At 42.1% G+C, this 72,089-nt stretch overlaps 2 protein-coding genes across 3 annotated transcripts; both read left to right on the forward strand.

The window, feature by feature from the left end:
- The first annotated feature begins 5,910 nt into the window (after window positions 1–5,910).
- LOC142465524 (uncharacterized) lies at window positions 5,911–8,208 on the forward strand. Its single transcript, XM_075569469.1, has 2 exons — window positions 5,911–6,490; window positions 7,106–8,208. The coding sequence occupies exons 1-2, from the start codon at window positions 5,911–5,913 to the stop codon at window positions 8,014–8,016; spliced, it is 1,491 nt and encodes a 496-aa protein (XP_075425584.1). The 3' UTR covers window positions 8,017–8,208.
- Window positions 8,209–13,310: 5,102 nt separating this feature from the next.
- LOC142466011 (uncharacterized) lies at window positions 13,311–34,819 on the forward strand. 2 transcript variants are annotated; one of them, XM_075570608.1, is made up of 5 exons: window positions 13,311–13,380; window positions 20,331–20,687; window positions 25,708–25,797; window positions 32,153–32,224; window positions 33,678–34,819. In XM_075570608.1, exons 2-5 carry the CDS (start codon window positions 20,339–20,341, stop codon window positions 34,580–34,582), a joined length of 1,416 nt encoding a protein of 471 aa, XP_075426723.1. In that variant the 5' UTR covers window positions 13,311–13,380; window positions 20,331–20,338; the 3' UTR covers window positions 34,583–34,819. The 2 variants fall into 2 exon arrangements, with proteins under 2 accessions (XP_075426723.1, XP_075426724.1); XM_075570609.1 differs by lacking the exons at window positions 13,311–13,380; window positions 20,331–20,687 and adding an exon at window positions 23,766–24,291.
- The last annotated feature ends 37,270 nt before the right edge of the window (window positions 34,820–72,089 follow it).

The following is a 72,089-nucleotide window of genomic DNA, read 5'->3' on the forward strand; positions in this document are numbered from 1 at the left end:
CGTCATTTGACGCCAGAGACAAGCTAAAAAAGGGGGGCGGACGGGGGGGGGGAGCACGCATGGGGGCGCAGGGGGAAACGTTTGTGCACACCTGTATTAAGAGGTTTTAGCAGTTAGGATGTTAAGGATAGGGGCTTTATTTATGATAAGGGGTTAGGTTTTTAGGTTAGGGAATTGGGGAAAGGGTTTTAGGGGAAGGGATTTAGAATAAGGGATTTTTGAGTAAGGGGTTTTGGGTAAGGTGTTAAGTTTTTTATGGTAGGGGGTATCATTAGTATTAGGGCTTAAAATGAGGGGATTTTAGGGTAACGGGTAAGGTTAGACACTTAAATTGGAGGCGAAACCAATGGTGGAGAGATGTTTCTGCAGCGAGGTGAGTGGCGGCTAAATGCCGGCAGTGGCTGGACCACAACCAAATGTCCTAGGCCGTTTTGTGTGGGTTAGAGGCTACATCTCAGTCTACTTTCAAGAAGCTCCCCATTAATAGTTTGACTGAGAGCAGGTAAACACCTTTAGGCTGCTATCCAGAATCACTGTGCCAATAACCCCACTGAGCGCCAAAGAGTGGAATGTACAGTATACAGCCAAATGTGCAACGTACTTGGCCACTGATTCCAAATGGCACACGTGGCAGCACTTCTGCATCAAAGTCCACTGCTGGTAATAATTGGACTTCTCTCTAATAGACACACTTTCATCATTCCCAATGCGGGGTGTATTGTATATAAGAGTAGTGCAGAAGGGGAGATGTTTCATGCACTAGAAATCTTCTATAAGTAAGGCATGGGATATGAGGATTGTGGCCTGGTCAGAGCACATGCCCTAAGTGAGTAATAAACCATTAATTGATGACTGTATTGGAGAGGGCCCTTATCTTATCCTATAAATCCCAGTTACAGCTGTTTTCTTTGGGCTTATTAAAATGTCTTAACGGACAAATCTATTTTTTTTTTTAACCAATGTTAAATAAGTAATACAGTAGAAAATACAATACAACTATTGTACTGGAGAAATATACTGGTGGTACCCAGATTTCCCAAATGTAACCCAACCTAAATGTATTTTTTTTACTGCTTACTGTAGTTAGTTATTAGATTATTTTAAGTTAGAATAATAGAAAAGTGTCCACGAACAACCAATTAATTGTGTGACTTTCAAGCTCCCCCATTGGAATTACTTTCAGCTGGCACATTATACACTGTGGGTGGATAAAGATACACTTTCCAGCAAGTCAAAGGCTGGGAAACATACAGTATAGTCATTTAATAGGGTTATATAATTGATAGCTTGCGGATTGCTTTTGCTGTTTCCTGGTAAATTGCAAGCTTCTCTTTCAGTACAACAAGGAGCATTTTCAGTTCTAATGGAACAATATTAAAAGTCCTATAATATTGATTGTAATTACAGATCATAGTACTGAGTAGGCAGCGGTACACGGGGTACATTAGAGCCGTAGATGCTCACGTCAGTGGTTCTCAGAATTATTATTATACTTTTTTTACATGCACCAATTGTACTTGCGGAATTCAAATGGGCTTTGTTCAACAGCTGGTATTTAATACCACTCAACCCAATGTGCATTTCCACAGCGAAGAAAAGGGAGCTGGAAGGTCACTTATTTGCTTATCTTCTTTCAGGTAAATTATGTTTCCTCAGGTTAATACAATTGAAAGATTTAATTGCAATGAGAGAAAATTAATGTAGGGGTATGAGAAGAATTGATTAAAGCAACGCCTTGTTAATTCTGAAAAGGATTGTTAACAGTGCAATTGTTACAAAGCTAGCAAGACTTGCTGTCTTCGGTGTCGCGGACTAACAAGGGAAAGTCCGAGGCACCGGGGGTCAGTGTCTACGAGATGGAGCGATGAGAGGTACATGCTTCTGTATGTGACCACCGAAGGGTTAATCCTTCTGTGCCGTGACCACCGCGGTCGTATGAACGTGTGAGGCAGCGGCACCGAGAACAGTAAGTCTTGCTACATCTGTATCTCCTATTACAAATATGTTGATTCGATGTGGCATGTACCAAAATCAGTGTATTCTTTTTTTTAAATTTTGAGTTTTCATACAGTAAGGTCCAGCAAACAACAAGGTCTTTGCTTCATCTTAACTCCATCGCAGCGGGGTTTAACTTTAATCTAATGCCTGAATAAACGGTAGAAATCCCAATTTGATAACATAAAACATATAAGCCAGAAAAGAAAGAGAAAAACGACGCACTACATCCAATGCTAGTAGGCTAGCAAAAAACAACAGGAGTGCGTTCCCATGATAAAAAATAAGGCTATTTTAATGGATCATAGCAGCAAACAATACACCAACGCGTTTCGGACTATAGAGCCCTTTATCAAGGTGAATAAAAAACTTACTTACCGGAGTGTATTAAATACATGATCATGGTGCGACCGCGGCCAATCCCCGCCACTTCCGGGTGTGTCAAATGACGCAGGGCGTATGACGTCAGCGCGTCAGGATCATTGGTACGAAACTCGCAAGTTTTGCACAGGATGATTATTTTTTAGTTTATGTGTGAGTTTTCTTTTAAATGTATGTTCAAGTCACTTTGTATGTCCTTAGCTTTACTTATGCCGGAGTAATAGTGTTGATTGTCAATAAAGTTTTTGTCATTTTCATACCGATGATCCTGACGCGCTGACGTCATACGCCGGAAACGCGTTGGTGTATTGTTTGCTGCTATGATCCATTAAAATAGCCTTATTTTTTATCGTGGGAACGCACTCCTGTTGTTCTTTGCTAGCCTATTCGCATTGGATGTAGTGCGTCGTTTTGCTCTTTCTTTTCTGGCATATTCAACTCTACAGACGGACGCACACCTATACCCCTGGACCATTGGACTTAAGGACTCACTACCATCTGGAGACATACATCTCATGTGAGTTCATTCCTATGTTCCATATTCCATCATTTGGATGCTGATCAATTATCATTTATTGTTCCCTTTGAATTGGATGTGACACTGGTACTGGTCACCGGCAGGTGGTTAATACATTATCCTTACTACATTGCTACGTGGGATTTTAACACACTAGTCATATATCGTTTTGGGACAATTATTTTTCAGCACAACTATTACTCATTGGAGGGGTATCCATATAAGACTTTGCCATTCTATCATTCAACAGTTCTGTTTTCTTTGTTTTAGAGCACCATACAACATTAGTTCAATCATAAAACATATAACACCACATTGGGAGGTTAAGATAGGGAGGTTAAGATTGGGAGGGTAATATAGGGAGGGAGGGTAAGATAGGGAGGGATGGGGGAGAGTAGCAAAGGTCTTGTCTGTGTTTTATCTATGTGCCACAGATTATTCCTTTAGTTCTTTAATTGAAGTCTCGTCTGGAGTGTGCTAGCCCCTCATCTACAACTGTCCATTTACTTGGCCTAGATCCTTTCCTCTCAGGGCCTCTGTGCCTGTTAGAGGAGAACGCATCTAACACTATTATAGCCACGCGGTGGCATTGCTCACCCCTGGGATATCCGTCTGAGCCAACCAAGGCAGCCAGACCTTTTGAAATTTCGTGCCAGTGTCATTAACTAAACTCGTTCATTTTTCCATCTGGCAAACACACCAAATTCTGGTTCTAATTTTATCAATAGATGGAATTTCATTTTGTTGCCGCAATGCTGCGATCTCGCGCTTTGTTGCTGTTGCAAAATGTGCAACTAATTTATTTTCCACTTTGGCTAGTTCCTGTGCTGGTTTATTTAGCAGGAAAACCCAGGGGTCCCAGGGAATTTCGAGGTCCAATATCCTCTCCAACCAAGCTCGAATTTGCTCCCAAATTGGGGCTATCCGAGGGCAGGACCACAGCATGTGTAACAGATCCGCCGACTCTCCACATTATTTGGGGCACAAGGGAGAGTATTCTATAGCTGTACATTGCTATGAGTGCAGTACATTAACACTGTCCAGTAATATTGACAGTGCGGGTCGCTGCTTACTACAATGAACCAGTTTAGTTAAAGTGTATTCAATGTTTGTAAAGTCTATGGAAGATTTTTAGATTGACCACCTTTCTCTACGTATACCAAAAAAGATAAGAAGGGAAACAGCACCCAATTTTTTTTTAAAGTGCAGTATGTACAATGTGGTTTCAATACATGCACTCAGATACCAGGGAAGGCTCGTCCGGCAGAGTAGCGGGAGAAGCAGCACCACCAGCTGCTCTGCAGGAGGAGTCTTCCCGGGGTGTCTGGATCAGCAACCCGGACGAGTGGAAGGGACATCAGCGTGGAAGTGCAAGAATGCCACAGAGAGCAAGGAGCCACCGGTACAGGAGTAGAGACTATACATATATGTTCTGCAAATAAACAATATCTTGTGAGGACAATGGTACAGTATCTGCGTGTGGGCATTAAAACCATTTTGTACATACTGTACTACACGTAGAGGATCTTTTTTGCGCTCTTTCTTTTCTTTTGCATGTCACTTGGAGATCGGTCATCTCAAGAGAATTAGCAGCACATTATTTCCTTAAAAACATTTTTCTGACATGGACAATGCCCCCTTTTAACAAGACTTTTTTTTTTAATGCACCCACAGTGCACCATACATGTGTGCAGCTGCGTTACTACAATGTATCTTGTGCCACAAATCCAGTTATTTCTTCCCATACATGTGCATAAAGGGAGACACAGGAATATTAAGTGGCACAAATGGAATTTTGGTATAATCCATTGTGTGCACCTGTGCACTAATAACGCACAAATGTAAATGGCATGCACTAAAAACATAAATCAGTGTACGAACCGCTGTCACAATGTACCTGGCGTATATCCTAAAAAGTCTGGCGCAGAAATAAGTTGCTATGTATCAACCAAAAATGTATTTGACACAGCCCGGGTGTTTAATTATATAGGTGAACATTATGGGTATTAGAAATAATATTACACTCATAGTTGATGTGTACTAATACTAGTTATAAATAAAAACAAAAATACACATAATCCTGGTTTAATGTAAATTGTATGAATGAGTTATTCAACGTGCCGCAATGTGTCAAATTTCCAAACAACAAACTAAGCGTCCAGTGTATGGAGTCATATAACGACCTTTACTGAAGCTACTTTTAAAAACTAACATTTTGACCCACAAAAAAAGAACTCAGTACACAATCTTGACAGTGAAAAAGATTAAGTTCCAACGTTGAATTGATTTTGGAAAAGTCATTAACATATGAGTCTCTTAGCATCAATGTATCAAGGTTCTTTACTCTGATTGTTTACCGTATGTGTCAATAGATTGATAAATAAGAAAGAAGTTAGTGAAACGTCACTTGATGCCTATCTCACAATGAAATGGATCAGTTGCTGCACGTTTGCATTCATTTCCCACATTATATTCCGTGTCATAAAAAACCATTGTGTGAAACTTTCCGAAATGTCGTGACGCTAAGAAACTTCAAATCTAAAAAAAAACAAAAAACAATTAACAAATTACTCCGATTTGATACAACACAGTAAAACGATGCACACACTCACAAAGTCAATATGCACAGGTGCAGGGGCGTTTATTGTTCACAGAAGTGTATCTGCTTGTCATAAACATGATAATTTAATTACACACAGACCCTAAAAAGCTAAATATTTTTTTTCACTCCCCACTTACTGCAGCCACGAGGATTTTATTTTCATAAAACATTTTGTGGCTTTTATTACTCAGCTGTTTTTCTTTTTTTTCAAATGGTCTTCAAATGATATGAGTTCAAATATAGCTGTGCGTGTGTTAGCCAGTTAATGCCATGTTGAATTACAGATGCTGCCTTTTCATCTGAAAATGTTCATTATCTACTGAGGTTGTTCTGTAGGATTCCAGGTAGACTAATTATTTCTATGTAGCTGAAAGTAACTTTCTTATATTTGCATTTTTCATTCTAAATTGCAGGTATGTTATCAACACTGCTGATAAATATTTTGCTGTGCATTTCATGGGGTCCACTGAAAACGTCAGCTGTCTTTAGTCTGATATCTAACCCACTATTTACAAAGGATGTACTCAGTGGTGCTGAAACGGATGAGCCCAAACAAGCATTCACTGTTCTACTTGATCTAGACCTTGGGACAACTGAAACTGATCCAGTCACAGATGGCGGGACTCAAGAAAGTTCCCAGACTGCTGTAACATCCACTGTAACCCCTGTTTTAAACAATGTGGCAGCTGGAGTGGAAAATAATATTAAACTAAAGCCTACCAGTATTGATCCCAGGCAACCAATTACTTTAGATGTATTCAACATTACCAACACTGAGAATGCTTTCCCTGTAGTAGAAAGTGCTACCAAAGAGGACGGAAACAATGCCACCTTAATCCCATTACTAGAAACGAACAAAGTCACTTCGTTTGATGATCACTTAGCTTCTTTCTTGAAAATACCAAAGGAAAACAGTACCGCAGGGACACAATGCTTCTGTAATGTTCCAGGACCTGAAGGACAAAAGGGAACCAGAGGTGAAAGAGGGGATCCAGGTAATTTTACCGGCTGAGGCCTTGGAACCATGTATCATTACTCATTCGTTTTTGAGAGATGAGCTTTACAATATATCACAGCCATTAGATCACTTTGAGAAGGTGCAGTAGGGGGCACTTTTATCAATTGAATGTTAAAAGGTTGTGTAGTCCTGTACAGAAAGATGTACTGCAGGGCCATACAGCACTGAATGGGTTGAATTGTGTGCAGTAGTTTTATATCACATTTAACATTGGCAATGTGATATTTATTTTACATGATTAATTTAGGCTTATGTCTGGAATTATCATAAGTGTCGTTGGATTTGTGTACTAATACATGAGAAAATATGTAATAAGTCATTTGTGCATACCTGTTATTGATACTGATGACTTATAACAACTATACTTATTTTTATGTTGGTTTTGAAAAAAAAATGTTTAACAACCTACAAGCGTTTTATACAACACATATATGTTTACATGTAAACACAACATTTTACATCACCTAACCGAATTACTGTGTCAGTTCTGGTTAATTGAAATGAGTTGCAGTATATAATGTAAACATGTTCATGCTATTTGATGAGTTTTGCATTCTTTCTTGATTCAAGTTTATGCTTTTTTTTTTTCCAGGGGAGTTTGGTTTAGTTGGTAAGAGAGGACTTCAAGGATTAGAAGGCGCCAAGGGAGAACTTGGACATAAAGGACCAAAAGGAGAAAAGGGTGACAGAGGATACAAATATGATCCAGGCGAAATGGGTCAAGTTGGGCAAAAAGGAGAACCAGGGGACATCTGTCCTTCCTGTGCAGAAGGTGAAAAGGGAAACAAAGGTGAAGCTGGGAGTGATGGTTCCATAGGACTGAAGGGTAACAGAGGGGAACCAGGAGTGGAAGGTCCGAAGGGAGAGATGGGACCCAAAGGAAACCCAGGACAAAATGGCAACAATGGGATAAAAGGCACAATAGGGAAGATTGGACAAGTAGGACCAAAAGGATCTATGGGGCAACCTGGTCCTCCAGGACCCAAAGGTGATCCAGGAATTCCTGGTAAAATGGGTCCTCGAGGATACTATGGACCAACAGGAAAGCCTGGAAGGAAGGGTGACAAAGGACAAAAGGGGGCAGGCACAGAGCATGAAAACATAGCATTCTCAGTAGGCATCAGATGGCAAAGGAGTTTTTTATTACAAGGATCACCAGTAAAATTTGAAAAGGTTTTTCTCAATGAAAGGAAACCATACAAAGTTGAATCAGGTGTATTTGTTGCCAATATTGAAGGTATCTACTTTTTCACTTATCATTTAAGTACATCGAATAAATCTCTTAGGGTTGGTTTATTTCACAATGGCAAAATAGCTCTTCAGGCACAAGCTAGGCAATTTGAACAAAACATTTGTCAGGCTTCTGGATCTATACTCCTTCATCTTAAAGAAGATGATGAAATTTGGCTTCAGGCTTTAAGTGGCATGCAAAATATATTGATTTCTGACGAAACCACTGACTCTGTATTCTTAGGGTTTTTATTATTTCACATTGCAGACTAAAATCTGGCAAAAAAGGGTGCACTCATAATGATGTGAAGTGTGTCTGTTGCAAGATAGAGCATTTAAATAATTACGTTAAGACACAATTAAAATGAACAGGATAAAAGCAGTTTTTAAAAGACTTTTTTTTTACAGTGGTTGTTGGAGCTGAGGAAATCTCATTCTCATATGAACAAATGTTTCTATATTGTAAAGTCGTTGATTGTACAGTCTATGTTTTTGAGGTTGTAATGTCTTGCTGAAAAATAAAACCATAAATGCATTTCAAATGGTGCTTACTATCTGTAACAAATAAAGCATAATGAATGAATACAATGTATGTGGCATTACCTAATTATAATTTTATAATAAAAATATGATTTTTGGTAGTAATCCTGATGCAGTTTTTAGATTCCAAAATATGTATATGTGTGTTTGTATATACTGTAAATAGAAAATCAGGGAAGCAGGTACACCAAAAATAGCAACAAATGTATCTTTTATACCTCAATGTTGTGGCTACTAATTGGAGCCTTTATCGAGAGCTCCACTAGATCCAAAACGTTGGGGTATTAAAGACATGTTTGTTGCTATTTTTGGTGTACCGGCTTCCCTGATTTTCTGCATTTCTCCCTAACAGTACTTTAGCAGTAGTGTCCTTTCCAGCCTTTTGGTTTATTCCTTTTATTGTGTGCCCTGATTCCTTTTCTTTGTGTTCTCTCTCACTCTATAGCGCTATTTCTTTCGCTCGCTATCTCTCTCTCTATAGCGCTAGCTCTCTCTCTCTCTCTCTCTCTCTCTCTCTCTCTCTCTCTCTCTCTCTCTCTCTCTCTCTCTCGCTCTCTCAGAAAAGACCACAGTGGTCTAATTATCTGCACCAGACAAAATGAATGCAAAATAGAGGGTGCTTATTGATCCATAACACACAGGAGCGCGACGTGTTGTTCCTAAAGGAACCTTCTTCAGGGTTTTAGTGGTCAATAAGCACCTTCTATTTTGCATTCATTTTGTCTGGTGCAGATAATTAAACCATTCAGGTCTTTTCTTCAAGTTGGATTTTATTTTTCTGTCTATCACAGACACCCTCTGTTGGATACTTAATACGGAGTGTGCAGCCATTTGCTAAACGCATTATATATACACGCACAGTATATCATATTTTTTTGTAATGTTTCTCCCTGCCTCTCTGTTAATTTTAGAATGAACGCCCTCTCACCCCTCCCCGCCCTGCACACTGCAGATGGGTAGATGGTTCTATTTCTCACTGTCCCTTTCATCCATTCATTGCCTTGTCTGTTTATTTACCATTCTCTTTACCATTTCTTTCCTACTGTACATCATCTGCCTTAGATTTCTATCTTGTTTTCTTTGTTTTACATCTGTGTTAAGATCATGGAATCTCTGTAAATCAGTATCGCCGACCTGAGGAAGAGAGGAGAACTCTCGGAAGCTCGTCTTATAATATCTGTTGTGAGTTCAAATGAAAAAAAAAAAAAGGTATCACCTTGTGTATATTAGGGTTAGGGTTACTTGTATTTATATAGTGCCAACCATGTACACAGTGCTTTACAAAATGACAATCCAGTGAAAAGAAAATACAAACAACGTAGATACGCTGTCTCAGTGTCTCCCCTGCTGGTTGCCTATCAAATCCCGCATCTCACACTCACTTCTCCTCCTCACTTTTAAAGAGTTACACTCTTCTGCCCCTCCTTACATCTCAGCCCTAATTTCTCGCTATGCACCATCTCTTGCCTTCTACTCAAGGATGTCTTCTCTCTACTCCTTTGTATCTAAAGCCATCTCCCACCTTAAACCTTTCTCACTGACTGCCCCACACCTCTGGAATGCCCTTCCTCTCAATACCTGACTACCACCCTCTCTATCCACCTTTAAACACACCTGCTTAACGAAGCATATGAGTAGCTCGGCGGCTAATACTATGATACATAATGCTTGGCCCCTTGCAGATGCACTTACCAGAACGCCCTCCTACTGTCTCTGTACATCCTTCCTATCTACCAATTAGACTGTAAGCTCTTCGGAGCAGGTACTCCTCTTCCTAAATGTAAATGTTTAAGTCTGAAGCACTTATTCCCATGACCTGTTATTTGTATTATTTATTATTTATATGATTGTCACGTGTATTACTACTGTGAAGCGCTATTTACATTAATGGTGCTATATAAATAAAGACATACATACATACAGATAAGTCCTGCCCCGAGGAGCCTACAGTCCAAGTGGTATAATGGGAGACATACAGACACAATAGTATTAAAAGTATGTTAATTAAAAGAGCAAGTCAAGTGCCTCTGGTGTCAGTGGTGTTTAAATCATTTAAAGAGGTACATTTTTAGCTGGGCTTTAATAATGAAAGGAGAAGGTGTTTGATGAGTATTGAGTGCAAGAGAGTTCCATAGGTAGGGTGAGATGAGTTTAAAAGATTTAAGACGTAAGAGAGCTATAGTGGGTAAAAGGGGCAAATATACTGAAGCAGGGGTGTGCGCAAAGTGGGGGGCGGTAGATTTTCCAGGGGGGCGTGGCAGCTACAGATGTCCCGCGCTCTCCCCCAAGGCCTTTAAATTAAATGCTGGGGGGCCGCGTGAGGCCTCTGTAGGTTCTCTTACCTGGTCTTCAGTGACGAGTCACCATGGTAAGCCGGCGTAAATGATGCTGTGGAGTCACGTGACCCGCGTTGCCATGGCAATGTGACTTCACGTGACCCCGCTGTGTCATTTGATGCCAGAGCCGAGCAGGAGGTGGGGTGGGAGGGGGGGGGGAGAGGGGTGGGGGGTCCTGAGCCGAGATCTGAGCAGGCAGGGGGGCGCAGGGTCAAAACTTTGTGCACCCTTGTACTAACGGACGGGTCTTAGGTGATCTTATATTTCATTTTTTTTTTACATGAAAACACTTGAAAGTAAAATATCAGTAACTTATTCAGTTCTTGCCAATAGTTTCATGTACTCCTACTGTCTCTGCATGACTGTCCCTTAGAATGCCGCTAGGAAACTACATATGGCTTATTTCTCCATGACAAGACACACCTTTTTGATGTGCAAACATCAGGTATAAATATTGATAGACAAACACACAGAAAAGAAGTGCACCAGGGATAAGTATCACAAATATTACATTATATCACAAAAGGTGTAAGAACAAGACAGCGACCATGAAGGAACAGGAACTGCACGGTCAGATAGTCCGTAGATGGAATACAGTCAGAACTTTGTGCACAAGTCCCCGGATACATCGGCGTCTGCCCGTACAAATCCTTTCCTCGTGGCGGCGTCAACAGAAAGTCACTTGACCTCTACGCGTTTCGCACTTATTACGTGCTTCATCAGGGATACGTGTCTACACACACCACTTGAAGTAGGTGTTATACATTATAATGTGTTGCTCATAGCTGAGAAATTGTTTTGCCTCGAAACAAGTGATTGGTAACCAAAACCTCTTGGTAATGGGAGAAGATGATACATGATCTTTGTGTTTCTCAACTTTTTCTTCAGGAAACCGCAGCTAGAGTAGATTAGAGCAGTAATGAATGCATTACCATGCTCACATACTGTACACTTATTTGTCATATATGATGTGTGTGATTGATTATTGAATTGGGGTTCCTTGTGGACTGAATTAAAAAACATTGATGTACATACACTGGCGACACACTTTATTCGAGCTCGGCTAGTCCCACGAATTCGGGTATACTCGGGTGTATTGAGGTTTGTGACTGTTTTCTGCCCGAGTGCATTGCGTTATTTTCCAGGCAGGGATTGAAGCATTTTATTCCCGCTGGCTGCAATACTGCACAGTATATATATATATATATACTGCATTACAATTCATGAATTTATGCCATCTGGTAGACATGCGAAGCATTGCAGCCTATTAAATCCTAATCATTATCATTTAACAGATCAGCCACCCGTCAGCCAGGCATGAACCATGGCTCGGAAGGCAAACGCAACGGGGCTTGTCTGAGGTGAGGAGCGGCGCATTCCAGGTATCTGCCAGGTACATACTGGGTATTTGCTCGAATAAAGTGTGTCGCAGCAGTAAATGATACAAAGCAGTGGTGTTCACATCCTTTGCTGTAAAGGTCGTTTCCCACCTAGAACCAAAGTGAATTAGCAGCAGTGGCAGGTTTCATAGGTAAAATGACACAATTGTACAGCAAGTACATTTTTATATTTTGTCCAATTTTTTTTATATCTTAAAATATGCAGGTACATTTTCTGTTGCTGCCTTTTTCTTTTATTCTTTTACTAACCAAACAAATGATTAAAGTACAGAACAATCTAATAAGCATGGATTTCCTTGGATCATTTAAGAGCAAAAAATGTATTCACTGTTCACATAACATACATTTTACCTTGAGTGACTGAATGTTTTTGTTGCTTGCTTTGTGCCACTGCATCATGAATATCCACATGTACGTATAGACATATAGGGGCCTATGCAGAGAGCAGCGAATTTTAAAATTGGCGAGTTTATTAAAAAGTAGCTCTTTTGGAGAGTTTTATTCTCCATATGCAGAAATGTGCGAATTCTGCTATGTTTAACATGAATGCGTGTGGCGAGTTTAAATTGGCGAGATGCGCGCTTCAGAAATGTGTAAAAAAAAATTCGCGCCTTTTTTTTCCCTTTGCAATGGCCGCGAGCGGCAGCTTCTTGCCAATTTTTTCTGGCGAGGCAAAAAGGAGACAATCGCGCCATTTTATTGGCGCGAACAGCCGCTAGATGCCGTTCGCGCCTCTCTGCATTAGGATATTTATAAAACTGGCGAGATGGAGGTTCTCGCCAGCCGCGAGGCGAGTTTTAGAAATAGAAAAGAAAAATTGGCGCGTTTTTCGTAACTCGCCATTCTCTGCTGTTTTCTGCGCGATTTTCTCCAAAAAATGGTGAATTTCGAAATAGCGCTGCTCTCTGCATAGGCCCCATAGACTTACTTTTTTAATATAGCTTTAAAATGAGTGCAATTGACTTTCACATTACCAAAGGGTGTAAACCACCACCATCCTTTAATGAATGAATAGGGGAAATATTTCTCGCTGTGTGCCGATTGCTGTCCTTTTCAAATGTGTTTAACTTAAAACCATGTCTTTCTTCCACTTGTACATTGTCTGTGTTATGGAGAGAAGGCAGCACAGTGGAAGGTAGAGAGCAAGCCAAAACATTTGCATTTTCTCAGATTTCATCTTAATTCTTATTACTTTTAAAAGCCTTACCCAATCACAGATTACTTGTTGCTGCTCCCAACCCCATTGGCCGTGACAACAATGACGAAAGCAATTAAATAGATTGCTTCTTGGTGAAGACCATAATGGACGTTCCAATGTGCCTTTCAAGGACTGTATTCATGATAAAAAGCAAAGGCATAAGGTAAGAGATAATAACATTGCTTGCTGCCTATGTTATCTTTAGCTTTCCTTCACAAAGAAAGCACAAAGCATTGAGGACATGTACATGGCACACTGAGTGATCAGCATTACGTTTGTGTGCAATAGAAATGACAGTTGCAAAGTGTAATTGGCATAACAAGTACTGGTTCTGCAATTGAGTCTTACAGAAAATATTCCGTGACCAGCAGGACGGAATACGCCGTTCAACAAGAGGAAGTCATGCAGTTAGACCGTGACTTTAAAGGGGTGATGTATGTCTATCTTTAATTATATAGCTCTGACAGTGTACTCAGTGCTTTACAAAGACAATACAGTACAGGGAATGATGATAATACAATAAGCGCAGCAAAGTCAGACAATAGAAAAGGAAATCCCTGCCCTGGAGAGCTTACAATCTAAGTAGTATGGTGGGAGAGTTAGAGACAGCAGGTGAGGGAATAAGTGCAGTAAATGGCAGTGCTTGGCCACAATGGTTGGTAGGAGTGACTGAGTGTGGTAGAGTAGCCATGAGTGTAGGCTATTTGGATACTTCTTTTGCGAGGTGAGTTTTAAGGTTGGTCAGTATTAAATTAGATGGGTTAACACCATTAGCAGGGAAAGAGGTGGCAGGGAGGTGTGGGCGAGAGCAGGTGTATATATGGCCAGTTCCAGGATCAGGAGAGATATCGAAAACAGCAGCAAAAAAACATAATACTGTTTTTCTGATACTGAAGATGGCAGTGTGTTTTTGTTCACCACATTTATGTGGTTTGTTTTCTATTTCACACAGTACAAACTAATAGAAAGTAGTAGTGTTAAGGATGTAAACTAAATCGTCACAATAGCAGCACCTAGAAAAAGAAAATATACATCACTGAGTGCAATATGAAAAGTACATAAATCAATCATATTTTATTCAACTGTTGTGTAATTATGCTGAGCGTGTTTCACTTGGGTTAAAACGTACACTCATCCCTCTTTTTTCCAACCTTCATAATATTATTTGGAAGTAGAGCATAGCATTTCTGATATCTTGTATCTTCCTACTGTACCTAAAGTTGTCATTCGTAATCTCAAAATCTGTTCTTCTGATAGAGCCACATTGAATGTTGAAAGTTCCACTTATGTTAATTCTCTAGGGCAGGGGTGCTCAACTCCAGTCCTCAAGCCCCCCAAACAGGTCAGGTTTTCAGGATATCCCTGGTCAGTACAGGGGGCTCAATCAGAGGCTCAATTGAAGACTGAGCCTCTGATTGAGCCCCCTGTACTGAAGCAGGACTGATTTAGCTACCTGTGCTGAAGCAGGAATATCCTGAAAACCTGACCTGTTTGGGGGGGGGGGGGGCGGAGGGCATGAGGACTGGAGCTCAGCACCCCTGCTCTCGGACAACAACTTACGCCAAGATTAATCAGCATCCCTTTCATTGTCAGTAGACCCCGCAGTGCATTGCAGACTAGAACAATAGTCCAAATTCAATCTAACGAGAAACACGGGGCATCATTTGCAATTAACCTTGAATTAAACGCCCATCAAAACAATGGCAATCAATGCATTGCTAACGGCGCGTTACTTCGCTTTTCACCATGCTGAAGAAGGTGAATGTGTTGCTGTCCCCTCTGGCAATGAAGGGGTTACGATACCCCAATAATATTACTATTAAAGCCGTGATGCACAGCTGGTGTTTTCTCTGCATTGATAATCCTTGCAATTATTATACCAATATGCAAAAGCATTGCACATGTTCTGGAACTTGCACTACACTAGTCACACAACGCAGGCATCTGATACACTTTGTTTTACATCTCTGATCTCAATTAAGTATACATGAACCATTTTCTGTTTGGATGTATCTAGCTTTGGTTTAAAATTCTGCTGTGCCAAGCTTTCTTCTAGCAATTTAACTGATAATCTACCCTAGTGAATCCCAGCAGTCATTACCCGAGTAATTGCTTAAGTTACAGAGCGTTCACAATGACATAGCTTGTTCTCAATCATTGAAGTATTCTGCAAAAGGCACGGAAACTTCGGAAAAGTCCAATGAATGCAACGAAATTCACACCCTGCACTTGCAAGCGCTCTAATTGTTAGAAATAGATACTTCCCTGCGCTATATATGTGTATCTGGATGAACTTATTACTTCAGAGGCCTTTGTTTTCTTTTGAGAATTATTTGGGCAGAGATAAATAAAAAAACACTGCCCGTTTGTAACTTGCACATGCTGCTTTTATTCACTTGCATTTCTATCTTTATAATATGTGTGCGATGTGAAAAAAAAATGATGTTAATATTCCGATAAATAATTAAACATGAGTTAAAATGTACTTAAAATTAAGTCCAAATCTTACTTGAGGGGTTTGTTATAAAACGTATTGGCCGAAAAGAATTTCAAAGCAAAAAAAACAAGATCCACACACATTCTTAGATTGTAAGCTCCTCGGACAGGGACTCCTTTTTCTAATGTTACTTTTATCTCTCAAGCGCTTATTCCCCTTATGTGTTATATTATTATGTCACGTGTATTACTGCTGTGAAGCGCTATGTACTTAGCGCCATATAAATAAAGCACACAAACATACAGATTCACAAAACCCCAACATTTACTGATTATTAACCCTTTCTTATTACTTATGCTGCATACAATCCTTCACACCATTAACTAATTTTAATATTTCATTTCAATTGGGGGTTTGATCACATATTATGGCCAATGTATGATAAGCTTGCCGCCCTTGGCAGCTCTAACTTAATTATATTGTAGTTTTAAGATCGAGGCAGGAGGAATTCAGCGAAGAGGACAAGGTAACAAATAATTAAATGAAGCTAGGACTTGCCTGGCATGGGGTTGCCTTGATGTGATGGGGAAGCTTATCATACAGAGTAATCAGGGCTGATTAAAAATCAGATTTTAGAGAAACTACCCAGGTGGCCAGTGGACATATTTAAAAATTAGCCAAAACAAACAATAAATTAGGGGGATCCTTGATGGACGCAGGAACGGTGAGAAAACCAGAGCACTACTCATGGGAACAAGTATAATATAAATAGAGAATGTGTATTCCATAAAAAATGAATTACATTTATTGGTCATGAAGACAAGCAAGCGAAGGTGTCCCCCCACCAACGCATTTCACGCCTCAGCACTTTATCAAGTACCTAGGATCTTTGGAGCAAGGGATCTTCGCTTTGGATGCTGCACTTCACTAGTGAGTCCATTGCTTAAACGCTATCCCTTTCACCAGGATTAGGGTATGATTTGAGTGATTATATATGCTATGGTGTCTGGACTGTCCATGTGATATACCTCCACACTCACTGTTTGGGAGGTCACCAGACAAGTTTGCTACACTCCTACCTATCCATGTATATATTGTTTACATCTCAAGATCTACCATATGGGAACATTATATTTCATAAGCTATATCTGTCATCGGTCTTTAGAGCCACACATATTGGTTCTCTGAATCCTTGGTGGAGAAGGATTTAGGAGTACTTGTATACTGCAGGCTTAGCAATAGTGCCCAAAGTCATGCAGTAGCTACAGAGGCAAACAAGATCTTATCTTGCATTAAACGGGCAATGGATGGAAGGGAAGTAAACATAATTGTGCCCCTTTATAAAGCGTTAGTAAGACCACACCTTGAATATGGAGTACAATTTTGGGCACCACGTCTTAGAAATTACATTATGGAACTAGAGAGATTGCAGAGAAGAGACACCAAATTAATAAAGGGGGTGGAAAATCTAACATGAGGAGAGGCAAGCTAAATTAGATTTATTTACATTAGAAAAGAGGCATCTAAGAGGGGTATGATAACTAAATACAAATATATTTGTTGACAGTACAAGGAGCTTTCAAAAGAACTATTCATCCCAAGGACAGTGCAAATGACTTGGGGCTTCCCTTTAGGTTGGAGGAAAGGAGATTTCACCAGCAACAAAGGAAAGGATTATTTACAGTAAGGGCAGTTAAAATGTGGAATTCATTACCCATGGATACTGTGATGGCAGATACAATAGCTTTGTTCAATAAAATGTTGGACATCTTTTTTTAGAAAGGAAAGGTATACAGGGATATACCAAATAAGTAAACATGGGAAGGATGTTGATCCAGGGATTAAAATGATTACCAATTCTTGGAGTCAGGAAGGAATTTATTTTCCCCCTTATGAGATATCATTAGATGATGTGTCATTGGGGTTTTTAGTTTGCCTTCCTCTGGATCAATATACTGTAAGTACGGATATAGGATAAAGTATCTGTCGTCTAAATTTAGTATAGGTTGAACTTGATGGACGTATGTCTTTTTTCATCCTCATATACTATGTAACTATGTAGCTATGAAACTATGCAACAATAATTTTACAATAATTCTCCAAAACACAAAAACATGGAGATGTTTATACTGAAATATGCGACCAGGATGGAAAATCAAGGTAAAGGAGGAAAAAAAAAAGGCAAAGACACTGCAGCTTTAAATGAGAGGACGCGTTCAAGCAAGACTGCAATCATTGTAACATAATACGCTGATGAAACATGTAGCATTTCAACTGCATGGTGCAGATATGAAACTAGTTCAATTAGGTGTGGGAAATGAGATGATGATCTCAGCCCAGCTCTCAGTGTACTGGAAACCACATCACAAAACTGTTCTCAAAACGATCCCCATATTTGGACATCAGTATTCTGATATGTTTGCCAGTCCAGCGAGAGCCACCAGTATCATTACATCCTGTTTCTGTGTGCTACACTTGAGGCTAGCATCATACATTATGTGTTCTATTTTAGACATTCTTAATAAAAAAAATCAAAATGAATCATGTAAAAGGATGGGTGACCCAAGTGTACCAAATAAAAATGGAATTGGATAGGACACTTTGAGAATGGCATATGACACACACAGTGCTAATTCCACTTGAACAGGATGGAACATATGTATTGGATTATGGGAAATGAACAGAGAAGCTATGAACACAAAAAAAACACAACAATAAACAAATGTAACATGATCCTCAGCACAGTATGGGTAAGTGCTTTAAAAACTTGGCCCGACTTGTAATTCTATGCTACAGAAATCAATAGCTTCATTCAAGGATCGTGAACGAATGCATCAAGCAGATTTTAATATGTACGGGAAAAGCTATTCCATCTTTGGTGTGTGTGTCACATTTAGGACAGTTGTTTTGGAGTTTGACACATTATTTAGCAGACAAGACCCCAGCTCAGACGCTATGCTTTAATTGACATACATAAACCAAGGAGTAAAATGGTCAACAACATGCAGACATTAATATCATGCATCAAGTGACTTGCAGTTTGGTATGCAGACCCTATGCATTAACATACCTATATTTTTACAGAAACATCCGTTAATTGAAAATATATATTCTTGGCTTCATTTCTCGGGCACTATGGGACCTTTTTACTAAGATCATTTTCCCCCTTTAAAATTGTAGTTTTTAAAAGTCGCTCAAACCTTCAAAATCTGTGCGTCATACTGTATGTATGAAGGCCGTGGCGTGATTTTTACACGCCGCATTTGATGCAATTTAAATTAAAACAGAATGCTGTTTCTTTCTTTAATTTTTAACTAGTATTAGTCAATATAAATTATTAGTGTAATAATATTGATAATAGGCATACTGTGAAAATAATACATTTTGTTAACCCATATAATTAAACATCTGTGCTGCTTCAAACACGTTAGGTTGATGCCTAGTCACTTAACTCTATGCTAATAATATAAACCGACTTTTTTAGGATTCCTAGTTTTGACGCAGTGTAACACTATTTTGGGTGCACAGATGCGATTTATTTTGTACATATGAATGACATCTTTGTGTCATATGCAGGCCATTTACTTGCTCCAATATATCTGATTAAAACTATTTTGGGCTCTAAAGGTTCACAAAAGCTCAATATAATTTGTAATCTCTGTGTGTCCATTTTACGCCAAAAAATCAATTTGCGATGCTTAGTACACAGACGCCTATTTCTTTATTTTATTGCCATTAAACCAGATTTTATAGAACCAAAATCACAACATGACATTTACTTACAGTCAACACCAAAACACCCGTAAAAGTGCCCATTTTACATTTTTTGACATGTTGTTTTTCAGGTAAGGAGTACTGGGGATAATATAATTTTTATATTTCGTATTTTGAGCATTATATCTTCACAAATAGCCAGACTCCAAGATGCTTTGAATGTATTGTTTCCTCTCAAGCAAGTGGATACTTTTTTCATCAGTAAAAAGACTGTTACTTTGTATTCCACAATCTGGAAGCATTAATCATGGAAACTTGGTTTCTTTTTTGCCCACTAATATAATTTAATATTGCTTTGTTTTGGCCACCATAACATGTTAAATACAATCCTTCAGATAATATTTCTTATTCCAGTATCTTTAACTGACCCTGAAATATCTCTAAATATAATGCATAACTCCGTTTATTTAATGTAACCATGTATTGTTATCATAACTCTGTGCCCAGGGCATTCTTGAAAACGAGAGGTGACTCTCAATGTATTACTTCCTGGTAAAACATTTGATAAATCATTACAATGTACACAGTGATGCTGTTTAACTCCTTTTCTGGAGAAAACAAGTGAAAACATCTATTTGACATTTTTTTTGGTGTGGATTAAGTCTCACTGTCTTCCTGTCACCTGTTCCATGGTAGGATTAGATACATTTTTAGCTCAACTGTAATTCTAAGTAGACACATCTGTTCACATCAGTCTAAGTACTTCACATCATAAATCCATCATTACAATAAGCAACCTAGTTTGAAATGTCAGGAGTGAGATCGCAGCAGAGATTGACACAAAGATCATGCACAGTGTGTGCATGTTTTATACCTAATTTCCATAATAACATATTGTTAGTAAGAAATACACTGAAATATATGAGCGCGACATGAATAATGCATTTCACTCTTTTTCACAGATACAAAAATGGGAACTTTATCTTGGCCCACAGCCACTTTTATCACTGTTGTTGCTACAGTATACTTGGAAGCGAAAACCACTCAACCGACAAAGTATACTAAGAAAGCCTTTAATATAGAGGTTGCAAATGGCTTGGAAATATCCCTCGCTCCACCAACAGAGGAGACAATCTTTACTGATATGTCAGAGACTAGTGACACAACCACTGAACTGTCAACCTTAAACCCGGAATTCAGAACCGCTACCACTCTTTACCCCTTTGATAATTTTACTCTTGAAACAGCCGATTTCTTCTTTAACTGCTGTGAATGCTGCGCGCCTATGAAAGGGGAGGCAGGTGCCGTTGGACTTTCAGGTAAATCCCACGCTTGTATGTGTAAATAAGTGCGCTCTTAGTTTGCATAGTCTTGTCATACTCGATATGACCCACGTTACACCCTTGCACTGCGCCGCAAGGCATTGCAGACACCTCTGGCGGCGAATCGGTTATTAATTATCACTCACTAATTATTGTTCGAAGCCTATAGTCAGTTTCTTAACCCCTTCTCTACCCGCAAGCGAAGACTTAAACATTACCGAAAATGTACTGAGCATTGCAGAAGCATGGATAATATATTGCGAAATCAGTATAACCAACCTGGCACTGATGAGACCCAAAAAGTCGAAACAGCTGTCTGTGAGGTTTCCTGGTTTCCTGGTTTCCTGGTTATGCACTTCTTTAACCCATGCTGTGCTGAAAAGCTGTGTAATATGCAGCCGACGGATTTTGACATCTGCCGCCCGTATGCACTTACATATGTCGGCCGCCTCCTTTCTGCCGCCCTCTTCCCGATTCACAGTGTCAAATGACGCCGCGGACCAACCAAAGTGACGTCACACCGCGTCTCGTTGCTATGGCAATGACGTCATTTGACACCTCAACGTCACATTGCCATGGCAATTTTTTTTGTGTGCAAACTTGAAGAACTTAAAAGGGAGCTCCGTATGAAACTTGCAAAGCTGGTGCATTAATCATGCAAAGCCAGTGCTGTACGTACTAAGTAAATACAGTCCATTTGCTTCCTATTGCATTGCTTATTTCCAGATAATTCTTCTTCTGTTTTGTGCACCATTATTATACCAGCTTCGGCAGCGCGTAAAAAAATACAGTATATGTAATCCCTTCTATTTCCAAAGTCTGTGGGGCCTATTAGCACTGCCAAATCGAATATTTTGACATGACCCTACCTCTCGGTCTGACATTTCTGTTATCACATAGTTACATAGTTACATATAGTTGCATAGTTACATAGTTGCATAGTAGATGAGGTTGAAAAAAGACATACGTACATCAAGTTCAACCTATGCTAAATTTAGACAACAGATATTTTATCCTATATCTATACTTACTTATTGATCCAGAGGAAGGCAAAAAATACCCCACAGATATCCAATGATATCTCATAAGGGGAAAATAAATTCCTTCCTGACTCCAAGAATTGGCATCAGATTACTCCCTGGATACACATCCTTCCCATGTTTACTTATTGGTATATCCCTGTATACCTTTCCTTTCTAAAAAGATGTCCAACCTTTTATTGAACAAATCTATTGTATCTGCCATCACAGTCTCCATGGGTAATGAATCCCACATTTTAACTGAGCCCTTTGTATTGCCCTTGGGATAAATAGTTCTTTTGAAAGCTCCTTGTACTGTCCCCGAATATATATACATTACTTTACAGTATGTGTTGGGGGGGGGGGGGGTTGGGGGTGGAAGGGGTGGGTAGTACAGTAGGTGTCCATTCAATGCCATTGGGGTTATCTTTTCTCCCATTGAGGGCATAGGTAACCACACTGGCAATCAATGGATGTATTGGCTAGCATTGTGTTTTAATGTTTATTGTGGGTAGAAGGGGGTGGGTGAAGGTAGTATTTGGCCCACGGTGGGAGTTTATGCCTATGTAGAGGTTAACCTCTACATTAAGGTTAACTTCTCTCGCAGGCCTAAACACCCACCACGGGCCAAATACCACCTTCACCCACCCCTCAACTCCTAATAAACTGGGCACTGATATTTAACCCCTTCATTACCTTAGCAGTTAGCTGCTAAGGTAATGAAGCTGCCTGTAAATGCATTTTTGTTACATATGATGGAAGCACGGGGTCTCCGGAGCTGATATTAATGCGGGACAGCTCCGGAGACGCCCGGCTTCAATCCGATGCTGTAAAAATATATATTTTCTTCTAAGTAACACCACGGATTCCATATCGCCGCCATTGAAGTGGCGAGAAGAGAACTGCGAGTTGCAGCCATGGTGTGATTAGCGAATCTACTCGAATAGCTCAATTTCACGAGAAATGCGAGTTTGAGCATTTTTGAGCTCCCGCGTGGTTTGTCTGAGCGCTACCGATCGGGAATAAGCACTTCTCAAGCGAGTTTGGCATGCTATTGGAGCTTTGTGAATAGCTACCTATGCCAACTCATTCGAGAAGTGCCCAAAATGCTCGATGAGTTAGTTATCGAAGTTTAGTGAATAGGCCTCTATATGTGCTCTGTCGGGCCCTCCTCCCTTAGTACACCATAATTGCACTCCTCGAATACACAAATCTCGTCTGGTTTTATATAGGAACATGTTCTTTATGGCAAGCTCAACCCGGCGACGCTTATATATATATATATATATATATATATATATATATTTATATATATATATAGAAAAACAACATTACCATTCTCTCGTCCGGTAAAGAAAGACTGCACTCGGTTCAGTAATCATGAAAAACTGTATTGGGCATCTGAATAAAAAAGATAAGTCACCCAATCCGACGTTTCGGTCCTGGAATAGGACCTTTCTCAAGGTATATATATATGCAATACACAATAAATGAGGACGCTGCACTATTGTTCCTTATATTAGTCCCAGTGTCCAATGTGGAAGCCAATTAGGCCAATATTGTTGTCAGCACTGCGTTGGAACTCATGTAAAAATGGCATATAGTCACATTGCTGGACTGTTAAGGGTGAAAAATTTGTGAGGTATATGTGTAGTACACAAAGCATACTCGAAAGTTGTGGGAAAAGGCCTCCCGGCTGTCTCTTACTCGATGGCACTTTATCAGCCCGGCAAGTATCTAGATCTCTCTTGCTGCTGGCTCTCCTCTCTTTCTCTGTGTAGGGGATTGTGTTTTCTGCTGCTGTCTCTCACTTTCTCTATCCTTGGCTAGCAGTCTCCTACAAGCCTCCTCTTTCACCTCTGTGAGTGTCAGGCTGTCTCTCTTAAGCCCCTGCCACAGTCACATGGGCTGTGGTTTTGTGTGCCTCTCAGACTGCCACTTCCTATCTCTGTCTCTGTCTCAGACTGACAGTTGGTCTCCCTCTGTGTCTCTCAGACTGACAGTTGGTCATCCCTCATTAACTGCTTGCTGACTCCAAGCCTTTTAAATTCATGAACTGATAACAATTTGAAGGTCCAGAACCAACATTAGGATCTGAGAGGGAACCGTCTCACCTTTTGGGGTCTGATTTCCAATCCTAATTCTGGCAGTAAACAATTCAGTAAATTGCTGTGTTCTATAAAATACAAAGTGTTAGCTGGCAATATCCCCCTAATTATTAGGCTTCATATTCAACAGGGTGAAAAGCAAAAATGCTACAAACTGATGGGAAAAGGGATTTGCCCATCTTAAATAAACCCATCATGCTGTATATCAGAATTTGGTCAAAGTACTGCTTGTCCAATAAATAGCATGTCAAATCTACTGTAATTAGGGTTGATGGCCCATTCTGCCACACATTGTATACAGACGTAGCAAGACTTAATGTCTTCAGGGCCACTGCCATGCACGGTCACATGACCGCGGCACCAAAGGATTAATGCTGTGAGGGGACCCATTCATAAGCATGGACCCTGCGCTGCTCCCCCGCGTAAGACTGTCCCCCAGCCCAACAGACTTTTTCGTGCGCTGCATCGAGGACAGTAAGTGTTGCTCCATCTGTATGACTGAACCACCCAGGCAGTTCAAATATATTAAATCCTAGGGTATGGGGATGTATAAATATATATATTCTTTTATTTTGTTTTTAACAATGTTTGCATAGTTGTAATTTAGGGATCTGAATAGTCCAAGATTTAACTAAATAGGTGTAGTTGTTTAAGGGCTCGTTCAGGGTGCCAGCTGCAGGACTCGGAGGGAGGGCGTGAGGGAGGCAGTGCTGCAGTTTGCTGGGCGACATGTGTTTATCCCCCAGCAGACTTTTTAGCGTTGGGGAGGGGGCGGGGTTACAGACGGCAGGGTAAGTATCCAAGTTGCAGTCATGAAATCATTCTGAAGAATGATTTCATTGGCTGCCTTGGTCCCTGTGACGCTCCTTCAGCTCCAAAAAACGAAATTTTCGTTTATTGAAACTGTAGTCAGCTTCAACTCCTGGCTTCGGAGACAGGACGGTTGCTACCCTGACAACCAGTATTCAAATTGAATACTTTGTTTCTCACGGCAGCACGCACGGCAGCACGCCCTCCCTCCGAAGCCAGCACCCTGAACGAGGCCTAAGAGTTCTGATCATATGTTGCACTGCACCATGAATACATTTACTACCGTATGTAATGACAAAGTATGTATTTCTGTCCTATGGTGGAATGTATATATTTGATGGGGGTGACAGGTTTGTTTGTCTGTAGACAGGTATTCAAATGGCTGTTGTATTTTCCCAAGAGGCTAAAACGCCTCCTGCAGATATAGCTATCAATTGTAAATAAGTGTGTGGAACATGCGTAAATAGATTGGGATTTAATCAATTGTAAGCTAAGCAGGTAAACAAAAGGACACAAAGTAAAATGTAACAGCAGGATAAGGATATGTTCAGGATATGGAAGTTCACGGCAAATATTGCACATTTTCTACAGTGAATGCGTTGGTGTTACTCAGAATAAACTGAAATTCCACAATGCAAATAATTCATATTAATTCTATCAAGAAGTTAAGTGTGTCTGGAAATGCCTTTGAAGGGAATTAGGAAAGCAAATTCCTTAGGAAAAGGAAAACAGCTAGTTACTGGAGTCTGTACTGTATATTAGGGTTGTCTTATTACAAAACAAACAAAACCTGGCAAGCTAGGACTAATATACTGTACCAGTTGTTTTCCATGCAACAGGATTACTATTTGCGGCATGAAAGGTGATTTTGATTGTATTGATTGCATTCTTCTGGATCAAATAACATTAATACGACTGGGTCGCAATCTGTGGATTTTCTCAGTGAAAAGTCACTATGCTAATTGTGATGCTGGACGGTTCTCCAAGAATCGAAGGGGGTCAAGAAAAGAAATGGCATTTTCTTTGATGAAGAAATAAATAAATGACTAGCAGATATATTTAACAAACTTGATGTTGCAGGTCCCAAAGGAGATATGGGCGACATGGGATTGCCGGGGCCTCATGGAGCACTGGGTCCTCCAGGACTGAGAGGCTACAAAGGAGACAAGGGTATGTAGGGATGAATGCACATTCATTTCAATCTCATTCCATGCATTCTGTTTGAGTGGAGCAGACACAGAATCACAAGACCTCTGAGGAAAGAACATTCCGGGTGCAGTAAGGCTTTGTACATGGTTACAGTAATTGTTGAGATTTACATTCAGAATTGCAGAACTAGGTAATAAATGCCGAACCATTTTAAAAGCCTTTTTCCCTTTTACTCTCTGAAGAGCTGCATTTTAAAAGACTACTTAAGACAAGTAGGCTTATTATCTTTGTAAAACCAGCATGTCTGTGCACATTTGACTAGTTTTAAAAGCCTCACGCATTTTTAAATAGTTTCACATTGTGATGGTCCTACTGGATATATCTCATTCTACATTTTTCAGTTGTCATCTGATTGGGAGAATGGTTACCATTCTCTGGCTAGGTCCCCAGTGGCCGATGCGGCATGCACGACACATACCACAGCACAGCCCTCTATGGGAGAGGCCCCAGTGACCGTGTGTGTGTGGGCACGCAAGGATCTGCGACGCGTACACTGGCAGGGAAGACAAGAATTTTGTTTTCCCGTGCCGCGACGCGATCCCATGGTCAGCGTGCACCAATGGAAGGGCAGATATTCCCCATCATGGCCGTTCCCCCCGTCATGGCCCCGCCCCGCGTTCCACTAGAGCTCCCCTACAGACCGCCGATCGCGGCTGTAGCCTGTGTGCGTGCCGCCATTCCGCGCCTGCAGCAGTGAGCACTGGGGCCGGAGCCGGAACTTTCTTTTATGCTTCTCATTCAGTAGGTAGTTATCGCTGTATTATTGGAATGACTTGGCGTTTTTTCCCACTGCTCATTTAACACAATGCTGTCCCATATTTACTAAGCAGTGCTTTTCTATTAAACACCTTCAGGCAATACTTGAGTTTTAATCTGCACCGGAAATGTAAATGCATAGATTTCTCCCTGCAAAATATTTGTTTTATTACATTACAATTGTTCTCACATCAGAAACACCTTCCAAAAGATTAGCCATGCAAGAAAGAATCAATTTCATGTAGTACATCGGGGATGGATTGGAAAGAACCAAAATATTTTCCACACTGGCATATTTGTGTTATCTTAAGCACTGCAATTTCATTTACTAGTGGTTTAAATTAATTGACAACACTCAGTTGGAAAGCATTTTCTCTCCTATTTTGACTGTTTGCTATTTAATAGTCTTTAAACTTAGGAACGCTTAACTTAAAAAAAGCAGAACAAAGGCCATGGAATGTGCAGGCATGTTTTTGTTAGGGGCTAATTACCTAACGATAGGATACTGCACTAATTACGACATTGCAGTAATTTTGGTTGATTAATCAACCAGCTCTTGCTCATTAGTGGACATTATTTTGGCTCATTATATTGTCAAAAAAACGGGAGGATTTCACAATGGCACATACTATACACGTATAACCAGCATAGAAATGCAAATGGAATAGTGATTTATAATATATACAATATATATGTTTTACAAAGTTGGTGCTAAAGCTATATCTATTCTTTTATCTAAGCTTCAATATATTTATTTTTTGTTTTAGGCTGCGGCCCCGCTGGTGCTTACCGCGCTCATGCTTGAGAGCGGTGATGTCACCAGCTCTCCAAGCATGAGCGCCAGGTGTCCTGGCTATTTTGCAAGCGCACGTGGGGGCATTGGGGGCTTGTTGAGCGCGCATCAAATTCACTTTTTTTGTCTCTCCAAGCGACAAGCTTGGGAGAGCGTGCGCGCACCGCGTGAGCAGGGACAGGACAATTTCAATTGCACAAATTAAACTCGTCAAGCGCCGCGCACCCAGTGCTAGCATGGCTGCAGCCTTAATATATGCCGCCTTTCATAACCTTTATTGAAAACGAATTACCCAGGCTGCCGATCGATTCATTCTCCTGTGATCAATCAGCAAAGACCCTGTTTCCCAGGGTTCACTAAATGGCTGCCTTTCAGTTTCAATCAATCCTTCAATTAGTGCAACTCAGCAGCTACAATGTATTCTTACTGTATATTACTAAGGTAACATTAGCTATTGTTACAGTTTGCAGCTCAAACTGCTGGGAATATTGGCAACAAATTATCACAAACAGGAAAGTGTCACAAATATCTTGCACTGCTGAGGAAGTGTGCTAAAATGAATTCAAGCAAAAAAGTCATATTGGAGCAAATGGAAGCATAACCCAGTTTTATTTGCTGGGATAACCGTTCTTACCTTTATTTCTCGAATATATATTTCTTACAGAACTTATGACTTTGATACCTGCAGATATAATGCACAAAATAAGCATTTTGTTATGGAAAAGCAAGAAAGCAAACGGAGTGCACAGCAGGCACAAGCTTTCTCCAAAAGCACAGACATCAACACAATTGGACTTGGCAGTGCATTTTTCTTCTATGATTTTCCAACACCACTTTGCAAACTCTGACTGAAATCATTTCGTTTACGAAGAAGGCAGCGTTCATACATTGGGCCATCAGCATTGATTGCATATTTTACTGCGCACTTTTACATAATAGGTCTGTACAGTATACAGGGCTTATCAATAATTCAGCTGCGTTCTTTAAGGCTGAGTACGTTTGCTCTGTCAGGGGTATATATTTGTGCAAGAAGGACATGGACACTACTTCTCTAAGGAGCAATTCATGCACTTTTTTTTACATAGGGTTGAATATCAGGGGTCTCTTTAACTGAACCCCATTCATTTCAGCTACGGGGACCCCCTACTTCCTGAGGTACAGACCTCCAAAGGGGGTGCTGGTATCTCTGCAAAGTTTAAGGCCCCCGCGTTAAGCGGCCAATAGGAAGCCGCACCTGATGACATCACAGCTTCCTATTGGCCAGCTGGGAACAGGAGCATTGAAATGCTGCCATTACATGTACTACTGGTAGTCGAGAGGAGGGGATACGGCACCCCCTACGGAGGTAAGTATCTCCGGAAGGAGGGGGTCCCAGGAGCTGAAAGGAATGGGGTTCAGCTCAGGAGACTCACTGCTTCAATTCCATTTTTATTTTTTTATAACTTTTTCACCAACATCGCCCATTAGACTTTTTAATAAACATACAAAGACTTAAGCCATTCAGTACCAGAGCAATGCAAAGTGTTGTAAGTCCCTCTGGCAGCAAAGAAACAATATATATATATATATATATATATATATATATATATATATATATATATATATATATATATATATATATTGTAATACATACATGCATGCATACATACATACATGCATGCATACATACATGCATGCATACATACATACATACATACATGCATGCATACATGCATACCCTGTCTTCCTCCACCCTAAGGGAAAATTCCTGTGGTTACCTGGTGTTGGTGCTTCCTGTCTGGCTCACAGGAGGCTCTGAGCATCCGCCAGTGGTAGTGGGGATTATCAAGACACACTTTTCTTCTCCTTCTCTTCTTGGTGCAGCGCCTCCATCCTGCAGGGACCCTATTAGAAATAGGGGTAACCCACCACAGGCAATTCTTCCTTCATAGAACACACAGTAGCGATGGTATAACTGGTTCTTCATTGCAGCAGATAGTCATCTCATCTCCCATGCAAGAGAGGTACAATCATAGGCAGTACTTGCGCCTATCCCTCGCAGCTTGCATGTATCTGTTTGGATCTGTCTGGATCAGAGCCTTGCTCGCAGGACTTATCCCTCAACTCAACCTCCAGGGCTTGAGGCCCCAAAGGTCTATCCTTGACTCCCATACTCCTTGGTGGAATATGGGGTAGATGTTCCCACTCCCATGAGGGAGGTGAAGAAAGGTGAACCAGAGCCTGGCTCTACACTTCCAACTCAGCACAGAACCCATTAAAATGTAGGCTGCAGACCATTTTGTACCCAGGGGGAGGGTCCTAGGTCTGAGCTTCTGATAGGGCAGTACCCAGGCCTTAGGCCCACCCCCTGTTGCTCAAGGGAGTTGTTTACTGCAGCAGCAAGTAGCATGGATTTAACCCTAACACTGCCTGCGTGGGTACCAGGGCGTATGTGTTAGGCAGGGCAGATTAGTAGTCCAGGGGGTACATGGCTACACATACATACATACATACATACAGCCACACACATAGCAGTATTGCCCCCTTTGGTGTATTTTGAGATATATATATATATACACACACTGCCCCCTTTATGTAGTGCTGCCGCTTGCCCAGGCTTTTCCTGACACATTCTTCTAGGGTTTGGTTTGTATAAAAGGGGGGACAAATATGTGTATACACACAGGGGGCAGTCAGTCATCAACCTTCAGCAGTTTATTCTTCCATTAGTGACACGACACAATTTTAAACACCGTCACTTTAAGAGCAAAAGAAATCATAAAAGGAAACATCTACTCCTGTCAGGAGTCTAACTCACATGCATATCCCTATCTGCAATATTGGCTGGCTAAGCCAGTTACCAACTTTAAATAACACACAGAGATAACATTGAGTCCTTAACTGTGAGATGGGGACAGCGTCCCAATAGATACTCAGATGCTGCAACATATGGGGGGTGGGAGGGGGGGCCGTCTACCCCGAACTGGATACTGGGGAGCAGCAGTTTTCCTCCCAGCTTCCATGCTCTACGAGAGAGACTGAAAAAGCAACCCTCTCTGCTCTAAATACCAGTTCTAGTAATTAGGTGAGTGAAAACCAGAACCATTGTAAAGTCAGATATGGATTTCCTATCCACCAGCCTTAGTGACTGTGAATCTGTGGAGCGGATCACTTCCATACTAAGTCTGCCCGTTTTGTTATAAATCTGACAGAAAGCTGCCAACTATCCTGGGACTGTGTCACATATCCTCCTCCCCAGTTTACACCTTCTGGGGTGAACGACCATGGATATACAGTATACAGAAGTTTCCCCTCTAAAACACTTAAGCTAATTCCCACACATTAATTGTTCACTGGAAACTAATATGAACGTTATCCTAAGAGTTTCATTTGACCATGTGCAGCAATTACTGACACAATGTTTTTCGTCAGAACATACTATTCTTGGCAAACCTATTTTGTTGCCTTTCAATAAGGAACCATTTTTCTTAGTAACAACAACTACCTATACCCCAGAATATGATAAATCTTATCTGTATATATATTCACGAAACCGGACAGTTTCTATCACCTCCATGGGGTTTTCCTACTCTAGAATATGAAAATGATATATGAAGGGCCATTAACTTTTTACATTACCTAGTAATCTTGTTTAAGGGCCTACATACCACCTATATACCAACTTGTAGTCTTACCTACATTTTCAGAAAATACAACCTTGCCATATTCATGTACTGCTCATCCTAGAGGCATAATACCACATAACTGTACTAGCTTATTTGCAAGGCTAAGTGTCCGTGACATAGTCCACACGTGTAACCTAATCGGTTAGTTCCCACACATTTTTTTTTCTTGATTTCCAGTTCATTACAGTACATCCTCAGACTTCATTTCAATGCCCGCTGCATCCTGCACATGACTGGACTGTTTCTTCAGCCTCTAACGAGACACCGGACCGGATTCTCCTTGACTCCACACTGTGGTCCAGAGTGGCGAGATCTGGAACTACTCAAGCGCAGCGTTGCCCTTCGTCGCCTCTGCTTTCCAATCTTTGAACCTTCTAGGCTCTTCTTACTGAAATGTCTCCTCTCAAGAAAATTTCCACTCATCAGAAATTTTTGATTTCCCTTTTGGGGCAATTACCAGGCCTTTGGGTTTTGGAGACCTAATTGCTTCTGTATAAACGCAGTTAATATTAATAACATTAAAAGGATTTTCCATCCACTTTGTGTTTTCAGGAACTGCCACCCACTTGGCTAAAACATCTTCTGTGGTGGCTTGAGAGTCAACACGGGTATTAGTTTCTGTATGATACAGACGCTTGGGCTGGGCCAATACCTTTTCCTGTAATGGAGACACCTGTGCATTACTGTTCCGCATAGCTTCCCTTTGTCTTAACTCTACCACCATCTTTTCTATGTACTGCGTCTGTGACCCAAGTGTCTGTCTTAGGTTTGTAACCTTTTCTCCAACGTCATCTGAGGAACCTCCTGCTGGGCAGCAGTCGAGTCCATCGTAGCGTCCCGCTCAGTCTTCAGAGCCTCACATTAGGTAGCACACATTAGGTAATCAAATCAAGGCAGATGTAGGCCAGTGCACGCATCATATCGAAACATATATTGTCCAACAGAATTCAAAGAGCGGCAAAGGAGACACGGCAGGCCAAGTGAAAAATAGAAGGTTAATAGTGCATAAATACAAAAATGCTGCGTTGTTGTTGTATACAACCATGGACCATTGTACTAAGCTTATAAGTAATGTTAATTTTAATTATTACTGTACATTTAGGTGAGAAAGGGGAATATGGTGATCAAGGAGCTAATGGAATTCCAGGATTCCCAGGGAAGCCGGGGGAAGCAGGTAAATGATAATGAATGATGCACAATTTTGTTTGTCTATTTCTCATGTTGCCTGTCTTGTAATGAATCTCTGCTCCGGTGACCTCTGTTCAAATTGATTCTGTTGAAGGAGAACCATTCCCCCTGGATTTGTGTGAGATATACACGTACTAGAATAGAGAGCGATACATCTGTGTGTTTGGAGACGAGACATATGTTTCTGCTTTAGAAATGCTCTTTAAATAATTGAGTTAACACCTCTGGCTTGCAGGCCCCTCAGGCACCGAGGGTGTTAACTCCTCTGTTAATGTTCTTCATCTCGATAATTGGACAGCAATTACAGAAACGCACACGCTATCCGGGTTTAATGCTAAAATCTGAGAGTTCAAAATGTATTTTAAATTACTTAAAGAATATGTAGATAGACCCATCAGGGGTAAAATAGAACAAAATGAATAAGAAATGTGTTACGTTTCAGTATCATTCGTAACATTGTAATTGAATTTGTGTAGGGTAAGTTAATGGAACGCAAGACGCTTTAACCTCTTGAAAAATGTTGCCGGGAAGACTATTCTACGGACGGACCAGAGAGTAGATAAAACAGCTTGTTATTATAATTATTCATTCTTAACCAGAATACACGATTCCACTGCATCATGTAGGCACAATATTTTAAAGTCAAGAGGTTTGTGTTAACCAAATGCAATGGAGAGCTTGTCTGCAGAAATCCTCAATCTATTTACATCCTTCTCTTTTTAGATGTATTCATTAAAAAAGAAATATATATATATATATATATATATATATATATATATATATATATATATATATATATAGGGAACCATGTTAAAAATGGTTTTGAAGCAAAAGGTGGAACTGTGTGCTCACTTGCATGTCATTTCCCAGAATCCCTTGCTGCAGTGGAAGTGCTGTGTGCTGGGTGATAATGGTGAAAGGCAGGGTTGCAGACCTGTCTCAGACATGCAATGAGCATACAGTAATATTTCCATTTGCTATATATATATATATATATATATAACATGTATATATATCTTTATTTATATAGTGATATCAATTTGCATAGCACTTTACAGCAGTAATACACGTGACATAATATTATAACACATAGTGGGAATAAGCGCTTCAGACATAAAAGTAACAATAGGAGAAGGAGTCCCTGCCCTAAAGAGCTTACAATCTAAGTGGTAAATAGGGAGAACATACAGAGACAGTAGGAGGGTGTTCCAGCAAGTGCATCTGCAAGGGGCCATGGTCAGTGCATATGAGATGTATAGTATCAGCCAATGTATATTGGATATTTTTAACCATATATACTTTGTAGTAGAAGAGCATGTAGTACAATAGAGCTAGAAGATCTTGAGAAGGTGGCATCTCTCTTCTAAGTACTGCATAGTAGGATGAATCTCTCATCTATGTTCTTATATTCCGTTTTGATTATGTGTGTTCTCTTGTAGGTGAACCTGGAGTTAAAGGTGAAAAAGGAAATCTTGGAGTTTCTGGATTAAAAGGACAAAAAGGAATCAAGGGAGAAACGTGTGAAAATGGAACGAAAGGAGAGAGAGGGGAGAAGGGGGACCATGGTTTTCTAGGGCTGGATGGGGACAAAGGGGACTCTGGTGAAAAGGGAGATATTGGAGAAAAAGGAAACTGTGGAGATATTGGAGACAAAGGGGAGAGAGGAGGAAATGGAGACCGAGGATTAAAAGGCGATAAGGGTATCAAAGGAGACATGGGATTAATTGGCACAAATGGTTTAGAAGGGGAACGTGGAGAAAAGGGAGAATCAGGCTTGAAAGGTGACAAAGGGGAGGTTGGACCCCCTGGTTTAATGGGTCCATCTGGGCCAAAGGGAAATTATGGCAGCAAAGGAACTAGAGGAACCCCTGGAAAAAAGGGGTCCAGAGGTCTGAAAGGATCCAAGGGTGATAACTCAACAGGAGCAAAATCGGCTTTTACTGTGGGCTTGTCGAAGCCTTTCCCACCCCCTAATGTTCCTATTAAATTTGACAGAATACTGTACAATGAGCAAGAAGAATACAACCCTTCATCAGGGAAATTTAACTGTACAATTCCAGGAACGTATGTGTTTGCTTTTCACGTGACGGTCAGAGGTCGTCCTGCCCGGATCAGTATGTTTGCCCAAAATAAAAAGGTCTTCAAAAGCCGTGAAACCCTCTATGGTCAAGAAATAGACCAAGCATCGGCTATGGTGGTTTTGAAATTAAATGCTGGCGATCAGGTTTGGCTAGAAGTTGCACGAGACTGGAACGGTATATATGTTAGCAATGAGGATGACAGCATATTTACAGGATTTCTCCTATATCCAGATTATATTTTTGAAACAGCATTATCCCTATAAATAAAGTAAATGTTATTAGACTTTTCAGTTGTAATGTAACAGTGTAATTGAAATTATTATATAGAAGGAACAGGACAGTGGTTTTAAAAGTCGATTTAAAAAAAAATGTTTTGAATATTTGTAATAATTCCGCATGTGTGACACAAAATTGATGAATTATTGTATTTCCAATCATCAATTTTTCTCAGCAACAGATAGAGTAAGTGAATAGATGATAAAAAGGTACTTGTTGAAATAACTGCTAAATTCTATGTACAATAAAATGTCTCAATAATTTTTTTTAGAAGAACATTGAATACAGGTGTCAACTCTTCATTTAAAAATGTTATTTGAAATGTGCACTGGTTAGAAGACAGCATTCTCTGTTAATGATCAGGTTAATGATCAGGTCTTACACCCCCACCTTTGGGTGCTGAAAAAGTGTGTTGGAGCGGAATTCAAAAACGATAAACAAATAAACGTGTGCAACAAAAAGATTAATTTAAATCAAAAATCAATACATAAGTAGCATCATAAAAAAAGGTACAAATTACACATGGTTCCTACAACAAAATAGCAAAGCAAGGCTTTAAAGAGCAATTAATACCCTTTTTTAAATGTATTTTTTTTTTAATGTAGGTTTGAAGCAGTGGGTCTCAAGAGCTGAACCCCTATTGATTTCAGCTCTGGGTACCCCCTGCTTCCAGAGATATTTACCTCCAAAGGGAGTGCCAGTATCTCAGAAAAGTTTTAAGCTCGCGTTTCACACAGGCCAATAGGAAGCTGAACCTGCTGACATTACGGCTTCCTATTGGCTCATAGGGCGCGAGAGCTTTGAAACTCCGCCAGAACATGAATGCTACTAGCTGAGCGGAGTGGCTACTGGCACCCTCTACAGAGGTAAGTATATCGGGAAGCAGTGGGGTACCGGAGTTGAAATGAATGGGGTTCAGCTCCGGAGACCCCCTGCTTCAATCCTATGTTAAAAATTTATTACTACTGTGAAGCGCTCTGTACATTAATGGCGCTATATAAATAAAGACATACAATACAATACAATACAAAAATAACAATAATTTGCCTACTTGGATTGCCTCTTTAACATGCTAGTGAACTCTAGAGGGATTATGTAGTCTCTAGCCAATAATGTTCAACTACCTCCCTGCGTGTGCTCTTACCGATACCGGCAACTCCCGGCGCTGTGACGTCACTTCTGGTTTTAGGTAGAGACACCACTGCCGGTCGTTGGAAAGCAGGACGATATGCGTTCCGAGATGTAGCACACAAATCCCTAGTTTAAATCCGGGATGTCCCAGTGAACAGGGAGGAAGTATACATCGGAGCATCCGATGCAAAAGGGAACAATTTAGACTAGCGCAATCTTAATATATTTGCTATATCTGAAACTTCATTACAATGAAATAATTGCAGATATTTTCATTCTACATCCTTATATGTATATTCAATGGCATTAAACATAAGCTTAAGAATAAGATCTAAACTGATGAGTACTATATTAATTTCTATAAGAGACATAGGGGCCTATTCTAGTAACTCCAAATTGTGACAAACTGCTTCTATAGTGCCGTTTAGAAGCAGATTAGCATGTTTTGCTATTCTGTAAACCCTTATCGCATGTCCAAACCATGCAGAAAAGGCTTTTTTCTTTTTTAGAAGCTGTATCTTTCTGGCTGTGCAAATCCTTTCGGAATTACCAAAATCGCATTTTTTGCAAACGAGCTGTATTGTAGTAGCTCTGAGAAGTGCAAAAGGTCTAAATTGCTTCAATCAACACTGGCTTTGATCTCCCTTGTTGTCTCCCCCACATACAAAAGACCACACTGACATTTTAGTGTGTAAATCACACAAGCTGACAGATAGGTGGCACAGTCATTGATTTTATATTTGTGCAACAATGTGAGTGAACCAGGGAATCCCCCTTACTCCCAGAAGTGCATTGCGCACATTGCAGGTATGGAAATGGGCCCAGTCACTCTGTATATCGTGACGTCTCCCCCCCCCCTCCCATCACTCAGTGTCCTTCTAACTCTCAGGAACTGGCTGAAGGGTAAATTAGTTTTCATGGAGTCCGGGTGGAAACCATCTGATTGTAACAAGGTGTTTTTATTGGTCATTTTGCTATAGATGTCCATTTCCAGTTGTTTGCAATGTTCACCTTTGTATCAAGCAAGTGTATTTATTTCTCTGACCATTCTCCAGTGAATTTAATAGTGGGATGACATGTTTAAATATTCTAGAAAATCCTTCATATCATTGTTACCACCCCTCCACAATAGGAACATATTGTCGATATAGTGGATCCATTCCACAACATTTTCTTCAAATTGATTACTGTTATACAGTATACGAGCCGATATTCAATCTCTGCCATAAAAATATTAACATACAGTAACTCGCTGTTCCTTTAGTCTGCACGTCATGGCTGTCCTCAAAAAGGAAATATTTTCCTCCAGGACTACCCTCAATAGTTCAACAATAAAATCCATCTCTAATGGAATCAACACATCATCCTGTCTGTAAAGGGTGGCCTCAATACCATCACTGTGAGGTATAGCAGTATAAAGGCTTTGTACATCAAACGTTAGCTGACCGGAAGTGAAGTCATGGTACTCGGAGACGGCATTATACTAGGGATTTGTATGCTACATCTTGGAACGCATATCGCCCTGCATTCCAACGACTGGAAGTGACATCACTGGGCATAGCCAGAAGTGACATCATGGCACCTGGAGATGCCAGTATTGGCGAGAGCACACATGGGAGATAATTAGACATTATTGGCTAGGGTAGTGTTTTTCAACCAGGATTTCTATGACCCCTTAGGTTCCCCAGGCATCCCTAAAGGGTTCTCTGTAATTTTCTGGTCATTTGAAAATTGCATCAAATGCACAAGAATTTACAATGCATCTGATCACAGAGTTGCTATTTGAGATGGTTGGGGGCTCCACAGAATTTCAATTGGGGTTCCTTAACCAAAAAAAGGTTGGAAACCACTGGACTGATGACTATATAATCCCTCTAGAGTTCACTAGCATGGTACTGTAAGCCTGAGGAAAGAGTCAAGAGCCCTGAAAGCCAGCATTGCGTTGCTATTTTGCTGTAGGAACCATGGTGTTATTTCTACCATTTTTATGATTTAGCTATGATTTTTCGATTTAGCTTAAACGAATCTTTTTTGCATACGTTTATTTGTTTATCACTTCTGACTAACGATCCAACACATTTCTGTTGTCAACTATTAATTTCCCAGAAAGCAACTGACTGGTGGAAGGGGTGTATTGTATCTGTAAATTGCAAGAATGATTTGTTTTCTGTTTTTGTTAGTGGCAAAGCTATCCTTTGTTACTGAGGGAGCATTAATCTGTGTAGCTAATGATCTGCAACAAGTGTAAAAAAAACCTATTACAAGTTTCTTACATTGGATATTATTGCAAACATAAAATAATAGCACTAAAAATGATTTTGTTGGGTGGCAGTGCTCCCTTTGTATGCTAAATAGACCAGTAAACATTTAAAACCAGAGACAGAACATGAAACACAGACAGAGCTCAGTGCACATCCAGTGAAACCCATACACGGTACAGTGCCTAAATATATATGAAAAGATATCTATTAAATAAAATGGTCTTTTAGTTTAACATTTTGGCCAAAGTGTTGTAAGTGTTCAGGGGCTTACAACACTTTGGCCAAAATGTTAAACTAAAAGACCATTTTATTTAATAGATATCTATACATACAGCTAAACCCCGTTATAACGCGCCTCGTTATACCGCGATTCGGTTATAACGCGGTTTTCCCGTGGCTCCCGTTTTTTTTTTTTTGCACACTGCACACACTGCACACACTGCACACACTCACTGCACACACACTGCTCATTGCTCACACTGCCACACTGCACACACACTGCACACTGCACACACACTGCTCATTGCTCACACTGCACACACTGACACACTGCACACACACTGCTCATTGCTCACACTGCACACACTGACACACTGCACACACACTGCACACTGCACACACACTGCTCATTGCTCACACTGCACACACTGACACACTGCACACACACTGCACACTGCACACACACTGCTCATTGCTCACACTGCACACACTGACACACTGCACACACACTGCACACTGCACACACACTGCTCATTGCTCACACTGCACACACTGACACACTGCACACACACTGCTCATTGCTCACACTGCACACACTGACACACTGCACACACACTGTACACTGCACACACACTCCTCATTGCTCACACTGCACACACTGACACACTGCACACACACTGCACACACACTGCACACTGCACACAATTATTATATAGAAATAAACAGACAACTGCACTTTAACAGATGTATTTTGCCTGTACAACGTCTTGTGACTTTTGTTTGACAAAGTTAAGGGGGTGGGAAGTCATTGTGCTGTGGGGGGGTGGGGGGGCCCTGCGCTGCGGCTACGGCGGGCCCTGTACTGCGGCGGGGGGGGGGGGGCGGGGGGTTAGAGGTCTGTGTGTGTGAGTGCGAGTGCCTGTCTGTGTGTGTGTGTGTGTGAGTGCGTGAGTGCCTGCATGTGTGTGCGCGCGTGTGTGTGTATGAGTGCGTGAGTGCCTGTGTGTGTGTGTGTATGTGTGTATGTGTGTATGTATGAGTGCTCCAGCCCGAGTCCGTGGAGGGAGGGGGGGGGGGGGAGAGTAGCGGGTCCCTCCTGCAGCCAGTGGAGGGAGTGGGGGGAGAGTAGCAGCTCCCTCCTGCAGTCCGGGGAGGGGGGGGAGAGTAGCAGCTCCCTCCTGCAGTCCGGGGAGGGGGGGGAGAGTAGCGGGTCCCTCCTGCAGCCCGTGGAGGGAGGGGGGGGAGAGTAGCAGCTCCCTCCTGCAGTCCGTGTAGGGAGGGGGGGGGTGAGTAGCGGGTCCCTCCGCTCAAGCCATGCCCCCCCTCCCTGTCAAACCTCCCACCTCCCGCTCACCTCCTGCTCCGGCTCTTACACTTACTTACACACACACTCAAACACTTACACACACTCACAGACACTTACACACACTTACACACACTTACACACACTCACACACACTCACGCACACTTACGCACACTTACGCACACTTACGCACACTCACGCACACTCACACACACTCACACACACTTACGCACACTCACGCACACTTAGACACACTTACACACACTCACACACACTCACAGACACTCACACACACCCACGCACACTTACGCACACTTACGCACACTTACGCACACTCACACACACTCACACACACTCACACACACTCACACACACTCTCACACACTCACAGACACTCACACACACTCACACACACTTACACACACTTACACACACTTACACACACTTACACACTCACACACACTCACACACACTTACACACACACACTCAGACACTTACACACACTCACAGACACTTACACACACTCACACCCACATACACACACCCATATACACACACACACTTTCTCTCCCATTTATACATACACACACACACTCTCTCACTCTACACAGACGGGGGTGGGGTCGGAGCAGAGGAAAGGCCGCGACCAGCACCACCACCCGCTCCCCCCCTCCTCCCGCGCAGGCAGCGGGAGCACCGGGGACAGCGGTGGGGAGAAGAAACCCCCCGCTACCACCTCCATGCAGGCAGCGGGAGCACCGGGCACGTGGAGGGATCTGAGGTAAGCGGCGACCTGAGGGACATCCCCGCTCCCATCTCCTGCCCCGCGGCCTGTCCCGCGGTGACAGGGGGAAGCGGGGACAGGAGGGACATCCCCGCTCCCATCTCCTGCCCCGCGGCCTGTCCCGCGGTGACAGGGGGAAGCGGGGACAGGAGGGACATCCCCGCTCCCATCTCCTGCCCCGCGGCCTGTCCCGCGGTGACAGGGGGAAGCGGGGACAGGAGGGACATCCCCGCTCCCATCTCCTGCCCCGCGGGCTGTCCCGCGGTGACAGGGGGAAGCGGGGAGTGGAGGGACATGCCCGCTCCCATCTCCTGTCCCGCGGGATGAATATGCGCTAAAGCGGCGGCCATTTTTTCCCCCCGCGACCCCGTTAGTAACGCGGTGGTCTCGGGGTGGACCCCGAGACCCGCGTTATAACGGGGTTTAGCTGTATATATTTAGGCACTGTACAGTGTATAGGTTTCACTGGATGTGCACTGAGCTCTGTCTGTGTTTCATGTTCTGTCTCTGGTTTTAAATATATATCGCCATGCTCAGTAGCACTCCTCTGTGACACCTATATGCTTATATATATATATATATATATATATATATGTTGTGGTTATTTTGGGGGTTCAATATCAGCTTGCATGTGTTCTGTATGTTTTATAGACCAGTAAATAGTTAATGAGTTTGTGTATTTGTCTGCGGTGGATCTCGTGATACAAAGAAAAAAAAAGGTGAAAGTTGATTTGCTGAAACAAAAGATATAGAGCTTCAATGACCAGTGAGCAAGGAAAGTGACAGTTTTCTTCTCCATTTTTCAAGTTCAGGATGATAAAAGATTCAGTCTTCAGATCCCTTGGGAAGAACTGGAACATGTGACGCCTTAGGATGCACATAAAATGATTCATTGTCTAATCGAGGAAAGTTGTAAATACAGCGTTGATTTATTGCTTTAATATTTCTCATTGGCAAGGGTCACCTCCGATGCCCCATCCAAAAAAGGACCTGCAGCATGTGGTCTCACAGATAATATAAAGAAACTTCTGTGCATAATTGTGTTGTTGACAAGTTAAAGCATAAAGGAAGCAATTCAACTTACAATGATCAAAGTTCAACTTGGAAAACTCATATTCATTGTCACACAACTCACAAATCTATTTTTAACTCTGACAGTTCTGAGATGCTTACATGTACGACGCACCTTCTACGAACACCATGTGTTTCAGTACAAACGGAACTCTTAGTAAGTCATACCCTACCTATTAACCACTGTGTCCCATTCCATGAGTCAGTCAGTAAAAATAATCAAAACACTTCTCGTAATCATTAGTGGTGCTGAACACTTCCTAAAACATTTTAGCTAGCGGCTTTCACCCTTATGTTTTGTCACAATGCTCCATTACTTGTTTTCTGCCGTGTCATATGTAAGAAGTTGCTATTTAAGTTTCTTACTTCTGTTGCAGATTGTAAACTTGGGATGTTTATACAACCTCAGATCTCGTGGACTGTTTTGCACAACTTGAAGGAAAGAATTGAGCAAAATAGGCCCATTATCACATTATAGATCAGTGGTTTTCAACTTTCTTTTGGTTAAACAGAAAAACATGTGAAATCTTATATCTTTTAAAAAAAATCAGTTCTGTAGTATTAGATAATAATGACTGTTTTTACATTTTTATTATTATTATTAATAAACTCTTAATGCTATTTTTAATGACTTTAAATGCATCCTTCAACTTCTAAGGCTGCGTCCCCCGTGCCGCAGGCCGCGCTCATGCTTGAGAGTGGTTACGTCATCAACTCTACAAGCATGAGCGTTAGGGGGTCCGGCAACTTTATCTGTCGGCGTGAGCGGTGGGGCGTGGCCAAAACACTGACAGGCGCTGATTGGCCGAGGAGATCATGTGACCCTTCAGTGCGCCTCAAAGTCAATTTAATTTGTCTCTGCAAGCGCCCAGTGCCTGTGAGTGTGTGTGCACGCTCACAAGCGCGCGCCGCGTGAGCGTGGCCGGACAAATTAAAATTGATGTGCTGACTGTGCCAAGCGCCAAGCGCGGTCAGTGGCAACGTGGACGCAGCCTAAAGCAGGGTTTAACCCACATCCCAAGAAGTGCAAGATCTTTGCAACACTTTCCGGTTTGGGATAAAATATCTTGCACATATTCCCAGACGTTTGAGCTGTAAACTGTGACAATAGATAATGTTACCTTAGTAATATTAGGATACATTTTAGCTGAAACAGCCATTATGTTAGCCACACAATCAGGATTTTGACAGATTTATAACAGGAGCATCAAACGTTTGCCAGCTAAAGTAAGGATGTAGAATTATACATTGTCACATGCTTTACATATAAAATAATTTTAAAAAAAGTTGGAAAGTAGTATTGATGCTTTAAGGAACCCTATCATTTTATTGTGAAATTCTGCGGAACCCCAACTCTCTCTAATAGCGCGCCTGGGATCAGATGCATTGTAAAGAACCCCAACCCTCTCTAAAAGCACGTCTGAGATCAGATAAAATAAATTCTTCTGCATTTGGTACAGTTTTCAAATGACCATTAAGGATTCCTGGAGAAACTGCCTCTAGTACTGTAAATTGCAAAAGAAGAGAATTAGTGTAGCGCTAACAAGTGAGTGAGATAAAAGATAATATATTTAAAAAGAAAACCCAAATATTTACAAATAAATAAGTGCTGGGCGGCTGCCTGAAAAGTATATATACCTGACTACCTATGTCAGAGGGTGACTGTGCAAAATAAAGAAAATATAATCGCACCTGATATCAAAGTCCCGGTACAGTATAGCCAAGACTATACATATGTATCACACAACCGTTGGATGTTAGTTGAAGACCAATGTCCTGGTTATTCCAAACGGATTTGATTTAGATGAGCTCCCAATACATGAAATGAGATAAAAAGACAAAACATAGCATACTGTAATACGGTTGAATGACGTGTCAGTATCAATAGTACTGGAAAGAAGCCTCAGAGGTAAGTGAAAATAAAGGTACGTGACAAAAGGGGAAGGTACATTTATTAAAAGTTAAAATAACAGACAATATAAAATATGCAATATAAACAGCAATATGGATATTGCAATATGAAGGTCCAGTGCTTGTCCACTGCAGAAAAATTGGCGCCTTACTTACTGGATGCGGGTAGGATATGCACAGTGGATATATTAGGAGAATATTCTTTCTCTTACGTGGCAAATCACCTCGACAGTCCCTGCGGCGTGTCGCGTCTCAGACCAGCTGATGGCGGCGAGTTGTTGTGACAAGTACAGAGCTGAAAGGTGTCTGTGTCTGCGCAGATCTCTCCTTCAGCCTCCTGGCGTTCCTGCAGGCTCCCCTCTACGATCTTGCGAGAGGTGTTGGAGCTGGATCCGATATCAGCAAATTCAGCTAGAGGCTCTCTGTGCATGTCAGCCCCAATGCGCTGCACTGATGGGGCCATGCAGGGCCAACAAAGACTAGCCCTACGCGTTTCGAGAGTCCACTCTTCCTCAGTGGTGTAATGCGGCGGAGTGCTTGCTCTGTTCTTAAATAGTCCCTGTAATCAACTTGTACCTATTGCACATGTGTACATGTGCATACAGTAATAATTATTTATCAATATGAATCACTGGGTTTCTAAAAATGACTAAAACATCATAAAGTTTCCTTGTGAAATGTATCTGCAGAAACTCAGCTCATACAGTGTATAATACATAAAACAACACCAAAAACAGATTGAAATTGGTAAATTGAAGTAACTTCCCTTGATAGGATCTGTATTTGTGAAAAAAAACACAATTACAGTATGTAGAACATTGTAAATCCTCACTTTTTCAAATGACAATATTAGTTGCTAATAGCAGTGGTATACTGTACATACAAATACCACATACATCCAATGATATCATTTGTAACTAGCCAATGATGGAAATATTAATTACCTATATTTAATTTGCTATATAATTTGCATGTGTTACCTGAGTTCCAAGAAGACGAGGTGACTTACCCAATGAACCACTTGACTCCAAGACCATTTTAGTGGCCAGACCACTGGACTAGTCTCTTTCCCTCTCTACAGTGTCCTTCGTTTCTGTGTCAATTGTGAATCTTAGGGATTTGCTTGTTGGAAAAAAATCACTAACAGTTTACAAATAACTCATCCATTTTTGTTTTTATTCCATCAGAGTAAACGGGACATATCACACTTTGCAAATGTAAAACGCTTGCTTGTTTCCAACCTGTGGATTGAATGTGTCATTGGTGTTTCCAAGTGTCTTATCTCTGAAATGCTTCAGCTTGATAGCCGGGCTCATCATGGGCATTCATTTCACTGCCTTTTATTTCAGAGCTAAACTCCATTACAAACACTCTTATCTGACAGCCAGTGGACTGTAAAAAAAAAACCACATTGTTATAGCAGCGAACACCCACTGATGTTAAGACATTTCATCTCAATGTTTACTAGCTCTGGTAGCCTGAACTGCAGGTCATCACGCAGGGGATTTATACAATATGTTACTAATTCCTGTCCAAAAGTGGCAAGCAAATGCTACTAATTTGCTATTGTTGAGGCTCGGAAAGCTGTACTACATACAGCAGGGAATATGTTATAATTGTTACACGTACAGTAGAGGCAACGTTTATTCTAACATTTGCCGTAAACTAGCCGGGTTACATTCTGGGTATGTGCTGGGTATGTGCTGGGTGTGTGCTGGGTGTGTGCTGGGTGTGTGCTGGGTGTGTGCTGGGTATGTGCTGGGTATGTGCTGGGTATGTGCTGGGTATGTGCTGGGTATGTGCTGGGTATGTTCTGGGCTAGTTTGAGGCACGTTTAAGGCATTTCTGCATTGACTAACAACCCATAGGATTAACACAGCAGGGATCCCTGGCAGTCCAATTCAGTTTGAATGGGACTGCCAGGGACCCCCGCTGTTAATCTGATAGGCCATTAATCAATGCAGAAATGCTGGGGCTAGTTTAAGGAAAGTTTAAGGCATGTATTCAGAATGTACCTGGGTGTTTCCTGGGTTTTTTGGGGAATTGCCACTGGTTTTTGTTAGAATAAGAGTTGCCTCTACTGTAGGATGAACATTTTCTAGACACTCCAATGCATGTGGATCTTCTCCTTGTAAATCAGGAGTAACCAACTCCAGTCCAGAAGGGCCACCAGCAGGTCAGGTTTTCAGGACATCCCTGCTTCAGTGCAGGTGGCTCAATCAGTGGCTTTAAAGCTTGAACATATAAGTAGAAGTTAGAGTAGCCCCCCCCTCTTTGGAGGACTACTAGTTAGTAGAAGGGGTTAACAGCCTTAATGGGTTAACTGTGTGGGATCACTCAGGTTATTCCCCTCTTCAGCATCTGATGTAGGATGACTATGCAGAAGAGATAGCCACTCCCCAGTATGTCCCGTGACCAGTGATGACATCATAAGGAATGGGAGGGCATATGTAGCTGCCCCCAATGTTCTAGAACCAGGCTACCTGAGAGTGGCAGTTGGAGGGGCCTCACAGTGAGGCATGTATGTAGGTTTATGGTTATAGTTATGTGTAGTAAGGATGTTCTGTCACCTTTATTGTTTTCAGTTAGGGAATGTGCCCCATATAGCTAGCCTAGCCCAATGGCCATAGTAATTCTCATTCTGGTAGAGTAGGTATGTGCTGAGAAGGAGAAGGAGCGGCTCAGTGAGTAAAGACACTGACTGGCACTAAGTTTGGGGAGCCTGGTTCAATTCCCAGTGTCAGCTCCTTGTGACCTTGGGCAAGTCACTTTATCTCCCTGTGCCTCAGGCAATAAAAACATAGATTGTAAACTCCACGGGGCAGGGACTGAGTCTGCAAAAATGTCTCTGTAAGGCGCTACATAAAAGAACAAACTATTATTATTATTATGTGCTCAGCAGGGAGTTCCCAGAGTTGTATCTCTGGAGCATAATCGAATCGGCCCTACCGGGAGGTCCTAAGTAAACCCCCGATCCAATATGCATGGATTAGGTAGGCAATACAATATCACATAGTGATCGGATGACTGATCCCTGAGAAGCAGAGTGTACCACAGAGGCACGTTTGATGGGACCTTATTGATGCTATACATGAGATTGCCAATCTAACCAATACTAAGGGACAAAAGTACCTCCCCAGTGTAGGAGTGAGAGCTACCAGGGGAGTAACCATATTATTTGCCACCAGTTAATGTCTGAAGTGAAGTACATTTTGTATGTAGGGTATTATCAATGGTTGTGAATAAAACTCTTTGTACTAAAAAGGTTCCTGGCGCCCATCCTTATTCTATCTGCACATCTGCGCCCAGCCTCCACCCACCCAGCACCCTGACATGTATGAGAGACTGAGCACTGCCATGTATATAGTTCATCTGATGTAACCTCCTTTAGGGTCTGGCAAGGAGGCTTACATTACAAACAAAATAAATTCAGTCAGTAATCCAATCAGAATGTAAATCTTTGGGGGTAATTCATTAAAGGCTGATCAAGGAAAACAATTGGTGTTACTTACGCCAATTGTATTCATCGTCCTATTTACTAAGGTCATACTGTAAGCGTTAAAGCAGCAATATGGTGCAATATGTCTGGGGAATTGAACATCCTACGCAGTGGCGGATTTCCCATTTGGTTCGATAGGTCCAGGTCTAGGGTGGCAAATTTTCCCCTCCCCCCCACATACAGAGGCCCCACTCTCTTCCCAATTGATTGCCTGGGGAGAGCGTTGGGCGCCAGTAAAGTTCTTACCTTTTCCTTCATACCACCCTTCTTCTTCAGAGTTGCGGCGTCAAATGATATTCGTCACATGGCATCATGTTGTCATGGCAATGTGACATCAAACTGCGCCACGTTGCTATGGTAAGGTGATGTTACAGCGTCCAATGATGCTGATGAAGGTGGAGCACGGCACCAGGTAAGTGCCCAAGTGCGGTGGATTTGTTAATACGCCACTGGTCCTACATCATTGGTAAAAGCGGTTACAGCATTAAATTATCACATGGCCACCTACCGCGTTAATGCCACGTTAAATAGCCCAGCGTAGTGTAGACTGAGACTTAGGCTGCATTTCACTAAGTGTCAATAATTGAATAAAGGGGCTACATCTGAAAATATCCCATTCACTAAGGGCATATCATCCGAAGTAAAATCCAAGGGTCTACCCAGCTCCTAAGTCCTACTAAAAAGGTAATACAGTCCGTTCTCTTGCATCCCTAACACAACTTCGCCATAATGTAACATCCCCTACTGAGGGGATGGGGAGTTGTAGAATAAAGACTGAAGTAACTCCTGACAAAGGGTACGGTAATGATTATTATTACATTTCTCCATGGTAGCAATATTTAAAATTTGCAGGTGGATAGTGACTACAGGCATACCCCGGTTTAAGGACACTCACTTTAAGTACACTCGCGAGTAAGGACATATCGCCCAATAAGCAAACGCCAGCTCGCGCATGTGCCTGTCAGCACGTCCTGAACAGCAATACCGGCTCCCTACCTGTACCCGAGCTGTGCGCAAGCAGGGAGACTATAGAGCCTGTTACAAATGCCTTATTTACATCAGTTATGCACGTATATGATGATTGCAGTACAGTACATGCATCAATAAGTGGGAAAATGGTAGTGCTTCACTTTAAGTACATTTTCGCTTTACATAGATGCTCCGGTCCCATTGCGTACGTTAATGCGGGGTATGCCTGTACTGCAGATTTATCTAATAAAAATAGCACGTGTGAGCACATTCACATGCCTCGGACAGGTCTGCAACTCTGCTTCTCCCATTATGTCTTTGCATACAGTGCTTCCATTGCAGCTAGGGATTCTGGGAAATTACATGCAAATGAGAACTGTCACCTTTTTCGTCTAATTCATTTTAACATGGAGCCCTATAAGCATACGCCTACCGCATTACACCCCTTTCAGAACAGCCTGGGTAAAAAGAAGTACATAGCCAGTAAACCTACTCACAGACAGCTGTTTCGACCTTTTGGGTCTCATCATTGTGAGGCTGGTTATTTTCTATGTAACTATGCAATATAAAGCTGGGATAGGTTTCAACCTCTTATCTACAAACTCCCACAGACAAATTAGGTGAGTAACACACAGCTAGCTATGGTGCATATATGATTCTAAGTGAAGACAAATATTATCACTGATGTATCGCCTTTTAGTGACCCCAGCCTAGGCAGCAGATTGCCATGTTAACAGGTTGGAAATGTGCAGTTATCACAAGAATTTCCGTAAACTCCAAGCAGCAGATTATGTTTTCCTATAGATTTAACGCTTTAGCTGCAGGTGCCCGCAATTTACTTGCACTCCATATTGTTAAGTAACCTTAATTACATCAAATCTGTTGCATTTGTGTGCAAATTATTTAGCCTTTCCATATTCAGAACCTTTTAGTCGATATGTAAAACATAATTGTTTGTTGTGAAATCTCTTAATTGTTTTTATAGATTTATTAAGGTGCATAGCGCTTTCAAAACCTCACAAGCGTCTTTTTCATATGTCACGTTCCAGTTGGAACTTTAATTTATGCAATGGTTGTGGACGGCGGTGCAACTGCTGTTGGAAAAATTAGACCAGTACTGCAAAAAGAACTAGGTGCAAAAATGTATTGAAGGCACGTTAAAAACAGTAAGAGAACACTCTTACGCGTTTCGCGTGTTCACCCACGCTTTATCAAAGAGCCTGGTCAGCATCACTAGGGGTCATTCCTCTATTTTTTCTTGCCAGGAACTTTAATTTAGATGCAAGAGCACAAACCCAATAAAGTATTTTGTTTCCCTTTCTCATTTAATTTTTGGGGTATTTATGTATGAAGAAATAATTTATGAAATATGCCCACTTTTATAATAAAATGGTCTACTAACGTCTGCATCTCTGAGGCCACGCCTATAGTGCCAGCGACGGCAACGCGACGTGTGCCATCGCCGCTAGTGAAAGTTGTATTTCGCTTTGTGGCGGCGTTGCCGGCGACCAGGGCATTGATTGGTTCAGGAGCTGTCACATGATGCGACAGCCCCTGAAAAATCAAATATTCCCGGCTTCCAAAAATTGCTTCGCCCCATCACTTTGTCGCTGTCGCGCTTACTATAAGTGCACGCAGCGGCGACAATGCATTTGTTTTCGGGCGACGTCGCGTTGCTAGCACTATAACCGCAGCCTAAGAAGGAACATGCTACACTTTCTGCTTCTCTTTGTAATTAAAGTAATAGCAGCACTCAGTCCCCGGTAATTTGTATGAGGTTATTGTAAGGAATCTTGACCGACCTGTATCTAATCCAGACTACAATTCAACAGGGAAGTGAGCTAAAAATATTCCATGAGCTTTCCCATATTCTACAGAGCATTTTTATATCTATACACATTTGCCCGAAGTGACAGGTGACTATGGATGGGTAAAACTGTCAAAATCTGTTCCCTGGATTTTCCATTCAAAATCCGTCAAATCCATTGATGAATTGTTCCAGTTTCAACCCATATGGATGAATCCAAAAGCGCCACTGGATACAATCTGGATGGATTTTTAAGAATACGATCCATGGATTCCACAATTGTTAAAAATCCACGCGCGTATTAATCCGCGGAGAGGGGGATAAAGAGAAAGAGATCTCACTCCCTTGAATTTAATCTGAGTGCGGATTTTTAATGATTTGACCATGGATTATTAAATCCGCCATTTGTATTGTCAGTGATAGAAACCTTCAATCTCCCCCAAAAAAGACAGGTCACTCTTTTGGAGACTGATCAGTGGAAATCCGTGAACCAATCTCGATCTAATGTGGATCCAAATCCGCAAAAAAAATCTCTACATGGGACATACCTTGCAAGATCAGATGACATTTGTGAGTTAAACCGGAGAGCTTCTTGGGTTAAAGAAAAGGGGGACGGGAGAATTATTTCTAGCTCTGTTGGGATCCTTAATTTTATTTAATAAGGAAGTGGCCATTACTTTGTGTAAAATATGATCAAGCACTTTTCATTCACATGACCTGTTGACTAGTTGCTTTAACTCCAATAACTTTCATACATTCCCTCCTCTGTATAATGAGTCGTTTAATTGATTTGAAAACCTGCACTAGAAAACGCACACTTGCACAATTAACCTTCATATATAATCTGCACTATAAAGCATGGACACTAAGTATAGTCTCTGTAGACCTCACATGGTTCCTATGGGAACACACTATAGAACATAACTAAGCCTTTCAAGGCTAGGATTCTTATGAGAGATTCCCAACGGAATGCTAACCTATTTCTAGAATTCACAGGGACTTGGCAAGACTTCTAATACTACTCAATTAAATTATCCGAGACACATTGAAGCACATTCTGTGCATGATAAATCTTTAACATTCTGCACACCGGTCTCTTTGACATTTGTAATTCAATGTTCAGTTATTTATTAGAAAATATAGTATTGTTTTGGACACATTTTTTCTTGAGGAAATAGATTTTACGGACTCAAAGAAAGGGTGAGGGTCCCTAATCCTTTATTTCGGCCATGATCTGATAGCAAAATGTCTAACAGATTGGAGAGACGCTTCAATACTTAAAGCGGTGAGGGCAAAGCAATCTCCTCTTGCAATGTTTACATATCTTCAAATTACTAAAATGGAATAGCTCTATTTAAGATGCTATCATGCTCAATTTAAGGGGAATAGTATTGCCATGCTGAGTGTTCGTGGAGGGTTGTGCAGTAGATGGCAATATTACACAACATAATAGCTAAGGACATCTTGGTGCATAATTGCCTTACTGCAAATTTCAATAAATCTCCTCCTCTGGAGTCAGTTGAATAATATCTGTTCGCCTCCTGTATATGTTATGAAATAAAGTATGATTGCTGAAATAACGAGTGGGATCTTTGTTAGAATGCTCATAGTAATTGATTTTGCAATCAACACAAGCGTTAGAAAAATGAAAAAGAACACAGGTCACTTATCATCTTGCAATGCATTGATAACACAAAAATCGGGGGAGTTAATTAGCGCCGTTGACAACCCAACTGAATGATGCTCCATTGCTAAACTCACTATTATTATTGTTTACTTGGGAAGCGCTAACATATGGCGCAGCGTGGTACAATGGGGCACAGAGTTATGTATATTACAAAAAACATGAACAGTTACGTGCATGTGAGGACAAACATGCACACACAGGTGCAGAGAGGTAATGAGGGCCCTGCTAGTGAGAGTTTGCAGTCTAGAGGGAATGAGGGACAACATTGAAACAAGAAGGGAAGGTGGCTGCTCATTGTAAGATAAGGGGTGGCTCAGGTTGGAATATGGTCCAATCTCTGAAAGCTGAAGCCATTAAGGGTTTTTGGGGGTGGGGCAGGGGGGGTGTTGTTGCATAGGGTGGAGATTGGTCGAGCCGCACAGCAGGTCCAAATGGAGTTGGCGGAGGAGAGGAGTTGAATGTTAGATGTATGGCAAGTCGGCTTCCTTGAAAAGATGACTTTCCAGGGAGTTTTTAAACATCTGGATAATCTGATGATGCGTGGTAGGGAATTCCAGAGATAGGGGGCAGCACGGGAGAAGTCTCCCAGGTGGGAGTGAGAGGAGGTAATAAGGTGGGAGGAAAGGTGGATGTCGTGGGCAGAACGTAGGGGGCGTGTAGCTATGTATTTGTGGATGAGGGCTGAGATGTAAGGGGGTTGTTGAGACTTTTGTAAGTCATTACTAAGGTTTTAAATGTAATTCTAAAGGCTATGGAAAGCCAGTGTAGCGATATGCGCAGTGGAGCAGCAGAAGTGGAGCGGTGAGTGAGGTAGACGAGTCTAGATGCAGCATTTTGCATGGATTGGAGTTGAGAGAGGTGGACAAGGGGAATGACAATGAAGAGAAGGTTGCAGTAATCGAGGTGGGGCATAATGAGAGAGTGGATTAGGATTTTAGTTGCATCATGAGTGAGACAAGGGCGTATCTTGGTGCTTTTTCATAAATTTTGTACCACTCCCCAAACCCTGTACAAAATCTGAGGATTCCTGTTTCAAGACTTCAACGTTTATTTTCCATTTAGAAATTTCAGCTCAGGTGCACGGTACAATTTGCTGTTGTTTCAGGCCCAGGGGAGCAATCTCCTTTTACTCAAAATGAGCTTCGCAATACAAGCATTATACTGAGCCCTTTACTTACCTCCATTACAACAGTCTACCGGAGACTCTCACTGCTGCCACCAGTCTAAGGCTAGATCCCCGGTGCCTGCTGCAGCGAGCGCTGTGGGGTGCGCTGCAGGGTCAAGAACCGCCCCTCAATGGGGCCGGGCCCGCTTGCTGTCTTGGCCGCTGCGTTGCGCGACCAGATTTTTCTGAAGACAGTAACATTGTCTTCAGAACGGACGACGGAGCACCTGCCGGGGGAAGTCATGGCCGCGCCCCTCGCCATGCCCCCTCCCACCCCCATCTTTCACCCTGCAGCTCTGCACAGACCGGGAATCACAGCTGCATGTGCCGCAAGCGGGGACCTCAGCCTAAGTTCTTTCAAAACTAAAGCTGTCTCACATTGTAATCTGGTCTGTAACTGTTACATACGCCTATAATATATATATATATATATATATATATATATATATATATATATATAAAATCTTTAACTGTGCATACAATGTCTTGTATATGTAGCCATGCATAATAATGACTGCATACATCTTCCCTGTTGGCAGTAAGTCCTGGTAAATACAGGCCTGCCAACAGTAGTTATGGAGGTTTTCCCTCACACCCTTGTGTGGTGCCCTGTGTAAGGAAGGGAGTGGCTGTATGCTCTGAGTCCCTGGATAGTGACCTCAGAGATGCGCCTGCCCCCTGGAGTATAAAGGGCACAACACTGACAGTTAGTGTTGTTGTTGGTGAAGAAATAGTAACCCGAAGGTACCGGGAGGAAGTAACACTTTTGTGACCCTAGTGCAGTAACTAGCGGCAGCAGAGTGATAGATTAAGTTTGTCTACGCCACACTGTGTCCAGGGACCTGGCACAGCGGTGATCTCCCTAGGAGAAAGGGAATCCCACTTCAGTACGGGAGGGCGTACCTGGCAAAGGGACATCACGGAGAGATGTGCGGCTAGAGCCGGCAGCTGCATGGGGCAGTCTGCTACATCCCTGTATGCAATAAAGATGTCCTTGAGAAAAAGAACCCCACTGTGTGAGTGTGAGATTACTCAACAGTGGATGGCACCAAGAAGGAGTTCCTCACCAGGACCATCTCCCTGCGGAAGCACAGATCCTGATGAGGTGGAGGCGCTGCACATGATGTAAGTTGGACTCGCACCCACTACCTCAGCTACCTGTCCTGATGACATCCCCTAATAACACCAAGCGGGAGACTCAAGAGTCCTGTTACTTGCAGGTGCACCACCACACACGCCTTGTAATGGGGGACTGGTTAGACTACACGGGCCAATATGAGATTGGGTGGGTCAGGCCAGAGGGAACACCCGTTACATATATAATGTATAACCCTTTTCACTCATTTTAACCATGTATTTGTAACCAAGTATTTGTCATTATAAGTCTGTGCCCAGGACATACTTGAAAACGAGAGGTAACTCTCAATGTATCACTTCCTGGTGAAACATTTGTATAAATAAATAAATCTCAGTCTTGGCGGAAAAGCTGGACTCCTGTGGTTAATGCATCGGTGCTCAACTCCAGTCCTCAAGCCCCCCCAACAGGTCAGGTTTTCAGGATATATCAGCTTCAGCACAGGTGGCTCAATTAGTTCCTGCGTCGACACAGGTGACTCAATCAAGTGACACGGGAGATTTAAACGCACAAGGAATACTGGCACCCAATACCGGGGCCTATATCCAAGGAAGTAGCGGATCCCCGAGGCTGAAATCAATGCGTTTCAGCTCAGTAGACCCCTGCTCCTGCACATTATTAGTCAAAACCACATTATAGCAGCTAGCCGATATGATAATTAAATGTTTTTGTTTTGTTTTAATGCTAGTGTGTGGGAGTAGGGGGTCTCCTGAGCTTAACCGCATTGATTTCAGCCTCGGGACCCCCTTACTTCCTGAGTTACAGGCCCCGTTATGGGGTGCCTATACAGTACCTCCTGCAGTATTTAAAGGAGATACTGGCACCCCATACTGTCTGTATCTCGGTATGTAGGGCGTCCCCGAGGCTGAAATCAATGCGGTTCAGCTCAGAAGACCCCCTTCTCCCGCACACTAGTTTTAAAATTAATATTTGAACTGCATGATCGCCTGTAAGAGCCGTGCATGGAGACGCAGCGACTACATGCAGCTCTTCCAGGTTGCAGTTTAAACAATCACTTGCTGATCAAAAGGATTTATAGCGCGATAGCACTTAGAAAAAAACAAGTCGTTGATCTTAATTTTTTTTAACGAACTTTAAAAAAAAAAAATGCGTTTGGGAATCACCGTTCCACATCATCCTCTTTATTTACTACTAGGAAACCAGCGACCGACCAAAACAAAAAGGAAGCCAAAGTTACAGTATCTCCCAAATTTTGAATGCTACTAGATTCACAATCGCCAAGAACTGGAAACAAGCTACCCCCCCATCTTTAAGTCAAATAAACAATAACATATGGCATATAGTTTATATGGAAAAACTTTCAGCTTATCTGAATGGCTCCAACGTTCAATTTGCAGAGATTTGAGCCCCTTGGTTTCTCAATGCAGGTATATCCCCATATCTAGATTAAAATATTCTCAACGTTGGGATTTATGCTGTATTAAAATTGCTGTTCACTATACATGTACAAATGCTGTCCCCTTTCCTCTTCCCTTAATCCTCCCCCAAATGTGTTATTACCAATTATCTGTATCAATGTACCCCTCCCCCCTTTTTTCTTTTATGTACCCTTTTCCCATAACTTTGAAAACGATTCAATAAAAATTTAAGTATAGCAGGGCCCCGGGTATACGGCGGGTTCCGTTCCAGAGTCCCGCCGTATAGTGAAAATCTCCGGAAAGCGGATCCGGCGATTTTCAGTGCTGCGCATGCGCAAACCGGCATTTTTGCCGGTCTGCGCATGTGCGACCTGCGCGCACAACCGGCGGTCTGCGCATGCGCACCGGGCGCACCCGCCCGTTCTGCGCATGCGCGATTTTAAATTTAACATGGAGGCCCCCTTCTCGGTGCCGCCATATCAGCGGATTGCCGAAAAGCAGAGCGCCGAGAAGCGGGGCCCTGCTGTAATGAAAAAAAAAATGCGTTTTTTTCTTAGTGAATACCGTTTTGACCCACATGTTTCATAGCGCGATAAAACAATGCAAAGTCGATCGGCAATGCACTGATTTTATCGAAGTTAAGTGAATAGACCCCTTAGGATTAGTCTGTAAAAGTTTACTAATAAATTGCAAGACAATTTGGGAGGAGCACAGGGTTTTTCTAACCTTTTTTTATTCTATTTGTTTCTAAATATAAAATGCTTACACGATAGACATACTAAAGCTGCAGACCAAGCAATATCCTACATGTGTTTTTTTTTTTTTTAAATAAATCAGTTCTGTACAATGAGAAAATACTTGAAGCATTTAAAAAAAACAAAAAAACAACTCAATTACATTTTTAATGTATTATAATGTAACAAACCTTTTTTGTTTCTATAGCAATCATTTACAGTCACAGATACTGAGTCAATACTCCTCTGCAGCCATTTAGTGAACCCCCGAGCCGAATCTTTGCCGATCGATCACAGGAGAACAGATCGATCGGCAACTTAGCTTATTACTTATCATTGTGTGGATTTTATTGATGCACATATTAAAGGGGAGAAAAAACGATGCTTGGCCTACCGCATAAAAGATATATAAATAAAACTAGTTTCTCTTCCTTTCTCAGCACATCCCCAATAGCAGCAACAGATAATCTGTTTTCAAATTTAGTAGCATTGAGGGCCATTTCTCAAGCAGTTAATGTTATACAGTAGAAACCAATCCATGAATCCAAATGGTTTAACAATTTCCCATTGCATGATTCTAGTCACAGCCGCCATGTAAACCGCCCAATTGGTTAAACGTTTGGCACTCAACGATCTCTGCATATAAATGAATGGTATTGTCAGAGATTTGTCTACCTGTTTTACTGAAGGAGAAAACCTCTTTGCCGAGTGTTTACGAGCTGCAGGAAGGCATAGACCAACAATGAGTGGTAAAGAGCTCCTTGCTGATTTCCAAACCTATGTCTCTCCGGAAATAAAAGCATTAACATTTGGAGTGAGTTTGATTTTACTGAAAACATGTAGGTTTTGCTATGTCTTTGTTCCAAAATGTTTTAATCTTCCTGCAAGTTGCCAGGCATTGAATCAGATCAGCATTAGGTCGGTTACATTTAAAGCTTAACCCATTAATTTCAGGGTTACTTTTTTTGTAAGTGGTGCTCGTGCAATATTTAAAATTGTAGGTCCCTCAGATCCACAAGTTTGTGAGTTCACCTCATTATACCAAGAATTCAGGTCCTCCAGAGATTCAAACTCCAGACAATTCCTTTTCCATGTTTCAAAAAGCCAATCCAGGAAAGCATGCAGACCGCATGTACGTGTCCGTGATACAGAGGGGTCCAGGGCGCGCAGATCGCATGTACTTGTCCATGATACAGAGGGGCACCAGGGCGTGCAGACTGCATACACGTGTCCGTGATAAAGAGGGACACCAGGGCGTGCAGACAGCATGTACGTGTCCGTGATACAGAGGAGCACCAGGGCGTGCAGACCGCATGTACGTGTTCGTGATACAGAGGAGCACCAGGGCGTGCAGACCGCATGTACGTGTTCGTGATACAGAGGGAGACCAGGGCGTGCAGACCGCATGTACATGTCCGTGATACAGAGGGACACCAGGGCGTGCAGACAGCATGTACGTGTCCGTGATACAGAGGGGCACCAGGGCGTGCAGACCGCATGTACGTGTCCGTGATACAGAGGGGCACCAGGGCGTGCAGACCGCATGTACATGTCCGTGATACAGAGGGGCACCAGGGCGTGCAGACTGCATACACGTGTCCGTGATACAGAGGGACACCAGGGCGTGCAGACAGCATGTACGTGTCCGTGATATAGAGGGACACCAGGGCGTGCAGACCGCATGTACGTGTCCGTGATACAGAGGGGCACCAGGGCGTGCAGACCGCATGTACATGTCCGTGATACAGAGAGCACCAGGGCATGCAGACTGCATGTACGTGTCCGTGATACAGAGGGGCACCAGGGCGTGCAGACCGCATGTACGTGTCCGTGATTCAGAGGGAGACCAGGGCGTGCAGACCGCATGTACGTCTCCGTGATACCGAAGGACACCAGGGCGTGCAGACAGCATGTATGTGTCCATGATACAGAGGGAGACCAGGGCATGCAGACCCCATGTACGTGTCCGTGATACAGAGGGGTACCAGGGCGTGCAGACAGCATGTATGTGTCCATGATACAGAGGGGTACTAGGGCATGCAGACAGCATGTACCTGTCCGTGATACAGAGGGACACCAGGGCGTGCAGACCCCATGTACGTGTCCGTGATATAGAGGGGTTCCAGGGCATGCAGACTGCATGTACGTGTCCATGATACAGAGGGGTACTAGGGCATGCAGACAGCATGTACCTGTCCGTGATACAGAGGGACACCAGGGCGTGCAGACCCCATGTACGTGTCCGTGATATAGAGGGGTACCAGGGCATGCAGACTGCATGTACGTGTCCATGATACAGAGGGACACCAGGGCGTGCAGACTGCATGTACGTGTCTGTGATACAGAGGGACACCAGGGCATACAGACCGCATGTACGTGTCCGTGATACAGAGGGGCACCAGGGCGTGCAGACTGCATGTACGTGTCCATGATACAGAGGGGCATCAGGGCGTGCAGACAGCATGTACGTGTCCGTGATACAGAGGGGCACCAGGGCGTGCAGACAGCATGTACGTGTCCGTGATACAGAGGGGCACCAGGGCGTGCAGACAGCATGTACGTGTCCGTGATACAGAGGGGCACCAGGGCGTGCAGACAGCATGTACGTGTCCATGATACAGAGGGGCACCAGGGCGTGCAGACTGCATGTACGTGTCCATGATACAGAGGGGCACCAGGGCGTGCAGACAGCATGTACGTGTCCGTGATACAGAGGGGCACCAGGATATGCAGACAGCATGTATGTGTCCATGATACAGAGGGACACCAGGGCGTGCAGACCGCATGTACGTGTCCGTGATACAGAGGGAGACCAGGGCGTGCAGACCGCATGTACGTGTCCGTGATACAGAGGGGCACCAGGGCGTGCAGACAGCATGTACGTGGCCGTGATAAAGAGGGGCACCAGGGCGTGCAGACAGCATGTACGTGTCCGTGATACAGAGGGGCACCAGGGCGTGCAGACCGCATGTACGTGTCCGTGATACAGAGGGGCACCAGAGCGTGCAGACAGCATGTACGTGTCCGTGATACAGAGGGGTACCAGGGCGTGCAGACAGCATGTACGTGTCCGTGATAGAGAGGGGCACCAGGGCGTGCAGACCGCATGTACGTGTCCATGATACAGAGGGGCACCAGGGCGTGCAGACAGCATGTACGTGTCCGTGATACAGAGGGGTACCAGGGTATGCAGACAGCATGTACGTGTCCGTGATACAGAGGGGTACCAGGGCGTGCAGACAGCATGTACGTGTCCATGATACAGAGGGGTACCAGGGTATGCAGGCAGCATGTACGTGTCCATGATACAGAGGGGTACCAGGGTATGCAGACAGCATGTCCCCCCCTCCCGTCCACTGTCCCCCCCCTCCCATCCACTGTCCCCTCCTCCCATCCACTGTCCCCCCTCCTCCCATCCACTGTCCCCCCTCCTCCTGTCCACTGTCTCCCTCCTCCTGTCCACTGTCCCCCCCCTCCTCCTGTCCACTGTCCCTGTCCCCCTCCCCTGCTCCTGGCCACTGTCCCTCCCCCCTCCTCCTGTCCACTGTCCCTCCCCCCTCCCCTCCTCCTGTCCACTGTCCCTCCCCCTCCCCTCCTCCTGTCTACTGTCCCTCCCCCCTCCCCTCCTCCTGTCCAGTGTCCCTCCCCCTTCCCCTCCTCCTGTCCACTGTCCCTCCCCCCCATCCCTCCTCCTGTCCACTGTCCAACTAATATTGACAGATTTACTATAAATCATTCTTCTTGTTACTACACAGGTTATTAAGAATTTATATTAGCGTTAGGGACCCCTGAATTGTGGTCTGCCGTGCAGTTGGCTCAGGGGCTTACAACAATTTTGGCCAAAAATGTTAAACTAAAAGACCATTTTACTTGATATTTATACATATATATTTAGGCACTGTACCGTGTATGAGTTTCACTGAATGTGCTAAAAACTGAGCTCTGTCTGTGTTTTATGTTCTGTCTCTGATTTTAAGTATATATTGCCATGCTCAGTAGCACTCCTCTGTGACACTCATATGCTTATATATATGTTGTGGTTATTTTGGGGGTTCAATAGGAGCTTGTTAGGTGTCTAGTATGTTTTACAATTGTTGTTCAGCTAGTCTTGGCTGATTGGAGGGTGGCAACCTCCTACCTAATTGTAGCTCACCCCCTCCCAAATTTAAATGGTTAAGGGCTCACTCCATAGCATCTTCCACTCAGGGGAACTTGCTGGCTTGCAGTATGGTTGTGACAACTCTAATACAGAGTGCTTTTCCTGGTAATGTACAGGTTAATAAAAGCTTCAATCAGACTTAGAACTTTGCAACTAATATTGACAGATTTACTATAAATCATTCTTCCTGTTACTTCACAGGTTATTAAGAATTTATATTAGCGTTAGGGACCCCTGAATTGTGGTCTGCCGTGCAGTTGGCTCAGGGGCTTACAACAATTTTGGCCAAAAATGTTAAACTAAAAGACCATTTTACTTGATATTTATACATATATATTTAGGCACTGTACCGTGTATGAGTTTCACTGGATGTGCTAAAAACTGAGCTCTGTCTGTGTTTTATGTTCTGTCTCTGATTTTAAGTATATATTGCCATGCTCAGTAGCACTCCTCTGTGACACTCATATGCTTATATATATGTTGTGGTTATTTTGGGGGTTCAATAGGAGCTTGTTAGGTGTCTAGTATGTTTTACAATTGTTGTTCAGCTAGTCTTGGCTGATTGGAGGGTGGCAACCTCCTACCTAATTGTAGCTCACCCCCTCCCACATTTAAATGGTTAAGAGCTCACTCCATAGCATCTTCCACTCAGGGGAACTTGCTGGCTTGCAGTATGGTTGTGACAACTCTAATACAGAGTGCTTTTCCTGGTAATGTACAGGTTAATAAAAGCTTCAATCAGACTTAGAACTTTGCAACTAATATTGACAGATTTACTACACTGGCGGCACACTTTATTAGAGTGCGGCCAGTTCCGCAAGCCGGGAGATTTCCCGGCTTGCTAGTGGCATCCCCTCGGCGAGCCGCGCGTCACCGATGCGCGGTCACGCATCATCGGGTGCCTGCGCCCCCTGCACGCGCGTCCAGGGCTCCCCGAGGGAGCCCTGGTGTCCCGCGATGTGGGGGACGGCGGCAGGGGGTTCCGGGGGACCCGGCGGACCCGGAGAGGAGAGGGGGAAGCCCCGATCGGCGGGCCTCTCCTCCGAGGCTTCAGCGCGCGCCCGGGACATCCCGGCGCGCGCCAGGTTACTGTCGCGGCCGAGACCGGGCAAATGCTCGAATAAACTCGGCCGCGACAGTATAAATCATTCTTCCTATTACTACACAGGTTATTAAGAATTTATATTAGCGTTAGGGACCCCTGAATTGTGGTCTGCCATGCAGTTGGCTCAGGGGCTTACAACAATTTTGGCCAAAAATGTTAAACTAAAAGACCATTTTACTTGATATTTATACATATATATTTAGGCACTGTACCGTGTATGAGTTTCACTGGATGTGCTAGAAACGGAGCTCTGTCTGTGTTTTATGTTCTGTCTCTGATTTTAAGTATATATTGCCATGCTCAGTAGCACTCCTCTGTGACACTCATATGCTTATATATATGTTGTGGTTATTTTGGGGGTTCAATAGGAGCTTGTTAGGTGTCCAGTATGTTTTACAATTGTTGTTCAGCTAGTCTTGGCTGATTGGAGGGTGGCAACCTCCTACCTAATTGTAGCTCACCCCCTCCCACATTTAAATGGTTAAGATCTCACTCCATAGCATCTTCCGCTCAGGGGAACTTGCTGGCTTGCAGTATGGTTGTGACAACTCTAATACAGAGTGCTTTTCCTGGTAATGTACAGGTTAATAAAAGCTTCAATCAGACTTAGAACTTTGCAACTAATATTGACAGATTTACTACACTGGCGGCACACTTTATTAGAGTGCGGCCAGTTCCGCAAGCCGGGAGATTTCCCGGCTTGCTAGTGGCATCCCCTCGGCGAGTCCAGTATGAATGATGTAACCAACTGAAATGATGCTGTGAAATATATTTTTTATTGTCTGATTAAATTGAGAAAAGAAACGGACAATGGACTCTTTGATATATATTGAAAGGTGGGACATTTATTTGCACCCATCTAATGAGCAAATCTTCAACTGCCATGGACTTAAATTGCAGTTAACTGGAGATTGAGCTCTAATGCCCCTTACTAAAGTTTAGTGAATGTCCCCCTTTGATGGGCAACCCAACCACTAAACTGGGTTAATGAATGAGATCCATGACAATCCGCAAAAATCCTTACTTAGTTTAGACTGGGAACAATGCCCACAGGTTAAATGACTTTGTCTTACTGTATGTAGGAGATCTGTTCAATTCTCTAGAGCTTGGCTTGCAATGAGTCATGCTATAGAAATGTTTACTTCACAATATTAGAAATAAATATGTTATTTACCACTGAAAGGTAATAGCCACCTGTCAAAATAGGAGCCGTTTTCCATTATAAACACAACTGCACTTCTAAGCTGATCTTTTCAGCCGTGGGATGATTTTGCAGGGACATTATTAAAATGAGAAACGTGTATAAATATATATAATTATGGAGGTTCCCTTTTAAAACGTGAACATTGTATTCATTGGTTTCTAATAAATAGTCCTTTTAGTCCTGATTACTTTCCTGTCCACTGTCATCAAAGTTCCATAATGTAACATGTTTCTGTGACAGTTTACAAACAACTATATTGGAAAGTAGTTTCATGCTGGGAAGAAGATTAAAAAGCTGCTAGCTGAAAAATATAAACTAAGATGAGTATGTGAGATAACCTCAAAGTAACCTTTTGGATAAGAGGGATAGACACACATTGGAGACATGGGGATGATTGCATGAAAACGAGAGTACGATGTAGGTCAGCATTGAATTCAAACAAATTCCAAAATAACTGTAGCACCTTAAGGATGCTCCAATTGTATTCAGATCATATGGCAAATCCATTACACTGATAATGTACTTGCTTATCCAACAATTTCACTGCAGATTATTTTAGACAGTTTACAGTGTATATGCAATTTCCTTCATGGGTTTTTAGCAAGTACGCAAGGTTTGGACTATTTGAACTATTTTAAACCTTAACATATTTACTCGTTTTAGTAAAAGTTAAATATTTGTAACGTAGTAGTGACCTCAGCCTAGAATGTAGGATGTATGTGAACAAGCTTGCAAACACTTAGGGCCTTGTGTTATACCGCCCGACGTGAATATCTGGGCCATTTTTGACCGAGTACTTCTCAAACGGTTGCTTTGGTGGATATAGAATTGTATGTATGTATGTATAGCGCCCACTGTGTTCTCAGCACTTTACAAAAGAGACAATACAGTACAGGAAATTATAATACAATAAATGTAACAAACAAAGTCAGACAATAGGTAAGGAAATCCCTGCCCCGGGGAGCTTACAATCTAACTGATATGTTGGGAGATTTACAGAGATAGGAGGTGAGGGAATAAGGGCAGTAGATGGTAGTTGTGATGGTAAGGGTAGATGTTTACCCCACAATTACCCCTACCTGTCACTAATACATTTGTATTGGTTGAATATATATATATATATATATATATATATATATATATATATATATATATATATATATATATATATATATAGTAATGCCTGGTTCCAGCACTGCAGGGATTTTTTCTAGTTTATTAAATTCAATTTCCAGGGTTTTATGCAGCGAGAGCGAGTGATGAGACTGCAGCATGGCGCTCTCGGGACACCATTCTCACTGCCTGTTATTTTCTAACTTGATGTAAGCCTTGAAACAGTTTACTGTTCATGTGACAGTAAATTGTTTGTTGGATCTATACTATTGTTGTCTTCTCTTTTCTTTCTGAGCGCACTGAACACCCACATCGTTACTCCACTGCCCCAGTTTTGTAAACACCTTTATTAACGTCCAAAGTGTAAGTAGGACCTTTGAAGAATACCATCTCTTTTCATTGTTGTCACTACGTTACTACTCTTTGTAGTTTTAATTTTTTTTCATTTGGTACAGCCACCGCTCCCCTCAATGTTTGGAGATATCCAGCACTGCAGGGACCTGCGGTTAACTCTGTGTTCAGGAAAAATGTTGCAAAGTTTCATGTGACCTTTCCATGTAACTGTATTTATGTTATTCTTTTAATGTTGCCTGTTTAACCCACCAATCATGGGCTGGGTCATAATGAAGGCACCTGGCCTTATCCCTCCATGAATGTTTCCATGCTGTGGCATGAGGTGTAAAGGTGGGGAGGGAGGCCTCTACTTAGTTCTATGGTGAAGAAAATTCCAGTCAGAGTTCTAGGGAGAATTCCAGTCAGAGCTGTTTCCAGCCAGTTCCAGCTAGTTCTAGCCAGATCCAGCCAAAGCAAGTGCCAGTTACAGGTCTCAGAGTTCTTGGCACATGTGAGGCAGTTGGGGTCTCGGAAGCAGTGTTGGCTAAACACTGTGTGGGAGCAGAACGGGGAAAACTTCCTCACGAGGGTCATCGCACTTAGGTCTATAGGGTGTTCCCAGTTACCCCAGGTGGGAGTGTGTTTTATGTACTGACAGTTGTGGATACTTATTTTTCCAATAAATTCATTTAATTAACTCTCTTTTCCTGTCTGGCAAGTTGATCCCTGGTGGCATAGTCCTGGTCTCCCATGACAGTAGTGCTTGGCCGCAATGTTTCTTAGGAGTGACTGAGGGTGTAGGACAGTAGCTATTTGTCTAGTCTACTGAAATTATTCCTTTAAGACGAGTTTTAAGGTTTGTCTTAAACCACACCGTAAATACGTTCTGGTGGGTAAAAAAGTGACAAAAACCATCCACCGTACAGCATACCGCAAAAAAAATATATCACTTGTGAGCACATTCACATGTCTCACAAGTCTGCAACCCTGCTTTTCACCATTATCTCCTAGCATAGAGTGCTTTCACTGCAGCAAGGGATTCTGGGAAATGGCATGCAAATGAGCACACACCTTTTGCTTCAAATCCATTTTAACATGGAGTCCTACAAGTGTATGCCTGCCGTATTACACAGCTTTTCAGCATAGACTGGGTTAAAGTGCACAGCTAGTAACCCTACTCACAGACAGCTGCTGGTTATACAGGCTTTGCAATTTTAAGCTGGAACAGGTTTCAACCACACCTTAAATAAGTAATGGTGGGTAAAAAGGTGACAAAACCCCGCCACGTCTGTCTTTAAGGTGGGGAGAGACGGTGCTTGGTGTATACCGAGTGTGAGGCAGTTCCACAGGTAAGGGGCAGTGAGGGAAAAGGGTTTAAGGTGAGAGAGCAGTGAAAGTGAAACTTTAATGGAATAAACGGTGCTATTATTACATTACATTCTAAATAACGCACATGCAGCCCTCTGAAATTGAGATATTTGTTGCTCTGTGTTGCTAAAAAAAACAATACCTGAAGTCATCTGTGAACCTTGAAAATAAAACATTTTATCTGATAGCATAAAGTCCAGTGAGGAAGATTATCAGGCACTCTGCACAACCACACATCCAATGTACAAAGAATAGTTGGAACACTAAAAGATGATTGATGTCAAGATGGATAGAACAGTCAAATATGTAGCTTAAAATACTCCAGTGCTAGTTACCTGGAAAGTAGTGGGTATGTGATCAAAATTGTGGCACATAAAATTGAATTATTTGATTTCACATGATCGATGAAGTTGCATATTTCTTGCTACATGTCAGAGTTCCCCTATTTGAATAAACGTGTAAATTGCTATAAAATAAATACTGGCTCTGCACCGCTTTAACCCAGGCTGTGCTGAAAAGCCGTGTAATGCAGCAGGCATAAGCGTATAGGGGTCCATGTTAAAATGGATCAAGTAAAAGGTGACACTGTGTGCTCATTTGCATGTCATTTCCCAGAATCCCTGACTGCAGCGGAGATAATGGTGAAGAGTAGGGTTGCAGAAATATCTGAGACGTGTGAATGTGCTCACATGTGATATTTATATTTGCTATAAAATAAATGAAAGTTTGGGGGAGATTTAAGAGGGAAATATGAAAAGCTGCATTCCCAAATTTAATAATAATGAAAAAGCTTCACAGTGCTTTCATGTTGCAGACTTGTATTTACAGAAAGCTATTCTTGTCTTCATCTTATTTTGTGTCTTGGATCAGACAATATGTTGACCCAAAATTCATCCCTGCAACCAGTTATTTCTTTTCTGAAGTAAATAGTCTCTGGATACAAATTAAAACATTGTATGCATTCATGTAGAAAAGCAATCTTGGAATAGCTTTTTCAGGAGGTTATTATTTCAAGCACTTACACAATCATTAATTTCTTTGTTTTATAGACGACCTCAGAGTTCAGAAAGAAAAAAAAAATATAGAAGAGCATAATTTCTTTCACTGAAACATCATAAATAACAAACACTAAAAAATATATTTGTAACATTAAATATTTAATATCACCGATCAGTTGCAATAGTATCTTGAGAAATACATGTATTTAATCACATTACTGATTACATTTAAAGGAGTAATGTGTAACAAGTATTACCAAGAGGGTAGTGCACGCACTCAGACATTCAGGTGATAGTGGGGTACTTTGCTGCCGGTGCGCTGGTTCTGGGGAGCTCCTGAAATCCCCAAAATGGTCCAGTAGAGAAGAAGAAGCAGGCACACGCTCTTAATCAGCAGTAAAAGGGTTTAATGTGCCAAGAAAACCAACGTTTTGGCAGTAATACTGCCTTTCTGAAGATGTAGGCTCAAGTATTAGCTACATAATGAAGCCAATGTATTTATTATAGAGCAGTTGTTCCCAATATTGTTCCCAATATTTTTTGCATTGTGCACCCCCTGCTAGAGAATATTTGTTCTGTGAACCCCTAATTAATTACCTACTCATCAGACTATCGTTAACAACTGATTAACTGATCCCAGTGGGGATTATCCTGAGCTTGTTCTTGGGGGGTGCGTGGGGGGGGGGGGAGGGAAATGCTTCATAAAAACCCCAAACTGCACCTCAGTGTGTGCAGACATTATAGGTGGTATAACCGTCACTCACTGCGTGAGCTACCAAAGTCGCGTCCCACTCTGGATGCAAAGTACTGTGGGAGCGACTTTGGATGCTCCTGCTGTAATTTACAGTTATACCACCAACGCTAAGGTGTAGTTTGGGGCCTTACTAAGTGCGCAGTCCCCACACAGGCTCAGGACCCCACTATACTGCCTGGGATCTGCTATTACAATTTTTGGGGGCAAGCCCCTTGGAGGCTCTTCACGAACCCCCTACTGGGAATCACTGCTATAGACTACTGTTTTGTCTATATACAGTAGGGCCCCGCTTTTCGGCGTTCCACTAATACGGCAGGTTTCAATAATGTATGATCAGTGTCATATCATGTGTGATCTGCATCATGACTCTGGATTATGATCAGTGTCTTTTTTTTACCTGAGTGGCACTGCTGCAACTCATCACCACAAGGTCACCACGACAAAACAGCGGCCCCGGGACACCACACTGAGCACCAGGCAACCCCCACTGGCGGCATCACCACAAATATCCTCCGTCTGGAAACACTCAAGTCCATCAAAATCAAATGGAACACCGAAATCAACCCCCAATGAGTGCCAGCGCAGAAAGGCCACCACAGCAAACAGGAGAGTGCAAATCTTTCGCCTCCGAGCAGGCGATGCATGAGCATGGGAGTCAAAATGCTATGTTCCGCTTTTTGGCAATTTCCGGGTCTGGAACGTAACCCGCCGTATGAGGGGGGGCCCTACTGTATAGGTGTTGCCTCCATCATTTGTCTCTCACAATATAACTCAGAACATCATGGGCTTTCAATGGGAAGGAGGTGTTATGCAATGTTTGGACAGTGTTTTTCAACCAGGGTTCCTAGGAACCCTTGGGTTCCTCGGGAATCCCTAAAGGGTTCCCTGCAATTTTCAGGTCATTTGAAAATTGTATCAAAATACTGAAGAATGTACAATGCATCTGATCACAGAGACATTATTAGAGATGGTTGGGTGTTCCTCAGAATTTCACAGGGCTCCTTAACCAAAAAAGGTTGGAAACTCACGGTTTAGGATGTTGGGCCGGAATTAAGATACTGCCTGGGGCAACTAACACACTTAAACTCTGTAAAATCAGGGCAAAAAATGTGACGATACCTAAACCAGGAAGAGACATTGTTTTCCATTAGAACATCCTATTCAATAAGGTAATTATATACAAAAATAAAGAGATTAACATTGGCTTCATATAATACTAGCATGTTCTTGTTCTTAATATGAAAATGGATGACCCAGGACACTACGGATATTTCAAAAGATTTATTGTGTCAGAACAGCACGACATTTCAACCTTCTCAGAGGTCTTTTTCATGCGACTGGTCCCATGGTCATCCATTTTCATTCAAGTTTAGGATTCTTTCAGACAGGTTTCCCTAAGCCAGGAGCACATATCTTTACAATTTATTTGGTGATCAGCATTACAACTTGTTGTTCCTTGTTCTTAATATCACATTATTTCCGGATAAGGCTTTGTTATCTTCAAATAACGTGACGTTGACTAAAGTCTTTGCCTTACTCCCAGCCATGTTGCTCTCCTCCATGGCCTTCAGGGTCAATGACCCCCTGGAAATAATGGGGTAATCTAATTTGCCAAAGACAAACAATAAAAGAGGCCCTCTAAAAATTCCAACAAGGGAAAAAACAAGTCCAACCAATAATGCTTTTTTCCTACGAGACATTAACAGTCAGAACGGTTATCAGGTGTTACCAATAACGTCATGTGGGTAAAAACATCCCAACAATGTCTAATGTGATTGGATGATTTATACATGCTAATCTCTCTTACCAATCTGAATGGTTGATTTACATAGTGTCTGGCTATCATTTGTTATATGTCGGCAACAGGCCCTGTATATGGGCCACTCCCTCACATAACACTTAATGGTTGAGAAAGGACATGTGAGGAAGGGAATTTACACTAACAGGCGTTATATATAACATTGTGCTTTTGATGTTAATTATTTTAGTGAATATTTTATTACTAATGACATGATCAAGGCCGCCAACAGAAATGTATGGGTCCAGGACATATGAAAGAAGCAGGGCTCCCTCCAACTCCCGCCCCCTGGTGCACTGGGGGTTCATGGGGGGGGAGGGGGGAGAGAATGTATGAGTGGGGGAGGGAGAGAAGGTGGTATGGGCTGGGGTGGAGGGGGAAGAAGGTGGTATGAGCCTGATACTGTAGGTTTGGGCACTAAGGGAGATAGGTATGGGCATGGAAGAGGGGGCATAGGTATAGGCATGGGGATGAGAGGGATAGGTAGGAGTCCTAAGGGAGGGGGGATAGGTATGGGCCTGGAGGAGAGCGGTATGTGTAGGAGGCAGGCGGGCCCACCCAGGTGCTGGGACGTCTGAGGAAGTTAGGTCCAACTTCCTGTACAGGCCAGCCTGTCCGGACTACCTGTGTAGGCCAGCCAGACCACCCAGAGCCTCTGGGCCTGGAACACTTGTCCCAAATCTTCCCCCCTGTCGGTGGCCCGGAACGCAATGTTAATTTAGGTTAACAACATGTAAAATATGCTCATGGAGCTCAGTAAATCTAACTCTTGGTGATCTCGGGCAAATCAACTTTTTCTCTGTGTATTGCCGGATATCTTTCCCAGTATTACACTATGCACAATATATTTATAGGTTAATATGGTTTGTAAATCACATCAGTTGATGTTAAAAAGACCAATGACTCAAGCTACAGCTTACCAGAACACTTTTATTATTGGAAATGTCCCAATTTAAATCTTTCAGTGAAAGAAATTGAGTAAGTGCTGTGTTAATAATTGATTCTGAACACAGCATGTGACCTATAGATAATTATTTGAATTAAATCAGAGTTAGGATAATTTGATCTTATTATGCACTGATAGTTATATGAATAACTGTGATACTGTGTAACATTTCTTCTCTGAAACACACTATAGAGGTCTAACTGGGCAGAAGACAGTACCATTATATTTTTCAGAATTTTAATTACTTCAAATGTCATGCACATTTGTCCATCCTGCAAAAGTAAATGCAAAGCCTGAAGATGCTAATTACATTTACACGACTGGCAATTACAACTGTAAGAATACTCAAAAGAAGCGCATTATCCATTTTGCTGAGTGACAGTAAGATTACCATCTGGGGGGCCGTTTCATAGAGAAGCCAAAGCAAGAAGCAGATTTGTGTAGCAAACGAGTAACACAAATGCACTTTCGCAGTCCTGTTGTGTATCTGAAAGCTGAATAAAATTGCAAGTGTGATGCAATGTTTGAATGACTCATGTTCTTTGTTTGTCATAGAATATTAAATGTAGGGTACAATTATAATCTTATTAGGGTGAGCAGGCCCCAAATGTTCCCGACACTTGCATTTTTACTATAACCTTCGTTAGACAATACAGGTATCTTTTATACCCGATTTAGGTTATTTATCGATGATATGTTAAGATGAAGCATTACTAAAGATGTGACCTCTGTTGCATTTTAGTTTGACAGTTTATAACTTGGCAAAGGTGTGCGATGAGTGCTATTTCCATAGATCTTCTTAAGTAACCGGTTCCCTTAAGATGCTGGGGAAGAATAATGGAGAGAATATGCTGAATAATTTGACTGTGTTCCTTTGGAGTTTAAAGACACAGCTGGGAGCTGATTAGAGGTGTCTTGGGACAGGCCGCTTTCAAAGCGTAAGCAATAAATACTATGGGTAACATAATAGTGGCACAACAGTACAGTACATGCACGTACTACATTATGTGAAGAAGTTGTGTAAGACAGGAAAATTTGCATTTTATCATATTTGGATATTTGGTGAAGCGTCTAAAAATATATATTCCATTTTAGACATATTAAAAAATATAGAAATATAGACTTTATTACAGCACTTGTACTGTGCCAATGATGTGCCGTATATTGTGACATTTGATTGTTTTTGCTTTTGAGGCACAATCTGTGCAAAAAACACCCTCTCTCAGGAAAAACAAGAAGTTCAGGTCACCTCTCTCTACATTTTTTCTGCTTCGCTTTAAAAACATTTTAGGTCTGACTTAATTCAAAGGCCGTTCCAATAAATTTGTGCAAAAGAAAAGATGTCAAAAACTTTTAATGCCGCTGAAGAGTTTTAAGCAGAATTATAATAAAATCTAGCCTTATTAGAAATATTCAGCAACCACCAGCTATAATATGTTTTACTCTGTGCCCAGGACATACTTGAAAACGAGAGGTAACTCTCAATGTATTACTTCCTGGTAAAATATTTTATAAATAAATAAATAAATAAATATGTATTGTTGAGGTTTATATTACCCGCTTTTGAAAATAGTATGACATTCTCAATGCATCATTACGGTTACAACAATATTTGTAAAATCCAGACATTTACTGTAGACCAATCAGATTAACCCTCTGGCATTAAAGATGCCCTGTTTCTTATGCTGCGCTGCACTGCACTTATTAAAGCTGCAGACCAACCAATATCCTACATGTGTTTTTTTTTTTTTTTTTAAATAAATCAGTTCTGTACTATGAGAAAATACATTTTTTAATTAAAAACAACTCCGAATGAAAATTTTAATGTACTATAATGTAACAAGCATTTTTTGTTTCTATAGCAACCATTTACAAAGTCACATCCTCTTCCTCTAAAACAGACTCTGGGATACCCCTTTTTGAGCCCTGCCCTCTCTCTAGCAGTGCACCAATTGTATCTAGTGACTGCCTTGTCACATGATCTTCCCCACAGAAATGCCATTTAGTGAACCCCCGTGCTGAATCTTCGCCGATTGATCAAAGGAGAACGGATCGATAGGCAACTTAACTAATAACTTATTGCATGGATTGTATTGATGCACATATTAAAGGGAAAAAAACAACATTTCAAAAAAACAAACCTCAGCTTGGATTGCTGCTTTAAGCCAATAAAGTAATAATATCTAGGACAAGTACAAAAAATACATTATCTAGATCTGTTATCTATGATTGCCAACTCCAGTCCTCAAAAACTCCCAACCAGCCAGGCTTTAAGGATATCCCTGCTTCGGCTGATTGAGCCACATGTGCTCAATAAGGGAAATTCTAAAAACCTGACCTGTTCAGGGTTTTTGAGCACTGGAGTCAAGAACTCCTGACCTAGAAGAAAGGCATGAGCATCTTCTGCTAATACCAATACTAGACACATTCCGGGTAACGTTCACCCTCGCTCTGCCACTGGGTAGATACCAGAGTTCACCTCCCGGTGAGCTTTATAGGATCAATCCATGCAATATCCTACAAGTTTTTTTTTTTTTTAATATATGAGTTTTGCTATTCTGAGCATCTTTTGATTTCTGTAGCAGGTTCTAGCACACTTCCCCAGCAGTGCGAGATATTTGTAACACTTTCCCGTTTGTGATGATTTGTCGCCAATATT

Source organism: Ascaphus truei, chromosome 14 (genome assembly GCF_040206685.1).
Source record: "Ascaphus truei isolate aAscTru1 chromosome 14, aAscTru1.hap1, whole genome shotgun sequence".
Classification (NCBI taxonomy): Eukaryota; Metazoa; Chordata; class Amphibia; order Anura; family Ascaphidae; genus Ascaphus; species Ascaphus truei.

Coding starts and splice junctions, on each gene's coding strand:
- LOC142466011 (XM_075570608.1), top strand. CDS start 20,339: ATGGGAACTTTATCTTGGCCCACAGCCACTTTTATCACTGTTGTTGCT. Junction 20,688..25,707: donor AGGTGCCGTTGGACTTTCAG/GTAAATCCCACG, acceptor TTGATGTTGCAG/GTCCCAAAGGAGATATGGGC. Junction 32,225..33,677: donor AGGGAAGCCGGGGGAAGCAG/GTAAATGATAAT, acceptor GTTCTCTTGTAG/GTGAACCTGGAGTTAAAGGT.
- LOC142465524 (XM_075569469.1), top strand. CDS start 5,911: ATGTTATCAACACTGCTGATAAATATTTTGCTGTGCATTTCATGGGGT. Junction 6,491..7,105: donor AGGTGAAAGAGGGGATCCAG/GTAATTTTACCG, acceptor TTTTTTTTCCAG/GGGAGTTTGGTTTAGTTGGT.